We start from the raw sequence: 72,089 nt of genomic DNA on the forward strand, positions 1-72,089 counted from the left end.
TCAAAAAAGCTTTCATATCATTAAAAAACTCTAAGCTGCTACGGAGAGCATAGTACATCCATATTCGATCCATCTGTAATTTTATTAATTATTATAAATCCATTGAATTAATTTGAAATAACTATCCATGTAATTAATTATTATCCTTAAAATAGAATATAATTCTAAATAATGATAATTAAATTCATACCTCGAATATATATACCTAAAATTGATTATCTTAAATTCACTAAGTTAATTGGAGCTAGCTCTAGCTCCTTCAAAATTCATCATCATGGAACAAACACCGATTTTCAAAATCTAGAGCAACCTAGCAAGTAAATATAGGTACAAATAAAATGTAGATGATCTTACTAACCTTAGAGAACCTAGCTCACATGGATTCCTCCAAATTTTGAAGCCTCGCCATGCAAGGTCACCACAAAAAGCCGCCACCAAGAAAAATAGAGCTCCTCTCTGTTTTGCTTGGGCTTGGGGTCGGACAGGTGATTATATATTGTAACACATCATTGTCGGTTCTAGGCACCAACCGGTAGTGATAAATAAATATCATTCCCGGACCATGATACCAATTGATAGGGCTTCATCATTGCTGATTCTATGAACCAACCGGTAGTGATAACAAAAGTATCTTTGTTGATCCATGAAACCAACCGACATTGGTGTATCACTGTCGGTTTGTAACACAAAGTGACAGTAATAGTGGGTATCACTGTTGGTTCTTAATTGCTCAATGATTGATCGACCATTGTAGCTTGTGATCCTGCAGTGATACCTTATCACTATTGGTTATTTAAAACTGGCAGTGAAAAGGGGGTACGGATGACTCATTCTGTTGTAGTGACTGTTGATGAAGACAATGTCTACTTCATCATTGTGAGCCACATCAGCATCTACGATGAGGCAGAGGATATTGAGCACAATTTAATCATCAGGAGGGTTGTTTAAATTGTTGTAATGTACTTTTATATATATGTATTATATAACTTTTGTTTAATGAACATTTTCATGTATTATGTTAGTATGTGGTTTGTACTTAATATTAAGCTAACTACTAGTTATTTGTAATTTTTAGTTGTACTTATGTTTATAGTATAACAACCGATTTTGATTACAAACCGATAGTGATAAATCATCACCGACACCTCGGTTCTCGTGCCCCATGCTTTCATACTATCACGGCAAGTTGTAATTGTGAATCGACACTGCTAGTATATATATATATATCACTACGGATTGCTTACTTGATCCGATAGTGCTAGTTTCGCTGTCATATATAACCATCCTTCTTAGCTCCTTCTTCAATACTTAGCCCTCTCTGACCTCATAGGCCTAAACCCTAAACACTCCTTGGCCTCCTTCATCCCAAACCCCTTCACTACAATAGGCCTTCACGACATTGATGTCGTCATGTCCTCCCTAGCCTCCTCTGTCCTAAAGCCTTGGCTGTCGCCCCGGGCTTATGCGGCCTCCATGACATGGACGCTTGCCTCCTCCCCCATAATGAGATAATTTTAGTTGAATTTTAGAGGATTTAATGTGCATAGTAAATGATGTTATATGAGTAAAGTGCACAATAACTCGCATGGGCTTGTGAGAGATCGTAGCAGGGCAAAATTTTAGTATGGCAGGGGGTGGACTATTGGATTACTGGAGTCACACCCTCCTTCCTCTCAGCCTATATGTGAACTATATGGTGATGTATGATGATGACTATATTCGCACTATATGTGATATGCGATGATGACTGAATGTATACGAACCATATGTGATATGTGATGATTATTTATATATGACGTGATATATGATAATTGTATGTGAAGCATATATGTTGTTTTTTTAGGAGCTATAGAATTATCGCTGTTGGTTTGAGCCACAAATCAACAGTGATATCACCACTATCACTGATGGTTAATATCATTAACATGTAGTGATAGTACGGTGATATCACTATCGGTTCATGCATCAAACCAGTAGTAATAGATGAGATCTAACTGCCAGTTCAAAAATTGGTGGTGATAATCCCAGACTATCATTGCCGATTATGCAGTGCCGATTTAGAAACCGACTCTAATGGTGGTTCTAAATGGGCACTAATTATGGTTTCTATAATAGTGTATGATAGTGATGACAACAATTTAATTTCATGTATCCGCCCTTTGCCTAAATTTTGTTGTGACTGTCCATGGTTATGAGAGTGAACTATCCTCTCTCTCTAATATAGAGAAAACCAACTACAATCATACGCATGCGTACATGTTTGATGGCCCACGAGGGACAAAACTGCAAGGACAACCATTGTTTTCTCAAGTCTTGTTGGGTTTTAGAAAGCGTGCCTTAAGGATTGCAATAGCTTGCGAGCAAAAAACTTTTTACATGCATAATTTCGAGAGCAGTGCCTTGCGAAATTGGTCCAAATTAATGTCACCATCGAGCAAGGCGACAGTCAATCGGTGGCAAGCAACGGCGTAGATTCGGGTGCACGAATGGCTCGTCATTTTCTTTTCGAGAATGGGGCTCCTCTTTTTTTAAGGATAATAACCTGACAATAATGCACAACATTTTCAAGGGCCAAACTCAATCCAGTTCCTTTAGATCACATGTCTACTGCAAATTCGTATTGTATCATACGAGCACCATTACTCATATGTATGTATGCAGAAAAGAGTGGACAGAAACACGGCAACCTCCAACCTTTCTATACCTCTGAAAGGAGGCTAGGTAGGTGGATGCTTAGCAATGATCCTCCATCGATTTTGTTGACCTCGTTGGGTTTGGCGGCGACTTTATTGACCGGTACTTCTCTCTCTACTCGACAACACTCGCTTTTGTCTCGTCCAGTGTGAAGAGAGTGGAATTTTTATTTTTTTGGCTATTTTCAAAAACATATTTTATAAATGGACCTTCTAGAAAATGTTGTAAAAAATAGACTGTTAGCACGACGCCATGACCTTTGGCGTTGTAGTACCATTCTAAGGTGCCACCTGATTTGGTTCATGTATATTGCCATGTAGGATGTGTGTTGTAGGTGCCGGATCACATGGCAGAATATGGTGCCGTACCATTTGGTGGCATAGCTATATGGCACTGCACCACCACCTTCGACGCCGTTTCCTGGGACATAGAAGCAGGCCCGCTTCTTCCCCCATTCTCCTCCCTCTCACTTTCCCCACCCAAGCCAAACAGAAGCGCAAGAATAGAACCCAAGCTTCTCCTCTCTACCCTCACCACCCCCTCCCATTTCCCTCAAATCCAATTTGTTCGAAGGGGTTTTCACGATGACTCAATGGATCAAGGTACTCCTCCCTCCCTTCATTTCTACTAATTGGATTTGAGAGATAATGTTGGTATTGTAGGAAACCCTAGGTTTGAGGTGAGCACTTAGGCTTGGGATTGCAACGGTTTTAGATTGATTAATTACTTGAAACAAGTTACTAGGTCTTTGATGTATGCAATGTTGGAAGGATTTCCTTAGTTGTTTTGGTAGCCTTTACAATTCATATATGCGCTCTATCGATTTGTAGTGGTTGTCAATGATTTAATTATTGAACTTGGAATTTAATGATGGAGTGAATGGTAATTGTAGATGATTTAATTGTGCGTGCTTTGTAGATGACTTTGCTTTTTACATTGCCTATATGTTATCTTTAGGGCATGTGAATTTTGTGTTTTTTAGAAAAATATGTATGGTTCAATTTGCAGCGTTGAGATGGCATTGAGCATCACGAGAGTGCCTCAGAGGAGGGACAACAGAAACTATCCCACCATAAAAGAGTTGGATGTCCCGGTGCCTCCCTCTTTCCCATTCCTAATTGTGAACGTGGAGTGCCTGTTGAGGTCATATAGTAGAGGAATCATTTCATGGTTACCTCGACTGTTTGACCTAAAGTTCAAGTCACACAGTGAGGTTATGGATTGGTACAATAGGAGGTGCAAGGTTCAAGAGGAAGCGGCTAAAGAGGTGCAAATGAAAACGATGAAGGGACTTGTGGCAAATTAGTTGTACCCAAAGATGATAATGATGAGTTGCTATTTGATGACAACAAGGATTAGCATGTGGCCCATTTGGTGTAACTTGATGTCAAACATGTGCGTAATTTCCTCGGAACCTTTAATTATGGTCATTGCAGTATGTCAATTATGAAGTGTTGCGTTATATGAAGCTTGATTTGTTATTTCATTTCTTGTTTTGTGAGTTGGATATGTGTACCTCATAAATTTGAGTGTGTTACAAAGAAGGAAGGATATTACACATGAATTAATTGACTCACTTGACCAAAAGTTGTATTCCCCGATATTAATTGAATCAATTGAAGGGGCACCATTGCCTTCATGCTCCGCATCCACCACTGCATTATGCGTTTGGCTAAGATCCCTAAAGAAGCACAAGGGGATCACGATATGTGACCAACATCCTCAAGGCTTCAATCTCCCTAGAGGACAATTGCACCACCGGTCGGTTGTCATCCAAGTGTACAGCTCTCTCATCCTCGTATGTCTAGTTGTCACCAAAACATCTACATCCACTTGGTCAGTTGCGATGCTAACTCCAACTAAATCATTAGGAAGCATATGAGCAACATCATCAGCAATTGGTGCATCTGAAACTTCTGCAACATCTGGAACCACCTGTGGAACTTTATCAACATCAGCAACAGTTCTGTGGCAGTCAAAAATACTTTCTTGCGATGTTAGGGTTACTTCCACTTCACATTGTTGTGAAGGAGCAACCTCTTCAAGCCCATCACGTAATGAAGAGATGTTAAGATTGGAAAGCATAGCCGTCAGGGCGGGATCCCTCACCAACTTCCGCACAATCAAGTCCATAACTCTTACTTTTGAGTCCATCACAATTTTTACATAAGCTTTCCATTCACTATCGTAGCCTATTGGGGGCTTCATCTTGATGCGAGGTCCATTCGACGAACCAACGTCGATCCTCCCCTCAAAGGAAACATCAACCCCTTGTTCCGTCCATCTCAACCGCTCTTTCATTCAGACATCCAAAATAGACAAAGATGGAGTTTCACCAAGAAGCAACACCTCCTCTCGCATGCCAACAAATTGCACACTATAATTATCGATTCTCATTACTCTACCTCCATGGTTCAACCTCACAAATATAGCCATCTATATTCATGCAACATCACATAAGCACCATCTATTCAGCTACATTAAACATACGACCATATGCACAGATGGAATGTCATGTATATACTAAGATTTTCGAAATTAATTTATGCCCACATAAATATAATCCCACAAGTTATATTATTTAAATACGATAATAATATTACCAGTAATTCATTACCAATCACAAGTCTACAAACATATTTAAAAAAATACTTGTATATCACCATGACCTATATGCGTTCAACCATGCCATACTTGAACTCCAACAAATCGAAACTTGTCCGGGCTACTTCCACAAACATTGAATACATAGAGTACTGATCAACTAAATAGAACCATAAATTTGGCAAAAGCTGAATTACATTGCAACAAACCCTAGCTTTTAGGGCACCCTCCAAATCACAACACAACAAGCATTTCTATTGGCCAAGATTGAGAGAACAGAATGAGATTACCTTGCAGATCCGATTCCACCACAAAAAACGAGCATGATCAATCCATGCAGATTTGATGGATTTTGAGGAGAGGATAGGGAAGAGAGAGGCGGCTTTGTTCTTGCGGGCTGTGCTTGTGCTTGGGTGGGGAGAAAGTGACAGGGATGAGACCAAGGGAGGAAGTGGGCCCACAGCTAAGTGCCAGGCCACCGCGCCAAAACCTACGGCAATGTGCCACTTAACTACAATGCTAAAGTATCTGGCCCTGAGCTTTGCCACGTCAGCCAGCCCAACAAGGAACATACTACGTGCCAAATACACGGCGCCAAATCAACAGGCGATTAAAAATGGACCTACTACGCTAAAGTCATAGTAACGTGCGAAGGGTTCAGAGAACGTTTTCTAGGGGTCCATTTGTTAAATACGTTTTTGAAAGGGGTAAAAAAAATTACACGTGAAGGGTAGGTTTTGGTACAAGAATCAACCAACGGTCCAAGAGCAGTTGAGCTGGAGAAGCGAATATGTTAGAGGCCGATCAGTGGATAGTAGCAATGTACGGTAGCCATAGACATCCAGGGGCTAACGGGCACAATTTGACATCTAGCCTGACAGTTTTTTCTTTTTCTTTTTTGCAAGAAAAGTTGTACCACGTACTTGTTAGTGTACTCGCAAAAAAAAGGTACTTATCAGTGACCTTATTGTATGGATCTTAGGTGTTTAATCTCTTGATCTCTCGGTTATAAGACGTAGGAGGGTGTCGCCGAACAGTCTTAGAAATATTTGTAAGAGCAGTGCTCCATCTCTACCTTAGATACAGTCACACTGATAAAACTGCATCGCAGTATTTCATATATGGCCGTTTGCTCCTATGCTGATTCAAGGCATATTTATACCGAGGGTGAGGCCGCGGCGCTGCTTGCCTTGAAGTGTGCCTGCGTCCGTGGCTGTCGACCCACACGGCCGGCGTCTCTTGTCGCTCGCCGGTCGCCCCAGCCTGGAACGAAGGCCTCGTCGAGCTGTCCGAGCTCCAGAGCCTCAGCAACAATGTTAAGGCCCGTGGCACCATGCGCGCTGGCGCATGTGGACTTGTCGTCAGACGCCTTGAACGGGACACTGCCCATGGCGTTCGTGCCAGTTAATATAAGCCAGTTATGTAACACATTGATTGAACTGGACTTGTCAAGCAACCAGCTGACCGGAAGAATGCCACGGAGATTTGCAAAATGCACATCACTTGAGTTGCTCGACCTCGGCGACAACCAGCTGTCTCGAAACTTTGTAGTTACTGTCATCAGTAACATATCCACCGTCCGTGTGCTGCGGCTGCCAGTCAACAACATCCAGACACGACCAGCATAACCAGAATTTAAAGATTATTTCCTATCAGAATTAGTCCACATGTATAAGTAATGAAACCGTATCTATCTTAAGAGGTGGTGACTTTAATATAATAAGAGGACCACATAAAAAGAATAATAATAATTATGATGACATGTGGCGTTTCTTATTTAATTTAATTATCAATGGTCTAAATCTTAGAGAATTGGAGATGACAGACAGACAATACACGTGGACAAACAATTTGGAAAACCTAACATACCAGAAAGTTGATAGGATTCTAATAAGCATTGAATGGGAGTTGAAATTTCCACTCTCATCTGCTTAAGCTCTAAATAGAGAAATATCATATCATACACCTTTACTACTTAATACAGGGGAAGAAACTCAGTTTACAAACCTACCTCTGTTCAAGTTTGAACTAAGCTGGTTATTGCTAGAGGACTTTTTTTAGTTAGTAGCGGATGTATGGAGGAGTGAAACACATGAAAGATCCCTAATAGAGAAATGGCAAGCAAAATTACGTAGATTGCGACAATTCCTAAGAGGTTGGGCTAAAAATAGTAATGGAGCATATAAGAAAAAGGAGGAGCTTTTGAGTAAGTTGGGAGAATTAGACAGAAAAGCGGAGTGAACAATTTTATCACCAAACGAATCCAACTTAAAGCACTGCCTAAATGCAAGGTTAACCCAATTACTTAGGGAAGAGGAAGTTAAATGGTTCCAAAGATCAAAAGTGATGGAATTACTCAAAGGAGATTCAAATACTAAATATTTTTTACTAGTTGCAAATGGTAAATACCGTAAGATGACAATTTTTCAGTTACAACAGGATGAGGGAACCTTACGTGGGAAGGAAAATCTAAAAAAAATATATAACCTCATATTATAAGGGTCTTTTTGGCCCCATGGAGAGTAACCATTTTAAAATGGATGAGACTCCAAGGGATGATATCCCACATGTCACTGATCTGAAAAATGAAATGCTAATAGAGATTTTCTTAGAAAAGGAAGTACGAGAAGCGATATTCTAGATGGAACATAATAAGGCACCAGGGCCGAATGGTTTACCAGCCAAATTTTATCAAGTTTTTTGGGAGATAATTAAAGATGATTTGATGGCCTTATTTCATGATTTCCATAATACTACATTACCCTACATAGCCTAAATTTTGGGAAATCATTTTACTACCCAAAAGCAAGGAAGCCACAAAAATCCAACAGTATAGACATATATGCTTATTAAATGTGAGCTTTAAAGTATTTACTAAAGTAGTCATGAACAGAATTTCTGAAGTGGCTCAACAAGTAATACGTCAACACAAACAACTTTCATGCTAGGAAGAAATATTATGGAAGAGGTAGTAATATTTCACAAAACAATACATGAAATGCATAAGAAGAAACAAAATGGAGTAATACTGAAACTTGATTTTAAAAGAAACTTATGACAAGATCAAATGGCCTTTTATTCAACAAACCATAAGGATGAATGGTTTCTCACTCAAGTGGTGCAATTGGATTGACACCATCATCCAAAGAGGGAGTGTGGGAATAAAGATCAATGATTAAGTAGGTCCCAATTTTCAAACGAAGAAAGGATTGATGCAAGAAGATCCATTGTCACATATTTTATTTAACATAATAGTGGACATGTTAGCAATATTCATAACACGATCGAAAGATAATGGATAGACTAAGGGGGTTGTACTGCATCTTGTGGATGGGGGTTTATCCATATTACAATACGCAGATGACACAATCATTTTTATGGACCACGATATTGAACAGGCAAAAAACATGAAGCTTTTGTTATGTGATTTTGAGCAATTGTCTAGGCTCAAAATTAATTTTTATAAGAGTGAGTTATTTTGTTATGGATAGGCTAAGGAATATGACCAACAATACTCTCTTTTATTTGGGTGTGGAATGGGAAAGTATCCCTTTAGGTACTTAGGCATCCCTATGCATCACAAGAAGCTAAGTAATAAAGATGGGAAAATAGTAGAGGAAATGTTTGAAAAGAAGTTAAATAGCTAGAAGGGCAAGCATATATCTGTTGGTGGTAGAATGGTCCTCATCAATTCGGTGGAGTATTTTATGTCAACCAAAAGACCAAGGAGGGCTAGGGATTCAGAGTATAGATTTATATAATAGATGTTTGCTAAGTAAATGGTTGTTTAAGCTGATTAATGAGGAGGGAGTGTGGTAGGATTTACTAAAAAAAACAAGTATTTAAAGAATCAAACCATTTCTCAAGTTGAGTATAAACCAGGAGACTCACAATTTTGGTCTGGCCTTATGAAGGTTAAAGACCAATTTCTAAGTTTGGGTAACTTTATAACTAATAATGGTAATCAAATTCGTTTTTGGGAAGATAAGTGGTTTGGCAACTGAACTTTTAGGGAGCAATACACATCGCTTTACAATATTGTATACCAGAAAAATGCATCTGTGGCTACAGTTATGAGCAATGTTCCTTTGAATGTCTCTTTTCATAAAGCATTAGAAGAGAATAAGCTATTGAAATGGCATCATTTAGTAGCAAGAGTGGCAAATGTGGAACTCAATGATAGTCATGATATATTTAGATGGAATCTACACCAGAACGGGCAATTTTTGATTCAATCTATGTATCAAATGCTAATAAACAATGGAAATATAAATGCGAATAGGGTACTTTGGAAATTGAAGCTGCCACTTAAGATCAAAATATTCATGTGGTACCTAAAGAAAGGGGTTATCCTAACCAAAGGTAACTTAGTAAGAAGAAACTGGAATGGTAGTGTGAAATGATGTTTTTGTAGCAGTAATGAAACTATCCAATATTTCTTTTTTTATTATTAGTTTGCTAAGTTTCTTTGGAGAACGTTTCATGTTTACTTTAATTTAGAACCACCCAGGAGCATAGATAATATGTTTGGTGATTGGCTTACCGGGGTGGGGAAAAAACTAAAGGGGCATTTGTTGGTGGGAGCAACTGCTCTTTGCTGGGCATTATGGATTAGTATAAATGATATGGTTTTTGACAAAACGCCGCTGAAATCTTATATGCAGGTACTCTACAAAGGAACATACTGGCTCAGGTTTTGGGCACTACTACAGAGGTGTGAGGCGGACAAAGAAGAGATGCGTAATGCATGCTGTACTTTGAAAGTGACAATTATGTAGAATTTTGCCAACCATAGATGGAGATTTAGCAATAGGATTTGCTTCTAATCATTTGTTTGATTCGAACTACGTTGGTCTTTTGTTAACTTTGTTTGATCCACATCATGGTTTGTGTGCTGTTTGCATTGTTGTGCTGAATATTTGCAATAAGCTACGATTATATGTCCCTGTGGGGGCAGAGGCCGGGATCTTTTCATTATCTAGATAAAATATAATTCTCTTATCTAAAAAAAACCACGCAAACAATCCTATGAGACATCTTGTCTCCCACGGTGTCTCTAGAACCATGTGAGATAACAGGTGGTCGGGGAACCGTGCATGATAAGTTTCGCCCCTTGGTATCCCCACGCTTCCAAAATATTCCACACGGTTCTAATTTGGAACCATCCCTGATATTTTTAGTAATAGTTTCACACTGGAACTATGAGAGATACTTGATTATCTCTGATAGCTCTAGCCGTATGACTTGTCTCACATGGTCCCAGTTGCAAGCCATCTCAGACAAGCCATATGGCTAGAGCCGTCAAAGATAATCAAGTATCTCTAATTGTTCAGTGTGAAACCGTCTGGGAAAATATCAGGGACAGTTCCAAATCAAAATAGTGTGGAATATTCTGGAAGCGTGGGGGATACCAAGGGGCGATACTTATCACAAATAGTTCCCCCAACCACTTGTTGGAAGTACATGTTTTTTGTCTCCTGCGCCGACTCTAGTCCCCACCAGCTAGCCAGCTCCGACCTCTCTCCTCCCTAAAAAGCCCCAAATCCACCTGCATTCCTCCTCTCTCCTCTAAATCTGGCCTCTGTGAACTTCGCCATCACTCCTATGGCCACTCCTCCATCACCACTGGTGCCCTCTCTGCTCTCTCCTCTACACGTGGGTCCATTGTGGTCGCCAATTAGTTGTCCCTCGAAGGAGTCATTGGTGGAGGAGGAGGCGGCATCTCCATCGATGAGGAGGAGGTCGGCAATGACCACCTCAAGGGACCTTTGGTGGGAGGGATCTCCACCACCACCGAGCTCGAAGGAGGAGGATACAGACTCCAGCGAATAGGACGAAGAGGAAGAAGAAGATGGTGAATAGGAGGAGGAGGGCAACCTCGCCATGGAAGAGGAGGTCGGTAGCAACTCGGAGCCGAAGGAGGAGGCTAGCAGTGACAACGATTTTGGTGTTGAGGGCGATGCCGGCACTAAGTGTGCGGCTGAGTGCTAGGGTGATGCTGGCGAGGGGGAGGTCGACAACGGCAAGGGCGAGGGTGACAATGGCGAGGCCGAGGAGGAGGATGACAGCAAAGCTGAGGGTGATACCGAGGCCGAGGAGGAGGAGGACAATGAGGCAGATGGTGATGACGGCAGTGAGGGCAAGGGCGATGACTCTGGAACCTTCGTCGTCAACCACACTGTCGCCCTTGGTGGTAGACCGGCGAAGAGATGTAGGCTAGAGTAGGATTAGTAGGTGTGCATGCTAATCCAAATTTAGCAACCTTTTGTGAACTGGATGGAGAATTTTGTGTAATCCAAATCTTTTGTAGTAACTGATCTTTCTTATGTAAATTCATGAAAAGATCAAGTAGCTGATGCACCATCGACGTTGACAAAGAAGGCTAGGATATGTAGCTATGATAGTGTAGTTGTGATATGATAAAATGTAATTATCATGTACTAATCTTCTTTTGTATATAACGAAAAGATCAGTTCTTAATTTAACTTCTCTTGTGTTTAATTGCACTTACTATGTAAATATGCACCTACATGCCTCATATGTACTTTAAAGTATTGTTGTGTTTAATTTCTCTTCTCTTTGTGCACCTAGGTGCTTCATTTAAATTTTGAAGTGAATGTATTATTTAAACTTGTTCTTGTCTTTAAATTTTGACGCTAAGCGAATGTAAGTAACAGGTTAGGAATAATATATCATAAAACCTTGGTATGAAACACAAGCTAGCTCAGTTGGTAAGGTTGGGTCATTGGCATGAGGTCCTGAGTTAGAATCATCGGAGACAAGCTTGCCATATTGCAGCTTTACATGAATCCACTCCCTGGCCCAATCCCAGAAGAACTCGGCAGCTGCAACCACCTCATCTGGCTTGAGCTAAATAGCAACTACTTCACTGGCGCAATACCAATGCAGTTAGCTGAGCAGGCGGGGCTCGTAATCTCCGCTATGAAAACAACTCGGGCCCCTCCGGCGTGTACTTGCCTCCCTGCAGTCGGGTTGACAGCGGAGGAGAAGATTTTGCTGATGGGCAAGTGCCTCTCGTCTCTCCAACTGGACTCAGCATAGGTCTAGCATTTGGTTTCATTGTTGGTATTGCTTCAGGGATCTTGCTTCCATTCTAGTATGATCACTATTCTTGTGCTCCAGGTCTGTGATAAAAGCGCGGCGGATGTCACTCCAATTACTATCAGGCCTAGCATTTGGGTTCAGCATAGGTATTGGTTCAGGGATGTCGCTCAAATTACAGAGTTCCTGCAGCTCAGTATGCCATCTCTGCGCAGCGACACAATTGGCCTTACAAGTTTGTTCAAATGGACTGTAACTAGGCATAATCACTACTCAACAACCAAAAATGCTCTAATTATTCAAGTTAGTCTAATCAAGTTTACCTGAGATCTATGTTTATGGTGACACCAATACAGTGACAACATCATGAATGCATTCCTGATCAAGCTAATCTTTCATTTAATTGTCGTTTCGTCTCATTAAATTTGTTATTGTCATCATCGAAACAAACCTGGAGGCAGGAGGAAACATTGTTGCAATAAGCAAGAAAGTTGGATTGTTTCTTTATTCCCCCAATACGAGCTGCTAACAAACCCAACCCCTACCTAGTGCTCTAGGAACATACACTTATTTCCATGCTGTTATTCCAAACACTCAAAAATCAGGGGAGCAGGAATGCTAAGCCAACTCGCATGACTAGTCATCCATCAACCTTCAAAACCTACGAGGGAGCGCCAAGGTAAGAAGCCAGCCGTAGTATGTCGCTGAAGACACCTCCAGCGGTCACTTCTGCACCAGCTCCCGGGCCTCGCACAATCAGCGGTTGCTCCTTGTATCTCGATGTGGTGAAGGCTATGATGTTGTCGGAACCAGATAGCTGCGCAAATGGGTGGTCCCTCTTGTATCGCCGCAACTCTACCTGCCCCTTCTTGTTGAGCACATCCACGACTCCAACATACCGCAAAACCTTAATGCATAAATGGTTCGGTAACTTATTAGAATTTGGTAACATATCTGGAGATTGTAATAACATGTACCAGAGTAAGTGACAAAGATCAGTCCGATATTTGCTGAAAGATTTGCACTGAGTGATCATATGTCAACGTTAATCCTTTATTTTGGCTGCTCAAATTGCAAATACTTTCAACCAAAAAAAATCCTACACCAACCTTCTGTACTCTTGGTTTAAGGTCACCCTAACCTTCTGTCAATCACTAACGAGCAGCCACCCTGAGTGGTTTAAGGTGTAGCGCTATGCAAGTGGAAACCAAGTATCCAAGATGGACAAGTTTTTTCCTAGTTCCTACTCTTGACCTTTTCATAAAAGAAATGAGAGAGACAACTCACTTCTGCAGCTTCGTCAGCATCTTTCCGCTCTCTTGCCCAGTCCTGGTCAAAGGACGGTAGCTTTTGCATGTATTCATCGGCTGATGTACATGACTGCATTAAAAATTCCAATTAGAAAAAGTATTAATAACAAAACATAGATGTTACTTGTCAAGAAGGGCCAAAACTTACTCTCAGTGCCTCCGGCACAAGACTCCTTACAGGAATATCAGAAAGCTCAAGCCTCAAACCAGATTCCCTCGCAAGAATTATGACCTGCCCACAGTATGAGTAATTGCAATAAATAATAAGAAGTTGAATAAAGAAACAATGAACCTCATTCTCAACACAAGTTATTTATTAGCATTGATCGTTTAAAAAAATTAATGATCAACAACTTGAAAAGGATACAAGAGAAAGGAGGTACAATTGAGAAGCACATTGTAGATTGTAGACATATAAAAAATGTTTTGGAAAACCTAAAAAAACCATGTGGTATTATCTAGAGTGATACATCATTAGCTTCAAGAGGTAATGATAATGCAATCGCTTCCCTAAAAGATGAACATAAAAGCTCAAGTGGGAGATTTATTTTGGGCTAGTGAAAAGCATGATATGATTAAATTCCCCGATTATAGGAATTGGAGTATAGGAAAACATATGAAGATAAAAACAGGATCCTGGTGGAGAAATGTGGAGCCTAGATGAGGGTTTAGGTTGTCTGTATATCAGAACAAAGTCTAAATCAGAAAAAGGTAGTTCACCCCTTTCTTCCATCCCAAAACTTCTAAAGTATAATATTATTCTAATAAAAATGAGACTCGAAACCGTAAGGAGCCAGATTAAGCACATTGTTGGGTATCCAACATAACAAGTGCAAATTTTACGGTCTACAAACTTAGAAAGAAAATAATCAATACCTTTCTGGCAACATCAGTACCAGATAGATCATCTCTTGGATCGGGCTCAGTGTATCCAGCTGATTTTGCTTCAGCGACAACATCACTGAAGGTCCTTGCTCCTTCAAAGTTGTTAAAAATATAACTCAACGTTCCACTGCAATTTAGTTGAACATGTTAATGGCAATAACATACTGAAGAACTGAACTGAAATGTATGGTACGTGCAGCCTGTACAGATTCAACAGCAACTGAACAAACAGTAAACAAAATATGTTATCAGGAAAAATCACTGTGAATCCATTAAAAAAACCTGTGTGATCAAATTATTTCCCTGTGTTCATACTTCACTAAGGATCTGTTATATCATATAAAATATCGAAAGAGTATGCCACCATTTCATCTGAAGCCCACACTGACCTGAAAATCCCTTCAATACGCAATATCTTGTCACCTGTCTCTAGGAGACCCCGCAGAGTGCTAATGATAGGGAGGCCGGCACCAACAGTGGCTTCATAGAAGTAATGAGTATATGATGCACGTTGAAGAGTTCTAAGTTTCAGATACTGCATGACCGGGAAATACAATTGTTAGTCAATAAAGAAACCAACAGCATAGAATGTAGCAAACATAGTAGTTTCAACTGTACTAACATTGTGTATGAATTCTTACCAAATTCATGTTAAGTGGTGCTTAGTGGCGGGTGCGTCATGGAGGCCAAAGGTGGGTAACTAAGTGCTTTTTCACATTCATTACACAGTATCATGTTTCCTAGAGGCTAAATTACAGTTTTTGCCTTTTTCGTATATTTATTCTAATGTATTTGGAAACTCCTATCAATTTGAGCAATCCAGTGAACTAGTGGCAATAGTTCTCTCTATACATTGAAAGTCTTGCCACCAGTTGAGTGAGTTTTATTTCAGATATACGGTTCTGCAACTAGGAAATCGGTACCAAAAATAAAGGTTAACTTTGCACAAGATCATAGCTTAGTCAGTGTTACTTTTTTTTTTTTTTTTAAAAGTGCTACTTTCTACAATGAACCCTTCAGAACTTGCTTCACTAACAGTTGTAATCAATATGTCTATGATTCTAATTGTTAACTGGCCATTGGTTGGCCCTCACTTATGTTTCCATCTAGCACCGCTACTGGTGATGCCAGTCTAATTGGTAATCTGTTTAATGTTCTGATAGCCTGTAATCATTTAATGGCCAAACCAAACGACTATCAACCAAATACAGAACAGAGGGGCACATTTTCATTTAAAAAAAAAAAGATATGTATATAGCCAACAAAATAATTACCCTGTCAAGTGGCCCTGAATTTGCTTTCTTGTTTGGAGTGATGACATGGATTCCTTTCTTTAGCCAATCATAATAGTGAGATGCAACACTTGTGTCTGCTGTACAATCCACCAAAACTCTGTTAGGGAAGAAGTGATTCTCAGATATGTGATGAACAAACTTGTCAAGATTGGCTGGTTCTGCTTCAATTTGTAGCTTCTCTTTCCACTGGGTCAAATCTATTCCTCTACAGAAAGAACATACATAAGAATCGAGAAAATATCATACATCAGAATCATTAACAAAACAAACAGCGTTGAACGGGATTGTTTGGCAAGCCAAGGCAACCAAACATAGCAAGTGCGTATGCTATTGTCATCAATAAAAATTTGGCAACTGTACAATTTAACAGAAAAGTTCATGCATATACTGCCCCTCTCAGTAGATCTTTATAGATGAATTCTCATAAGACAAGAATAATCACCAACTTAATAAATCTATTCAGTTCAGATAAAAGTAGAGCTGCAAATGTAAAATGACAAGAAAAGGAAAACAGCACTTAATATACTTACATATCACTCAAAAGCATTGTCCTTGAACCAGTTATTCCCATGACACGCAATTCAATATTCATATTTTCCTTGAGAACAGCAGCCTGCAGAATAGTTTAGACAAAGTGTAATGAGGAAACGGCACATGATATACTGCTTTTGCACGAAAGATAAAGAAATTGACCTAACGAAACCTTTTTAATGATTCACTGCAAATCTAGTATACTAGTGAAAAACTGAAAATGAAGTTTAAGAAACATTGTACACCGTGTAAGTAAATTAAACTAGGTGGAAACACAGCAGTTGTAAGTGGCGTCACCTCTGACAGCAAAAATATGGAACTATAACTAGAAGTTACACCGCATGATGAGTGCGACAGAAATCAGGCACTATTGCTCATCGTGTAGTATGCAGAGTGTCTTCATGCCATACCATTCCCCAACCCCAGATCTTGCAATGGAAGTGACCGTTCAGTGACACCACTAAGACAATGATGGCCCACAGCAGGGGCAATGGTGCATAGTGGAGACGAGCAGTATGAGTGGACACAAGGAAGACATGGAGGAGGTGAATGGTGCTTTTAATAGTGACTAGTTTTTCAATAGTAGGTACATGATGACTAGCTTCTCCCAAATTCTAAAGTTTAAACATTCAAAAACATGGAGCATACAACATAACACCAGATAATTATTGACATAAACCTAAACAGTGACATAAATGTCAAGATAATAGTGCTACAAATGCCAAATTTTTACATTCTTTAACAATGCACTTTTTTCATGCAATATGGAAACACAAGGCTATATTTGATTTTATATACCTGATCCTTCAGCTGGTTAAGCAGTGTGCGACCAATCAACCCAGGACCTATAATTCCAACAGCCAATGTGGTTTTGGAGAGGAAGAACCTTGAGTGGGCAGCTCTCAGAGCCCGTACACAGTCTTCTTGCTTCAATACAACAGTAATGTTGTACTCACTGCAACCTTGAGCTATGGCTCTTACATTAATATTTGCCTGGATCCATTATTCTAGGGTGTATTAACACCTGATCCCATTAAAAATACCTCAGGTACCAAATTTAGAATGTAGAATACCTTAGCAAGGGCATCAAAAAGGGTCGCACTGACTCCAGGTGTACTTGCCATCCTCAATCCAACAGCAGCAAGGATGCTACAATTATGAATGACTTCAACCTGTGAAATAGAAACTAAGCAAATCAAGATTGAATTCGCATCTGGAGACGCTATACCACACTAAATAACTACAGCATGAACCAAAAGGAAAAAACAAGCACGGAACTACTGTCTAGTAAACTATGGTCAGCCTGGACTCTATTAGCACAGTTATGTTCATTATGACCATATTAGAACCTTCTGCGGGTCTTTTGCAGTGTATAGCTTTCCTGTTTATCAAAAATGTTACTTCTAGCATGGCCTCAATTCTTTATAGTATAGAAGTTTCCATGAAGACTCTCAATACAGCTGACACCATCAGACTAATCTATCTCTAACAAATATAACCAGTAAACTACTACAAATATGAATTTGCATGCTTTCCCGACAGTCAGGCTATCTATTAAGACACCTTTTTCACATGATTTATGATCCACGATTGACATTTTAAACATTAGAAATGGCACCAACATACTAAAATTTGGAATTTAAGCAGAATTTATTTAGGCTAGTGCAGTTCATGCATGTTGATCTAAAGGATCTCTAATTTTTCTCAAGGTAAATATTATTCTAAAGATCCGCAACAAAATAACCAACAAGATACAAATATACCTTAGTGCAACAACACAGAGAAACAATCATCAAGATTAATGAATATACCTTAGATAGCCTCCCTGCTGCCAATGCTTCACGGAACCTAACATGCAAGGCTGCAGATACTGATGCAACTTCCTTTTCAGGAACAGCAAAGCATACAGAGTGTTCACTGCTAGCCTGAAGATATGTTGCAGTCAGGAAGAAGCTTCATAGTAGGAAGATAAAGATGACAACACAACATATACCTGAGATATCATGATAACATTTGCTCCAACATCCTTCACAGCACCAAATATGGCACTTGCCGTGCCTGGGACACCAGCCATTCCCGTCCTGAACAAAGGATTAAAGTAGTGTTCAGGAAATATAAGTAACTAAAAATTATAAACATTTCGAGCAACTGGATGTGCTACGTGATCCTTCTGTTATCCTATGCTAACCTTGCGAGGTCTGCACATAACAGCATGATAAGTTGAAATTCACGTTGAGATGATATTAGATAGTTAATTGTATTTTTGTGAGTAGAAAAGGGCACAAAAAGTTCTTCTGGAAGTTAGTAAAGATCATCACAGACAGCATACTGAAAGAGTTATGGTCTACATTTATCACAGACTTACCCTTCAACATTAACAAGAGCCAATTTATCTATAGTTGCAAATGCTTTGACACAAGCCTCCAGATCACAATTTTCATTCGCAGGCTGCTGGCAGATCATGGTTCCAGGGGCAGAAATATTGAATATATTCCTTATAACAATGGGGATATTGTATTTCATCACAGGTATAATGGTACGTGGATGCAAGACATTTGCCCCAAAATACGACTGCACACAAAAGAAAAAAATTAGTCAGGGCAATTTACAAGATACTGAAAAGGATACTGTAGCACCGTACATAATAGTTATTTGTGCACAAAAGCCTCTCATGAAAGCCTGAGCAGTGAGCAAACAGAAAACCAAGCTCCATGGCAGCCTTTAAGCTGATGAAGCATTGTTAAGTGAGGAAAAAACCTAGCTTACACTAGACACTTCTCTCATGTATATTGGCTCCTTAAATTATCAATCATATAATTGCAAAACCGTGATATCAATGGAAGAAACCCAGAAAGTATAGAAATTACCATTTCCCATGCCTCCTGATACGATAATGTGCTTAAGATCACAGCCTCACTAACTGCATTAATCAGATGCTATCATCAGATATATAGTAAAAATGGCGCTGTTATAACAATGAAGCCTGCAGATTTGTTATTCCATTAATTACTAATATACAACAAGGCATCGTTCTGATTTGGTAGCCGCATTAAGCATGTGAAAAGCTAAGCTCAACAACATTCTTTACACTATGTTTCTCTTGTCGAGTGCTAAACTCCCAACTTAGTTCCTGCACTTATTTTTTATTTTCTACAAGAATACTAGCTCATAGTGGAGGCATAAACCTTTGCATGTGTTCAACATGTCATGTATGCATATCATATATGTTACTCCCTCTGATTGCAAATGTAGGTCATTTTAGCCTCCTCAACTATTCTCTAAATATAAGTCATTCTCAAACTTCTATGCACTTTTTTCTTTTTTTTCCCTTCTTGCCCTTGTTTAATAAATGCTATCACTCTCACAAATAAATGAGTTATCTTTTCCAATGCAGAATAAATAAGGGGCAACAAGGTCATTGGATCTACTTTCTTAATCCTTGTGCATAAGTATAAAACGACCAACATTTGCAATCGGAGGGAGTATCATTTGATATGACAAGCTAAAAATTACTAATCATTTCAAGTTAAAAAAATAAAGAAGTCAATCAAGATAGGATTACCTTTTCTGGGATCTGCACTAAATACCCCATCAACATCAGTCCAGATGGTCACCTGACGAGCCTTAACAAGGGAACCAATTATGGCTGCAGAAAAATCACTTCCATCTCTTTTCAAGGTTGTCGGGATGTTATCAGGTGTACTTGCAATGAACCCAGTAGCAATTATTGTCTCAGCTGGACGTCGAGCAAACCATTTTTCAAGTCGTTTTTCAGATTCCAAATAGTCAGGATCTACCTGGTTGGATCCTGTAGGGTTTACAACTAGAACTTCTCTTGTATCCATCCAACTGCAAGGTGTTCCAGACTGCACATGGTAAGATATTTCGGCATAAGTCACTGTTTTAGATGCAAAAACTTATCAAATACATTGTAGAAGCAAAGTTATATTTTGTGTGTGAAATTTATACAGTTCTACTACCACGTTGTTTGTAATTATGGAACAAGAAAGCAATAGCCATGAAGCAATTGCTCAACACATTCCACTTTTAGGATCCAATGTTGTCAGTTGCGTATAGTGTAAGTGACTTTGCATGAATTTAGTACTAAAAATCACAAACAGATGAAAGCACCTGAAAGTACATACTTTCTGGTGATGCATTTATAAGCCTTTGTTCGAGTCAGAGGCAGAGTTTGGTTGAAAATTCAGAGGGACCTAATCTAAGAACATATGCTTAGTTAATTGGTCGTATCGCAGCATTTAAGTGGACTAAGTAAGCACTTCTTTAACAATAATGTTCTAGATAAGCTTAAATAAGCCTCTATGAGCCTGTGACAAATATTTTATATTTCAAATTTTCATGCACAATAATGCCCAGAAAAGGGTATAAAACATTAATATCCCAAGAGGAAAGTTGCATACTACTAAAGTCAGCTGTGAATGTGATTTAGGTGGTCCTTCACAGTACAAATGAAGTTACAACAGGTAACAGTTATTGAGACATCTGCTAGTTTAAGGAGGTTATATAGGCATAATGTTCTACAGAGAGAATAGTAATTTAGTGACATGTAGTTTCTCCAGCTTATTTTTCTCCAAAGTTTCAATTTGTACCTTCTTTATAGCATATGACAACATTTGAGCAGACCATAGCTCTCCATGCCCAACAACAAAATCAGAGAAAGACTCCGTTACATGCCCAGCTGCAAAAAAAGAAAGAAATGTACCATATCTCAGCAAATGAAGCTATCACTATTATCAAACGTTATCCTTAACAGAAGCTAAGAGTAGTAATTAGGTAATCAATTTGCATTTAGCACAACAGTACTATGCATCAATTATCCATAAGTGAAAAGAAGATCAAAGAGACCTTTATTTGTAAAGCAGGGCATATCACATAAAAGAAAATAGGAACTTGAAGGACATTGATGTAATAGCTTGAACCTATATATATGGCACGAAGCATTGCTTTTAGGTTACTGATGTCTGCGTGTAACTGGGACAAGAATCTTGCAAGGTCCTCTCCTTCCAGCAAGTCCTTTGCTGTTGCCATATGCTTTTCAAAAACTTCATCTAATGCATTAATGTAAGAATCATCCCTCGACTGAGCCTTGTTTACAAGATTGTACATCATGTCGGTGACTTTAGACATTGCGGATACAACTACCAGTTTCCTTTCAGAAGGATCACAAAGGACTATGTCAGCAACATTCTGAATTCTCTGAGAGGTCCCCATGCATGTCCCGCCAAACTTATGCACCGACCACATGTCACCTTTTGGAAGGTCAGCAGTAGCTTCAGCTTGCTCAACTGACACAGCTGAGAAGAAATAACATAATATAGATGCATATAAAGTCAGGAATAAACAAAGACACAAAAAAGTTTTGTGAAAAGATGTTAAATTAATGGCTACAGGCTAGCAACACCAATAACCTAACAGTACATGAATCGAAACCTGGGATGCAATACAATTATATAAAACTAAATAGTTTAGCACGTTTATATAAAAAACAATGGAAGGCAACCCTGTAATAGTCTAGTCAAAAGAAACTTGTAACATCCTAATAATATCTATAATGACGCAGGTAGACGGTTTCATTAAAAGGAATTTGACTGCATTGCAAGAAGTGAACAACTTGAATTGTAATATGTTATTGATATGTGACTCTGAGCAAGAATATCTTAATGCCGTGTTTGTGTTTCCAGATGGTTGCTCTGCTCAGTTTGGTTAGTCTTCTGTAATGTGATAGTTAGAAAGCTTGTAACCCCAGCTTATCTTCTATTTCTCCAACTGTATCTAACATGTTTGCTTTCAATACAGGGGGAAGTGGTCCTTTTGTCACAGAAATCTTAAACTAAAAGGATTGCCCAACAAATGGTAGTGCTAATTGCTAACATCTACATTTCCTGAAGGTGGACAAGTCAAAACAGTGGCCAAGCAAGACAAGAGGTAATACTACCAGCAGCTGGCGTTAACAAATTCCTTGAGACACCTCTGTGCAACATTCCTGAAAGGTGGCTGATCCTGAAAAGAATAACAGTAGAAAAGGGAACATTATTAAAATTTGGCAAATCCTAACGGCTACCAAACAAAACATCAAGCTGGAAATAACACCACCCCAACCTTAGAGAGCTCCCGATGGAGCGGTCTTGAGTTTTCTCGCATCGCCAACAACGCTGAGAAATCCAATCCCTGTCCAATTACCAATCAGAAACACATTTTTTAACAATATCTAGGTGGAGAAAGAATAATAAAAAAATTAACAACTTCAGCATCTCAAGCGGGAAAAAAAAAAGGTGACAAATGGGAACTGGCGCCTTGCGCGATAGACGAGCGAGCTGTACAGTCTCAACACGCAGAAATCCACAAGGGGGATTTATCCGAGGACATGAGAGACGAAAATGGAGAGGGATTGAACCGGGGACTCCGGCAGCGTGGAGATTCGAGGAAACCGGTGAGATACTGCGTAGTGGAGACGCCAGAGGGAGGGGAGGGGACGGGTAGGAGCGAGGAGGAGAGGAACGACCTGTTGGAGGCGGCGGGTTGATGGCGGCGGCGGCGAAGGCGGGCGGCGAAGGCGGCGCCCGGGTGGGGGCTTGTGACGGCGATGCTACTCATGGCAACGAAGCGAGCATATAGTGGCATTAGAGGAGACTTGTGAGCCTAGCAGGCCTGAAAACCCTGCTTAACCCTACCCATTTTCTGCTCTGGTCCCTCTACTTTTCCGTTTTCACTTTTATTAGACTGTTCTGCCAAAAAAAAAGTAATTTGGCACTTTGGACCATATAACTTGTATGATTTGGCAGTTCTGCACGATGTAGGTTATCTACACATACGTGTCCATAGACCCATTGATTATGCAAAAACATGTATAATTTGCGTTGTGCTAAACATATATAATTTGCAAAAAAAATGTACATAAGTATTTTTCATATGTGCATCAAAAAAAGAGATAATACTTCTTTGAACAAAAGATAAGCATTATCTCTTTCTTTTATACAATGTACATGTGAACATATTTTTATACATTTATTTGCAGAAGACATACTGGTATAAATGTATGATGTTTTGACATTTTCTTTGAATTGTGCCAATACAAGGATGAAAAATGGTTGTGTCTACACCTACATTTAAATTCCTGTTTCCGCACTTTTGCACTACTCTTTAATATTTACCATACAAAGAGGGAAGATATTTATGTTTCCGCACTTTTGCACTACTCTTTAATATTCTCAGTATTGTAAGGTTAGAACGACAATTATCTTATATTCAGTATTTACAAGTTTCTAGAGGGAAGATATTTATGTTAAATAAATAGAGGATGGGGACTTGCTATGTGGCGAGCTAACAACTAAACTAGACCATAAAAAATATGGTTGTCTATTACACATTATAAAGTCAAGAATAACCCATTACATAATGCATATAAATTTAGTCATGTTTGGGTCCATGAATTAAAATTGATTCCAGTGATTCCAATCCATGTTAAAAAGGGAATTGCATTGTCTAAAATTTGATTCAAGCCGAATTTTTATTTGCATGTATAACAATCCTTACTAGAAATCAAATTGAAAATTATGTTTAGATTTAAATATGGAGTCAAATTAGGCTTCTATCATTATATTTGTGTGTGCGCACTTTTATGAACATGAGTAACATCAAGCGGATTAGAAGAGTCCACACTAGCAATTTTAATGGCAAAGAGCATCCATACCTTGAACATCATCTCAAGTACTAGTTTGTGGAAAAGCTTACATTAGCAAACAAGTAGGCATTCATACCTAGAATTTAAAATCTCAAAGTAAAACAATAGCAGAGGATGGAGCTGTGCCATCAGAGGCATGACAGGGGAGGTGTTGTTAGATCGGTGACTGAGTTCTAAACTCTACGAACTATCTCAAATATATTTCTCTTTGGTTTGGAGAGACTCGTAAATTGTCACACCCGATTTTAATGGACAAAATCAAGTACAGCTTATGTGTACCCAGAAAGTTTAACACATATAAAAACATCATAGATGAAGTAACAAAAGTAATACTTTAAGTTACAATTGTTTAACTTTTACACAAAAATTTCATCTAAACAACTCTACTAACCAAACTATAGCTTCTAAACGACAGCAGTGGAACGAAAGCATCGGCGACCACAGCAACTCCACAGGCACCGACTGGGGAACACACTCCTAGTACTCCGGGTCATCATCTTGAAAGTCTTGAAAGTCTTCCACTAAGCCACATATATATTGGGGGAGATAGTAAAGGTGAGAACATGGAGTACCCAGCAAGTGGGGGAAAGAAAATAATGATATGCAGGCTTACAACAAAAGTAGCCTAACACATGGTATAGTTGCATAAATATGAGTAAAGAAAACAGTAATATAATTGAAAAGCTTTAAGAAGTTATTAAGTGATTATGCCCATATGACCCAAACCATTATTATCCGAGAACAATCACCTTGCAAACCATAACCAACTAACCAACACCAAACCATACGTCCATACCCATAACCAACTAATCATGTGAGGATCCAAGTCTTCCATAACCGCGGGCACTGCTGTTATAATAGTTTTATAATCTGCAGAGGTTGTCCAACTTTTAGCAACGAGTCATGACATCCATGTTGCCATATTTGCAAGACATTTAAAACACGCCAATGATGTGCCGTCGGGAGATCACTATGAAGCATGGTCCATCAATTAGGTCCTGGTACCCCAACTAATATGAGCCAGGTGTCTAACTGATATGCTAAGCCTTACCCATATCGGTCTCGTGTTTCAACGGTATTTCTTGGGTTGTCGCTCCACGAACCGATCCTTAATCAGGTTACACGTGTTTTCACTTGTTTACACTTGGGCAAAGACTATCCAACCGAGTAATAACCATCAAATGTTAAAGGACATACAGAACCTATACAAATGTTAACAGACATCCAGAACCGTAGCAAATGTTAAACGACATCCAGAACCTATCATTATGCTTAAAACATATCCACAAGCCCACCAATATTAACAAAACCATCTCTTTGCCTAAGTCCTATGTTCCATGTTGCTATGTCATGTTTATCATCATAGTTGCATATGTCCATTAATCAGTTATATGACTGTCGGTGACACAGGAACCGGGGGTCCCCGAGTCCCGAGGCCAGAACAGCAGAGTGCCACGTGGCGTCCTCCCTCGGGGGTTATCTCCCCGAGGTCCGAGAAGATCAAGTCCTGGGAGAGGGTGCTCGGGGCCACGAACGGTGGTCCCCGAGTGCCCGGGTTCCCCGATGACCCGAGAAGACTAAGTACTGGGAAGAGAGTGCTCGGGGCTATGAATAGTGGCCCCCGAGCACCCAAGTTCCCCGATGATGAGAAAAGCCAAGTTCCGGGAGAGAGTGCCCGGGGCCGCAAACAGTGGCCCCCGAGCACTCGGTTCCCCGAGGACCCGATCAGCCAGTTCCGGGAGAGAGTGCTCGTGACCGTGAACAGTGGTCCCCGAGCACTCGGTTCCCCGAGGACCCAAACAGTTAAACCCGGGAGAGAGTGCTCGGGGCTGTGAACAATGGCCCCTGAACACTCGGTTCCCCGAGGACCAAGAAAGGGCGTGTCCGGGAGAGAGTGCTCGGGGCTGTGAACAGTGGCCCTTAAGCACTCGGTTCCCCGAGGGCCTGAGAAGTCCTTCGCCGGTGGCCCCCACAGAGGCTCAGCGGTGAGATGTCAACTGGTGAGAGGCCCGATACTGCATTTAAAAGGGCGCGTGGCCTGTCATTTCCAACTGCTCCCCCCACGCTTGCTGTCAGTCCCTGCCACGGCCTGGCAGGGAGGCGTGGGGACATTTAATGCACGGGTCCCATCGCGCGTCATCCGACGCGCCTCGGGATAACGTCGTAAAGCCCGAGGCGCCCCGCCTGCCGCCCTGCTGTGTCAGGCTTCCTCTGACCGGGCGGGCACGCTGGGCTGCTCGGTGGCTGCCCGGTGGGCCCTCCCCGCGGCGCCCGTTGAAAAGCGGCATGATGACGAACAAGACCTGACGGGGGCGCATTTTCAACCCTCCCCGTCACCTCGCGCAGCAGCTCATGATGGTTGCTTTCCATTTATGGCACCTTGGAACTCGCGCCATCCTTCTTGGGCACGCTACCACCCCGGCGGGTATATAAGCTGCGTGGGCTCCCCAGAGAAAGTGAGGTGGTTAAGAGCAGGTCCAGTTCAGTACAAGTTGGGTTCAAGCTGAGCTGAGGACAAGTCTCGAAGAACGCAAGACCGAAGCTTAGATCAAGCGAAGGACAAGGAGCACGCAGCTCTAGACTTAGACAAATATTCTTGTAACCCAGCAGATACTCAGAGAGACATTCTGAGAGCATTTATAGCATACACACAGGAGTAGGGTGTTACGCTCAGTGCGGCCCGAACCTGTCTAAAAATCCCCTGAACATTTACTACTTCCTGCATCCGATCGTTCCATTCCACTCGCATCTCATTCACTCCCATTTATTTCACCTACGAAGCGGATTCAGAATCATCCCCCCCGTCGAATCTCAAAGGGGGTCCCTCCGTATCCCCGCTTGAGGAGTTCACCCTCCGACAATGACACTTACAATACCCCGATAGTATGGCTAAACAATTTTACCCAAAAGACACATATTAACTACCACTTAGGCTTCAAAGAATATAAATGAAGAACTAGGTAAACCCTAACATAGGTGACTACCCATCAAGTTGACAGACATCACATGCAATTTTATAAAACAAAAATATTTAAAAACATAGGTTCAAGATGATCAAAGACACTTGCCTTCTCTTTGTTGTTGCTCAGTGAACTCTAGCTCTTGATCTTGATGCTCCTCAAACTGACCTGGGGCGTTGACGTCTAATCACATAATTACCGATAAAGCATACATACAAAACACACTAAAAATGGAGCACAAAACGAAAAAACAACAATACAAAATCTGATTAGAAAGATAGACCTCTACAAAACAAATCTAACGGCGCAAGAATCGCTTAAATGGGAGCTACGATGAAAAAGTTATGATGGTTTTACTAAATGAGGGCTTTTTTGCAAAATTACCATGAATTTCGGAATTATTAGATTTATTTCTATACTAGAAAATCCTAATTATTGTGAAAATATGATGTCAGCACCTCTACCATTCGATGAACCGGCGCTATGGACCTGTGGATCGGACCTCTGACTATGGTCCATGTCCACAGCAGACCGATCATAACCCAAAGGGGTATGATCTAAACTCAGACCTTGGATCTAAATCCGACGGTGAGAGAGGGAGTAGGGAGGTTGGTGACCGACGACAAGAGCAGGGACGGCGGAGGTGTTTCAAGTGCGGTGGTGCACGGTCGGGATTTCACTGGAACGACGCTCCGACGGGCTGGGGACTCCAGCGAGCAGCGGTTCACGGAGAGGGGAGCACGAGGAACTCACCTAGGGCGTCGGTAAGGGTGGCGGAGCACCGGAGCGGCTGGCGACATGCGGTGATGGCTTCGGACGGTGGGGCTTCAATGAGAGGCTCTCCGCCGTTGGAAACTCATCAAGGAGTTAGGGAAAACTTGTGGTATGCTCCGGGGAGGATGCCTAGGCATCTATTTATAGGCGGGGGAGCTCGAGGAGACCGGGGCGAGTCCTAGTAGGGTTCGGCGGTGGTGGGCACAAAATGAGCTCGGTTTTTCTTGTTTAAACGCGATTCATTGGGGATAGGGCTGGTAAGAGATAGAGGGGATCCCGGGGATTTGACTGGGCAAGTTTCTAGAAGGTCTTTGGTTCGGGTTAGGCTTGGATTTGGATGGGATGCAGTGGCTTGCACGTGTTCGAGCTCAAGTCAGAATCCGACTAGAGGTAGGAGACGGACCCGACATGTGGGGTCCACATGTCGGTGGCTCGGGGTGAAAGTGGCACGGCGGAAGGCGCGTTTGGGAGGGACAGGCGGCAGGCGTGCGAGGCGTGGGTTGTGGCTTGGCCGGATAGGCTGAGCGGACGCTAGCTGGGCCGAGGCCCAAGCAGAGAGGAGGGGACAGATGGGGTAGGCCAGGAGGCGGCTAGGTCAAAGGGAGAAAAGGGCAGCTTGGGTAGAGTTTTTTGTTTTCCTTTTCTATTCTATGCTTCTCCAAATCAAACTAAGGCAAAAACAAACCAAGCAAATGAAACCAAACAAAAACCAAATAAACCTAGAATGCCTATTTCTGCATGAATGCATTCAAACAAAATATAACCTAAGTCAAAATTTGAATTTGGTTTTAGAAATTAGGTTTTATCCTATTCTATTTGTTTGGACCTTAATTAATTCTAGGAAAATTTTAAGAATTTGAGAAATTGAAAATCAGAGTGTTACAAACCTACCCTTTTGGAATGAATCTCGCCCTCGAAATTCGGACAGATCGGAGATAAGATAAGGAAACTTTGACTTTAAATCTTCTTCTCTTTCCCATGTTGGTTCATCCTCTAAGTGGTGACTCTACTGCACTTTGGACATTGGTATCACTTTGGTTCTGGTAACCCTTTATGATCTTTACTAGATACTTTGTATAGGAGAGATCTTTTTGAACATCCAACTCTTCCATTGGTAACTGTTCTTCGGGCACTCAAAGACACTTCTTCAACTACACATGAAAGACATCATGCACATTTGCCAGCTGAGGCGGTAACTCCAACTGATAAGCTTCTTCTCTTCTTTTATCTAGTATCTTGAAGGGTACAATGAATCTTGGTGATAACTTTCCTTCGACCTTAAATCTACAAAGACCTTTTATGGGTGAAACCTTGAGATAGATGAAATCTCCAATTTCAAAAACCAATTCTCTTCGTCTTTTGTTAGCATAACTATTTTGTCTTGATTGAGCAATCCTTATGTTCTCTCGAATATCTAAACTTGTTTTTCTGCATCTCGTAGAACTTCTGGTTCAAAAACTTGACTTTCACTAGTCTCATTCCAGAACAACGGTGTTCTACACTTTCTTCCATATAAGGCTTCAAACGGAGACATTTGAAGACTTGTCTGATAGCTATTGTTGTACGAGAACTCTGCAGATGGCAAACTCTTATCCCAACTTTTACCATACTTTAGTGCACAAGCTCTTAACATATCCTCGAGTATCTGTTTTACTCTCTCAGTCTGACCATTTGTTTGGGGGTGATATGCAGAACTAAAATTCAGGTTCGTGTCCATGGACTCATGTAGCTTCTGCCAAAACTTGGAAGTAAATTGAGTTCCTCTATCCGAGACAATCTTCTTCGGCACACCGTGCAAATACACTATTCTTGACATATACAACTCCGCTAGTCTGGCATCACTATATGTAGTCGTAACCGGGATAAAGTGAGCGACTTTAGTCAGGCGATCAACTATACCCATATTGAATCATATCCTCCTTGCGTACAGGGTAATCCGATAATGAAATCCATACCAATTTCCTCCTATTTCCATTTAGGTATGTTTAAAGGTTGTAGCAATCTTGTTGGTCTCTGATGTTCTGCCTTAACTTTCTGGCAAATATCACACAAAGCTACATACTCTGCTACATCACTCTTCATTCTATACCACAAGTAGCGATCCTTGAGATCTTGATACATCTTCGTGCTTCCAGGGTGAATGGAATACGCTAAATCATGAGCTTCCCTTAGAATCAACTCTTTAGTGGCCTTCTGATTTGGCACACAAATTCTCTTCTTTAATCATACAGTACCTTGACTATCCTCAGTAAACCCTGGTGCTTTATCATCTTTGATAAGCTGCTTGATTTCTTTGATCTTTTCATCTTCATGTTGACCCTTACGAATGTCTTGTTCAAGTGTACAATCAACTTCCATGGTAATTGCTTCCAAATCTGCCACAAATCAAGGTTGAGCTTCTCAAATTCTTTCCATAACTTAGGTTGCCCTTCTTTAACCATCATTGAGTTGTAGTAACTCTTTTGACTCAAGGCATCAACTACTGCATTAACCCTTCCTAGGTGATAATGAATTCCAATGTCATAATCCTTGGTTAACTCTAGCCATCAGCGCTGACGAGGGCTTAGATCTGATTGGGCGAATATATATTTCAAACTCTTATGATCTGTATATATCTCACACCGTTTTCCAATGAGGTAGTGTATCCAAATCTTTAATGCATGAACCACAACTGTTAATTCCAGGTCATACGTAGGATAATGCTCCTCATGCTTCCTTAGTTGCCTTGACGCATAGGCTACAACTTGACATCCTTGCATAAGAACACATCCAAATCCTTGTCACGAAGCATCACAGTAGATATCAAAGTTCTTACTGGTAGAACTAGAACTAGGGCTATAGTCAATCTCCTCTTCAATTCTTCAAAACTTGCTTGACAAGCTGGGCTCCATTTAAAAACCACATTTTTCTGTAGCAAAGATGTAAGAGGTTGAGCTACTTAGAGAATCCTTCTATGAAACGGCGATAATAATATCCTACTAAACCAAGGAAACTTCGGATCTTTGACACATTGGTAGGTGGTAATCAATTCAATACATCCTTCACTTTGCTTGGATCTACTGCTACACCTCCAGCTGTTATGATATGGCCGAGAAAAGTGACTTGATCAAACCAAAAATCAAACTTGCTAAGCTTGGTATACAGCTGATGCTCTCTGAGTGTCTGTAGCACAATTCTCAAATGTTCTTCGTGTTCTTCTTCACTCATATAGAAAATTGGAATATCATCATTGAACACCACTGCAAACTTGTCCAGATAATCCATAAATACCTTATTTATGTGATTTGTGAAATAAGCTAGTGCATTGGTCAATCCAAAAGACATAACAGTACACTCATATAGTCCATATCGAGTACTGGAGGCGGTCTTGGGTATATCTGACGATCGAATCTTCAACTGATAATATCCAGACCTTAGATTAATCTTGGAGAACACTCGGGCTCCTCTCATCTGATCAAACAAATTCTCAATCTGGGGTAATAGGTACTTATTTTTAATGGTCACATCACTGAGCGCTCTGTAGTCTACACACATTCTTTGAGTATCATCCTTCTTATCCACGAAAAGAACTGGGGCTCCCCATGGTGACGTACTTGTTCTAATAAAACCTTTACCCAACTATTATTGGATTTGCTTCTTTAACTTAGCTAGGTCATTAGCAGACATTCTATATGGACTTTTAGCTATAGGGGCCGTACCGGGTACCAATTCAATGACAAACTTAATTTCTCGATATGGTGGCATACCTAGCAATTCATCGAGGAAAACATCGGGAAACTCACAAACAACTCTGATCTGCTCAATAGGTGTACCTTCAAGTGAGTTGAGGGAACATTCTTCTACTGCTGGGACAGTGTCTACAAACTCAACTTTAGTTCCATTTTCATTGGTTAAGTGGACTACCCTTCTAGCACACTCTATAACTCCATCAAACTTGGCTAACCAATCCATTCGAAAGATCACATCTATGCTTTTAGATTCCATGACTATAAGATTTGCCAGAAAGTCTACCCTTCTTATTTTAAGACTCATTCTACGATACATATACTGTGCCTTCAAATCTCTCCCAGGAGAACTAATAAGCATATGGTGTTTCACCACAACCATAGGAAAACCATGCTTTACAACATACTGAGTAGCTATGAAGGAATGTGAAGCTCCATAATCAAACAAAACTGATGCATGCTGAGAGTTGACAAAGAACATATCGTATACCACATCCTGGGCATCTTGAGCTTCTTCTGCGATGACATGATAGATCTTCCCATGGATGAAGTTCTGTTGTCCACAGTTATTATAAGCGAGGGTCTGATTTCCATTGTGTGCTTTGGATTGAAACTGAGTAGGCTTTGGAGTGTTGGTGTTGACCTGATTTGGAAACTTCTTGGGATATCTAATCACAAAGTGTCCTTCTTATCCATAGTGGAAACATGCTTTACTTGAGGCAGGAGTAGTTGGGCTATTCTTGACTCGAGGAGTGGCTGGTGGAGTAGAATGGGGTGTTTGAAAGTTGGAGCGCTGGACATGTTCTTGAGACTGTGTCCTGTACTGATTGTTGGAACGGAACATGGGACCTTGCTGAGGTGCTTGAGTTGTCACACGAGGACGTGCATTGCTTCCTTGCCCTTGGAATGTAATCTTCCTTTTCTTTTCATCTAGCTGGCGATGCTTGTGTTTTACCACTAAAGTTCACTAGAGCTTGGAAATTAGCAAACTCCTGAGGTAGTAGGGCATATTCAATAGCATCATTCAGACCTTCCAAAAAGCGTTCCTGCCTCTTCTCATCTATGCCAACTTCACTTGGTGCGTACCTAGACAATTGGGTGCACTTGGTCACATACTCTCTTACAGACATTGATCTTTACTTCAAGCTCATGAATTCCTTCTTCTTTAGATGAACATCCCTTGATGACACATGGTGAGTGCGGAAACTGGCTTTGAATTCCATCCATGTGATAGTTGAAGGGTTGTCATGCGCGGCATGGTATGCTTCCCATCAGTCCAAGGCTTGACCGGCGAGTTGGTGCGAGGCATAAAGAACCATTTCTCTGTCAGTGCATTGTGCAACTTGTAGCTTCTTTTCTATATTCTTCAGCCAATCATCTGCATCCATAGGTGCTACTGCATGACTGAAGACTAGGGGCTGAGTTCTCTTGAATTCTCCAAGTCTTGATGGTTGATGGGGTTGAGGAACATGATTTGGCTACTATTGCTGCATCTACACCATCGTTTGGGCTAAAGCTTGCAAGATTTGGGTTTGTATAGCCGTCTATTGTTCCATAGTCATTGGAGGAGGCGAGGGTGAATTCTGGTTGTTGATATCATACTCGTTGTAACCACCAAGACTCCTTCTTATGTTAGCCATCTGATCAGGGTTGGAAAGAAAGATAGGAGAAGATAAGAAAGTTTGGAAAAGATTTAACTAATGGAACCCAACTATATTATATTATATGATATATTAAAGATATGACTGTGGATAAGGTGCCAAAACATTCCACAACTCACACGACACTCAAACAAAAGATCCAAATCACACACTTGGCACCATAACAATTCTCACACTAGCATTATTATCCTTAACGATTACATCGACGCTCAACTCTAACGACACTAAGAGGATCTACTAAAAGACTATACTATTAGGACTCCTCTCTAGTGTGGGATCCTGAGAAAGACTCGCTTGATCCTTCTTCTTCTATGGTAGGGGCGTTGAGGCTGATCCTCTTGTGTGGATGTGAGTGGATAGACTTGGTTTCTTCTTCATCCTCTTCAGGTTCTTCTTGATTGCACATTGTTCATCCTTAAGAAGTAAAGTGACAAAAGCGAGGTGATGACGAACATCAACCAGCTCCCATAGGGCACAATCCAGCTCATCTTCCAAGGCTATAGTCAGCGCCACTTGTGCACGTAGCTTGGGGTTTTCTCCAAAGTGTGCTTCATGATCGGCTCATCACTTCGTCCTTCGAGGGCAGTAGGCATAGGGAGAGTCAACCATCTTGCTGTTGTATTGATCACGGACGCACGTGCTGCATCTCGAACTCAATCAGTGAAGGTTGCTCTTGGGGACATTGCAGAGTGAATGCCCACAAGTCGATGAACATCCATGCTTTCATCTTCGCTTCGCTCATAGTCATAGATGGTGACTTCTACCTTCCATTCTACATATCCAGTTCTCTGCTTCTTGTCTCCTCGGTAGATTGGCTTCCTTGAATGTCCAAGTCCATAAAGTATTTCCCATAGCAAGCGAGAAAGGTGTCTAGCATCAAGACCATCACTCTTATAGACATCGGAAACGAGATCCATATTGCATAAAGTGGGATCATCAATCTCCTCTTCGGTTGGAACACATTGAAGAATGGGTGGACGTCCTCTAGTTGACTTGCGAGCAGTGAGTAGTTGGTGAACAACCTATAAAGGAGAAGATAGAATATAAGAACTAGCCTTAAAAGATAGCAAGAGGCAAGTAAGAGAACTAAGAAAAACTTCTATAGGATTAGACGAACTAGGGATAACCTTAAAACGACCATTCTAACTAGGCTTATGGTCCTACAGTCAGTATGACTCTGATACCACCCCTGTCACACCCGATTTAAATGGACAAAACCAAATGCAGCTTATATGTGCCCAGGAAGTTTAACACATATAAAAATATCATAGGTGAAGTAACAAAAACAATACTTTAACTTACAACCGTTTAACTCTTACACAAAGACTTCACCTAAACAACTCTACTAACCAAACTATAGCTTCTAAACGATGACAGCAAAATGAAAGTATCGACGACCACAGCAACTCCACAGGCATCGACTCAGGAACATACTCCTAATACTCCAGGTCATCGTCTTGAAAGTCTTCCACTGAGCAATATATATATTAGAGGAGATAGCAAGGGTGAGCACATGGAGAATTCAGGAAGTGGAGGAAAGAAAATAATGATATGCAAGATTATAACAAAAGTAGGCTGGCACAAGGTATATTTGCATAAATGCGAGTAAAGAAAATAGTAATGTGATTGAAAAGCTTTAAGAAGTTATTAAGTGATTATGCCCATATGACCCAAACCATTATTATCTGAGAACAATCACCTTGCAAACCATAACCAAATAACCAACACCAAACCATACCCATAACCAACTAATCATGTGAGAATCCAAGCCTCTCATAACCGCGAACACGACTGTTATAACAGTTTTATACTCTAAAGAGGTTGCCCAACTTTTAGCCACAAGTCATGACATCCATGTTGTCAGGTTTGCAAGACACTTAACACACACCAATAGTGTGCCACCAGGAGATCACTACGAAGTATGGTCCATCAATTAGGTCCTAGTACCCCAACGAATGCGAGCCATGTGTCTAACTGATATGCTAAGCTTTACCCATATTGGCCTCGTGTTTCAACAGTATTTCTTGGGTTGTTGCTCCTTGAACCGGTCCTTAATAAGATTACATATGTTTCACTTGTCTACACTTGGGCAAAGACTATCCAACCGGGTAATAACCATCAAATGTTAAAGGACATACAAAACCTATACAAATGTTAACGGACATCCAGAACCGTAGCAAATGTGAAAGGACATCCAGAACCTATCATTATGCTTATAACGTATCCGCAAGCCCACCAACATTAACAAAACCATCTCTTTGCCAAAGTCCTAAGTTCCATGTTGCTATGTTATGTTTATCATCATAGTTGCATATGTCCATTAATCAGTTATATGACACTTCCAATATCCCGACACCATGGCTAAGCAATTTTACCCAAAAGACCCATATTAACTACCACTTAGGCTTCAAGGAATGTAAATGAAGTACTTGGTAAACCCTAACATAAGTGACTACCCATCAAGTTGACAGATATCGCATGCAATTTTATAAAACAAAAAAAATTTAAAAACATAGGTTCAAGATGATCAAAAACACTTGCCTTCTCTTTGTTTTTACTCAATGAACTATAGCTCTTGATCTTGATGCTCCTCAAACTGACCTGGGGTGTTGACGTCTAATCACACAATTACTGACAAAGCACACAAATAAAACACACTAGGAATGGAGCACAAAACAAAAGAACAACAAGACAAAATCTGACTAGAAAGATAGACCTCTACAAAACGAATCTAACAGTGCAAGAATCGCTTAAAATGGAGCTACGGCGAAAAAGTTATGATGGTTTTACTAAACGAGGGTTTTTTTTGCAAAATTACCATGAAATTCGTAATTATTGGATTTATTTCTATATTAGAAAATCCTAATTATTGTGAAAAGATGATGTCAGCACCTCTACCATTCGATGAACCGGCACTATGGACCCGTGGACCGAACCTCTGACTATGGTCCATGTCCACGGCAGACCGATCATAACCCGAAGGGGTATGATCTAAACTCAGCCCTTGGATCTAAATCCGATGGTGAGAGAGGGAGCAGGGAGGTTGGTGGCCGGCGGCAAGAGCAGGGACGGTGGAGGGGTTTCGGGTGCGGTGGCGTGCGGCTGGGATATCACCAGAACGGCGCTCCGGCAGGCTGGGGACTCTGGCGAGTGGTAGTTCATGGAGAAGGGAGCACGGGGAACTCACCTAGGGCGTTGGCAAGGGTGGCAGAGCACCGAAGCAGCTCGGCTTCATGCGTCGATGGCTTCGAACGGCGGCGCTTTGGTGAGAGGCTCTCCGTCGTCGGAAACTCATCGAGGAGTTAGGGAAAACTTGCGGTGCGCTCTGGGGAGGATGCCTATGCATCTATTTATATGCGGGGGAGCTCGAGGAGACCGAGGCGAGTCCGATTAGGGTTCGGCGATGGCAGGCACAAAACGAGCTCTGTTTTCCTTTTTTAAACGCGGTTAGTTGGGGATAGGGCCGGTAAGAGATAGAGGGGATCCTAGGGATTTGATTGGGCAAGTTTCTAGAAGGTCTTTGGTTTGGGTTATGCTCGGATTTGGACGGAATGCGGTGGTCGGCACGTGTTCGACCTCGAGTCGGAATCTGACTAGAGGTTGGAGACAGGCCCGACATGTGGGGTCCACATGTCGGTGGCTCGGGGTGAAAGAAGCATGGGGGAAGGCGCGTTCGGGAGGGAGAGGCGACAGGTGCAGGGCCATGGTCTGCGGCTTGGCCGGTTGGGCTGAGCGGGCGCTGGCTTTGTCGAGGTCCAAGCGAAGAGGAGGGGAGGGATGAGGCAGGCCAGGAGGCGGCTGGGCTGAAGGGAGAAAAGGGCAGCCTGGGTAGAGTTTTTGGTTTTCCTTTTCTATTCTATGCTTCTCCAAATCAAACTAAGGAAAAATAAACCAAGCCAAATGAAACCCAACAAAACCCCAATAAACCCTAGAATGCCTATTTTTTCATGAATGCATTCAAACAAAATATAACCCAAGTCAAATTTTGAATTTTGTTTTAGAAATTAGGTTTTATCCTATTCTATTTTTTTGGACCTCAATTAATTCATTTTAAGAATTTGAGAAATTGAAAATCTGGGTGTTACACAAATCAAATCAGTCAAGTTTTCTCCCTCGGAGAAGCTTCTCTGGAAAATCTGGAGACTTCGGATTTAAGTTCGGATAATCTAGTGAAACCCCGATGATTTGTTCTCAAAAGTTGTTAGGGTTTAGGGTGCAAATTGAGTCTAGAACCCTTTGTATAGTGTATATGCATGTCTATGTAGTATAGATTCAACATGCAAGTCGGATCGATCGAGAAAACGACACGAACAAATTTTCTCCAGAAATTCATAGAGTCTAGAGAAAAGTCCAAAGACTCCGTAACAATACATTCTCTGCAAAAATCCAAAGAGTTCAAAGAAAAGTTCGAAGACTTCGGAATAGCACATTATCTACAGAAATCCAGAGAGTCCGGAGAAAAGTCCAGAGACTATGTAGCCCAGAGTGTTCGGGGTTTGGCCTGGAGTCTCCAGCCTCTTGTTAATTCTCTGAATTTGTTAGATCATAAAGCCGTTGTTCTTTCGCATGTCTAACACTTTTAGCTAGTTGTTGTGCATATTATAGTATACATTGTTGCACTTCTTTTATGCTCACTATTGCACACATTCTTCTATAGTGAACGAAGAACCAGTGCGTGATGCTGGCACGGTTGAAGGCAACGTCAATGTCCCCAATTTCTGTGAGTGTTGCACGGGTAGCATTAGATGGTCACCTGAGCAGCAAGGCAACCATATAAACATACTCCTAGTACTTTAATCAATATGTGTCTAATGTGATAAAATATGCTTTATGTATAGTATGCATGTTTTGAGTCGATGTCGGGTTTGGATGGGTAGAACCTATGTTGACGCATTACATCCCCGTCTTGAGTTATTGAAAATCCATATCCTTGTAGCCGTGGTTTAATTTGATGATGGTCTAATTTAAGGTTAACCAAAATGCTTAGTCATGCATAGATTCCTTTGTAGAAGTCGAGCGGTGGCTCAATCCCCGTTCGCGAGCTATAGGTTTAATTATTATCACAATAATAACAAGGTTGAGTAGATGATGTTGGTTGGTTGAGTAGTGAGGATGAGGTGAGATGTGGGCGGTGTTAGGGGTGTTTTCTGCTCCGATGTGGAGTTCCTCGGGGTGGTTCGGGAGAGAAACCCGGACACCATAGATTGCTTGCGTCACTTAAGCACCTATTGTTATTACAGTTGGCTCTAGCACTTATCGTACTTACCACATGTTGATCTAATGGTAAGATAAGCCGAATACCTCTGTAGCTCTGATCATTTGGGTTTGAGCATCGACGGTGTAAGCGGGTGGGTTTGTAGAGATACTTGTGGTTGCTCCGGGAGTTAACCTAAGTGGTCTTTGCACTGAGCGATGCACGATTCAAATGGTCGGGGCTTATTGAGAAAGGTTGACATGACTACCCCTTAGATAGACCTATGTGGTCACTCAGGCCGTATGCTCCTCAAGCCATGTGGGTAAAGTTCTACCCCCTTACAGGGTGTAAAAATATTTTGAAATACTGTGCTCTCAGTCATGAGCATGCTTTTGTCTATTTGCAGTAGTCGTAGAGTTACAAATGTGGGTTGGTATGGTTGAGATGATGAGATGGTTTCTTTTACAGATATTATTGCTATGGTTCCATTTACGTATAAGTTTAGTTGAAGTTTATGGGTTAGATAGTTGTGTTGGTCAAGTATTGATGCTCACACATGTTTATGTCAAATTTGCTTTCGCATATGAATTTACTTAACCATATGATCGCATTCTTGCTAACATTCCAATGTATAATTTTTAGAGTCAGGTTATTTATAAGTAACCATTATGGATTAAGTCTTATGAGTACCTTCGTACTCATGCTGCTCTTTTAGGTGCTACCGACGAGGAGGAGTTGGTTTTTGGCTACTTCACGCCTGCCGAGGGTGGTGGCAGACATGCGTAGGCAACTGCTCGGAGGTTGTGCTTTTATGATGTAGTCTAAGGACATATTTCTCCATCCTTTTTTTGTTGTATAGTCTTTAGTCTTCTACATAGTTTCTTTTGTTGATTAGGAGTTAAGTTGATTTTTATCTTCTCATAGTTCTCTTTTGCTGTAGATTGTAATAACTTGGTAAATGCTTAAGAACTTGTAATCTAATGTTAGTTACTTGCTCTTTATTAAACTGTGTTGTAATGTTATACATTGGAAAGGCATGTGTTCTGATCTTGGAGAAAAAACACGTTCGGGACTATCGAAATGGTATTCTGATTAGTCATGAGAGTCGTGATTAAGAAAATGATCGATTTAGTGACTAATTGGAATACTGTTTGAATAGTTCCTTACATATTACCATGACTTTTCAGAACTAGATGTATTTGAATTAGGCCTTGTCTGGCACAACCCTAGATCCGAGATCCATGCTGAATCTGGAGTTTGTATAATAAAATAAAGTGGTTTAAATATTTATTTTTTCTCCAAAATGAAATCCAGATGACTCAACCAAATACCCTCAATCGATCCACAGTTCCAGATTCTGGATTTTTTAAAGCTAGGTATGACCAACTCCAAAAAAATTCAGGATCTGAATCCACTACATGAAAAACAGACAAATGAGACACAATTTAGTGATGGGTCATTACAGTATCCGTCACTTATGTCGCCTTTTGTCGGGACCGGGTGTATACCCGTCACTTATAACATGTAATAGGTGACGGGCACCTATAACATAAGTGACGGGTAACGATTAAAACCGTCACCTATAACCTAGTCATAAGTGATGGTTCTCCCGGCACTAGTCATAAGTGACGGGTGACGATTAAAACCGTCACCTATAACCTTGTCATAAGTGACGGTTCTCCCGGCACCAGTCATAAGTGACGGGTCATGGTACAACCCGTCACTTATGACGTGGCATAGGTGACGGATCTCCCTGGTCCAGTAATAAGTGACGGGTCGTAATATCACCCGTTACTATATCACCCGTCACTTATTACTTACAACTGTTATATAAAGCTAGTTGGCAGCCACTGTGCGGGCCGAACAGTAGTCAACAGTACCGCGCGATAGTTCTGGTGATTTTCTTCGGTTTCACTAGAGACTCTCTAATATTTTGTTAATTTGAAGTTTGAATTGGTGCTAGGTCTTTGAAGGTTTGTATCTCCCCCTTTCCTTCTCCTCTAATCCATATTTGGTAGATTTATTGTGCTTTGAGTTATAATCGGTCATTTTCCATCTTTATCCAAAATATTAGTACAAGTGAGTTGTATTTATGTTATATTTGGTATTAGGTTTGGTCGATCTACCGCGAGATGCCACAGATCTAGTGTATTTGTTGGAGATTTTAATCGTGTGCTTAACCACAAAATTAAGGTCATTATTAATGAAGAATGAATGTTTTTACATTAATTGTAGATGACGGACAGAAGTTGGATGTACCTCGAGACCCGGACTTGTACGGAGTACCTGAGCGGGGTGAAGCATTTCATGAGTACTGCCTTGGCGGATATGAAAGATCGTGGTATAACGACAATGTTTTGTCCATGTAGCGACTGCAGGAATGAAAAGAAGTTCCCGAAACCAGACAATATCCATGCACACTTGGTCATGCGTGGATTTAAAGAGAATTATACATGTTGGAACAAACATGGTGAAGAAGGCCTTAACGAGGGAGAGATGGATCGGGCCCTCTATGCCAACAGTGTGGATCAAAGACTTACACTCGATGAAATGGATCATGATCTTAGGGATGAGGACATATTAGGTTTGAACGATAATGATCTCGAGGATTTTGTGGAGAATATAGACCAGATGGTGTGGGATGTTGAGCGGCATGACGAGTATAATAATGGTGAGTTTGCTAAATTCCAGGAATCTGTGCGGGATTCCAAAATGCCCCTTTATCCCAACTGTAAGGAGAAGTACACATGGATCTTTGGGAACCTAAAGCTTCTACAGCTGAAGGCAACCCATGGTTGGACTGACAAGAGTTTTGAAGCATTGCTGGATCTGCCAAGGGACATGCTACCGGAGGGGAACTTGGTGCCCGAGGGCGTCTACGACACGAAGAAGATAATTTGTCCTTTAGGATTGGAAATAGAAAAAAAATACATACATATAAGCAGGATTGTATCTTGTTTCGTGGAGAGTATACAGAGCTGGATCAATGCCCCGTGTGTGAAACCCATCGATATAAGCGTAGAAATGACGATGGTGACGGGGAAGAAAGCAAGAAAAGTAAAGGTGGTCCTAGGAAGGTGGTGTGGTATTTTCCTGTAATTCCCCGTTTGAAGCATCTGTTTGCCAACAGAAAGGAAGCCCAATTGGTGCGTTGGCATAAGGAGGGTCGTAAGAACGACACAATGATACAACACCCGACAGATTCCGCTCAATGGCGAATCGTTGATTCCACATTTGGTTGGTTCGTCGAAGAATTGAGAAATCTTAGGTTTGCTATGAGCACGGATGGCATGAATCCATTCGGTAATATGAGTACCTCACATAGCACCTGGCCTATTGTATTGTAGATCTACAACCTTCCACCCTGGCTTTGTAACAAGCGGAAATACATTATGTTGTTGATCTTGATATCAGGATCGTAACAACCTGACAACGATATAGATGTGTACCTCAGGCCTTTAGTCGATGATCTTATGAAACTCTGGTCGAAAGGTGTCGAGGTTTGGGATCAGTACAAGTAAGAGTACTTTACCTTGCACGCCATGTTGTTCGTCACCATCAATGATCTGCCAGCACTTCGTAACTTGTCAGGTCAGAGTAAAAGAAAAGGTGAAGCCTGCCCCCATTGCTTAGATGACACATGCAGTTTGAGGTTGAACAACTCAAAGAAAATAGTGTACATGCGGCATCGACGTTTCCTTCCCAAGAAACACCCGTACCGAAACATGGACAAGCAGTTTGATGGCACAAGGGAGAAAGCGTTACCTCCGAGGCATTTTAGCGGGGAAGATGTCCACAATCAGGTTAAGAATATCAATGTTGTCCTTGGCTAGCGAAATCAATCCTCTAAAGATGATGAACAGTTAGGAATGTGGAACAATAAATCAATACTATTCGAGCTAGAGTATTGGAAATAATTAGATGTTCGTCACTCTATCGACAACATGCATGTAAAGAAGAATATCTGCGAGAGTCTGATCGGTACATTGCTCCAAATGAAGGGAAAAGGAAAGGATTATGAGAACGCACGAGCTGACCTTGAAGAAATAGGCTTAAGGCTAGAGCTCCATGCATAAGATATGGACAAAGGAAAACACCTACCCCCAGCAGCTATCACTCTCTCCAAGAAGGAGAAAAAAGAATTCTGCGAGTTCTTGCACAGTGTGAAAGTTCCCTTCGGTTACTCATCCAACATTGCAAGACTTGTCTCGGTGAAAGAGCTAAAAATGAATTTCGCTATGATGAAGTTCCATGATTGCCATGTGATGATGACGTCATGTCACACCCGGTTTTAACGGCCAAAACCAAGTGCGGCTTATGTGTGCTCAGGAAGTTTAACACACATAAGGACGTCTTAGGTGAAGTAACAAAAGCAATACTTTATTTATTTAAACGTTCACCTCTTACAATAAAAGACTTTACCTAAGCAAAACTCAAAATTTAACCTAAACGACATCATCTAAACGACGGCAGCGGAATGAAAGCATTGGCGACCAAGACTCCATAGGCACCGACTGGAAGATACGCTCCTTAGAACATCAGGTCGTCGTCTTGGAAATCCTCAAAGTCTTCCACTGAGCAGCATATGTTTTTGGTAGGAGAAAGCAAGGGCGAGCACATAATGTACTCAGCAAGTGTGGGAAAATAATGACATGCAGGCTTATATCAAGAATAGGCTAACACAAGGTATTATTTGCGTAAATGCGAGTAATGAAAAAAAACACATTTGGACTCAAAAGCATTAGACATATATTAAATGAATGTAACCCAACAATCCATCAACTAGCATACAAGGCTCCCCACCCTGCATACCACAACTGTCTTGTGCTCCCCGCACTAAGACCAAGACCACAACATCTAGTACTCCCTGTACCAGAATCAAAACCAAACCACCACCTAATCATGTGAGGATCCAAGTCTCTCATATCCGTGAGCACGGCTGTTATAACAGTTTTACACTCTGCAGAGGTTGTCCAACTTTACCCACGAGTCAGTGAATTCCATGTTACCGTATTTGCAAGACACTTAACACACGCCAGTGGTGTGTCGCCAAGAATCACTGTATGACACTTTCCACTAACCAGAGACTAATCCTGTGCATGTCTGCACACTAGGTTTCACCGCCAGGCTTTACGCAAGCAACAGCTCCTACCCAGAAGCCCCCTTTTGTGCTGACCCAACGCACACTGGACAGACTCTAATCAGTATGTCACACTTTACCCATATCAGCCTCGTGGTTGGTACGTTACTTCTTGGGTTGTCGCTCCACGAACCGGTCCTTACTTAGGTTACTTGAGCAAACACTAAACCAGCATCATAACCATGATAATCATCAAAACCACTTTGCTCAAGGCCTAAGGTTCCATGTTGCTAAAACATTATCATATTAATCATCATTACTGCATATGTTCATTAGTCAAAATTATAACACTTCCCAATATCCCAAAAGCAATGCTAAGCAATCTACTCATAAAAGACTCCTAACCATAAACCATCTAGGTTCCAAGGGATGATAAGGGAATATCTAGGGAAAAACCCTAACATAGGTGACTACCCATCATATTGACAAACATTGCATGCAGTTTTGTAAAACAAAATATTTAAAAATATAGGTTCAATATGATCAAGGACACTTGCCTTCTCCTTGCTGCTGCTCAGTGTATTCTTGCTCCTGGTCTTGATGTTCTTCAAATTGATCCGGGACGTTATCGGCTAATCGCACAATTATCGGCAAACAAGCAAACAAGATACACTAAGAATAGAGCATAAAGCAAAAGAACAACAAGATAAAAACTTGCTAACAAGAAAGAGCACTGAAAAACGAATCCATCGACGCAAGAATCGCTTAAATCGGAGTTACGATGGAAAAGTTAGGGCTAAAACAAGTCTAGGGTTAAATCTGGAAAAAGGAAAAGGACTTAAATTGAATTATCAGAAAGTCCAGGGACCTTTTTGTAAAAACAGAGGGACCAAAATGTAATTATGAAAAAGTATAAGGACCTAACTGTAAAAAGACAGGGCTCTTTTGTTATTTCAGAAAAGTTTAGGGGCTAAATTGCAAAATTACCAATTAAAGGATTTATCAGGAATTATTTTTAGATTGAAAAACCTCCTTTATGACGTGGCTGCTGACTGGTTGGACACATAGGCAAAAGGGCTGAGATGGCAGCTGAGGTGGCAGGGTGACGGGGCAATATAGCTGACTGGGTTTAAGAGTAAACACGTGGCGCTACGCTATTGGTTGCTGAAGGGGTACGATTTAGATCTAATCTCGATCGTTGAGGACAGATCCGACGGCACGGAGAAGATCGGGCGGTCGGAGGGGAAGAACAGGGCGGCGCTGAGGGGTTCACGGCGGTGCACGGCCGGATATCTCGCCGGAATCGGCTAAGGCTCGCCGGCGGCGACGACGAGCGGCGCAAAAGGTTCAGGGAAGCGCGGGGAATCCGTTTTGAGGCTTACCTTGGGCTTGGCGGCACAGAAAGGCGATCGACGACGGAAGGGGCGGCGGCTGCCTCGGGAACTCGTCGGAGAGGGTGCTCTGACGACGCAGGGGTCAAGGCGACGGCGGGGAAAGCTTCAGCAAGGGTAGGTGCGTGCAATGGTGGGCTCGTGCTGCGTGGTTTGGCTTTGGAACGGCGTGGCGGCGAGGGCGGACGAAGCGGCGGCGATGGCGGCTCGGCGAGCTTCAAATTCGACGATTAGGGCTTGGGTTTCGGCGATTTGCAGATGAGATGAGTTCGGGGAGGGGGCGGGCATATATATAGGCGGCTCGGAGGTCACGGGGCAGCGCAGGACTCTAAGGCGGCGTCGGTTTCTCGCTCGGATTCGGCGGCGCGGCGGAGTCCTTCTCGGAGACGACGGGTCCGACCGGCGGTCCCACCTGGCGGCGGCACAGGGGAAGACGGAGTCTGCGCAGGCGTCTTCGGCTGGCGCGCGGGTGCACGGCGCGGGTGGCTGGGCCAGAGCAGGGGCGCGGCCGAGGCGGGAAGGAAGGCCGGGCAGCTGGGCCGGGGCTGAGATGTTGGGCCGAAAAAGCAAGGGACAGCCCGAGAGAGGTTTTAACCTTTTTCTTTTCTTAAGAATTCAAATCCAATTTCAAATTCAAAAATCCAGGCAAAATCTCTTCAAATAATTTCATCAAGAATTCAAATAAAATACTATTTGCCTAATTCAGCATGAATGCAAAATATTCACTTATATCCTATATCATTTTCTTTTTCTTTCCTATAAAATAGGGTTTTCTCTCTTTTAAAATAAAATAATTAAATTCATTTGAACTTTAATAACTATTAAGAAAAAATTGGAATTAGAGAAAAAAAATTAGGGTGTTACACGTCACTGCTTGCGGTAGGAATTAGGAACATCCTCCCAATAAAGGTTCGTGAGGCTATCCTAAGCCTGTGCTTTTTCTTCAATACAATTGAACAAAAGGTGCTCGATCCAAACTCGCTGGAGGAGCTAGAAAGAAGAGACTTTGAGACTCTATGTATTCTTGAGGTGTATTTTCCACCATCATTTTTTGATATCATGGTACATCTCACTACTCACCTCGTGAAGGAGATACACTACCTTGGCCCCGTGTTCCTGCATCACATGTTTCCATACGAGAGATATATGGGCATTCTCAAGTCATACGTAAGGAACCGAGCCTTTCCTGAGGGATGCATCGTGCAGGGTTACGCGACAGAGGAGGCATTGGAGTGGTGTGTTAATTACATTGACTCAAATAACCCAATTGGCGTTCCTAAGTCTCGCCATGAGGGGAGGCTCGCAGGTGTGGGAGTTCTCTGAAAGATGGCAATAACTCATGATCCGAAGGCTTACGACCAAGCTCATTTCCTCGTGCTGCAACAAATGAACGAAGTGTGTTGATATGTCGATGAGCACAAGCAGATGCTACTTGAAGAGAATCCAGGGCAGACTGAAGCTTGAGTTGCGAGGCAACATATGCAAAGGTTTACGACTTGGTTCCGAGATCGAATAAGACAATCAAGTACTCTTACAAGTGCTCTAATAAAAAACTAGCATCGGGCCCTATATACACAATTATGACATATCAAGGGTACGATATAAACGGATACACATTTTACACAGTTGCCCAAGATGAGAAGAGCATATACTAGAACAGTGGTATCCATATAGAAGCTTATGACAACGACATGCAGAGGGGCACATACTACGGTCAAATAGAGGAGATCTGGGAGCTAAACTACTTGAGATTTAAGGTAGCCCTGTTTCGGTGCCGTTGGGTACGTGGGGAAAAGGGCATCACTAATGACAAGTATGGGTTCACTAGAGTTGATCTCACACATGTCGGATACAAGCCTGAAACCTTCGTACTCGCTAAAGATGTTCGCCAAGTCTTTTATGTGACTGACACAACAAAGAAGAAACGCTATGTGGTTCTCGTTGGGAAAAGATGCATCGTCGGAGTTGTAAACGTCGTTGATGAGGAGGAGTTCAATCAATTCGATGAAATCCCCCCTTTTGCTACTGTAGTCATGCCACGCCTTTCGCCGATCGAGGAAACTCCATACATCCGCCCCGATCATAACGAAGGGATCCATGTCAAGAAAGCACGAAAACGATGAATTTGAATTTCAGTGTGAAATTTGTAATATTAATGACAAATTTGTAATATTAATGTCAAATTTGTAATATTAATATCAAATTTGACTTTTAAGTTATTTGAATTGTTAATGTTAATGTCAAAATTGAATTTTAAGTTTCAAAGTTATTTGAATTTGTAATATTAATGTCAAATTTAAATTTTTAATATTAATGTAAAATTTTAATTTTTTACTTCCAATAGGTGACGGGTTATATTAATAATCCATCACCTTTTACAGTAAATAAGTGACGGATGACATTTATAAACCGTCACCTATCACTTGTATATACAGGCCGAGTCGAAGTAAAAGGTGACGAGTGATATTAATAACCTGTCACCTTTTACACACAATAAGTGATGGTTGACATTTATAACCCGTCACCTATCACTTACATATACGAGCCGAGTCGAAGTAAAAGGTGACGGGTAATATTATAACCCGTCACCTTTACCTGTCACCTTTTACTTACAATAAGTGACGGGTAATATTATCACCCGTCACCTATGATTGATATGTACAGGCCGAGTCGAAGTAAAAGGTGACGGGCAATATTATCACCCGTCACCTATGACTTTTTTTATATAATCCTAGCTAGTCCCCGTGCACGCATTCTCGTTTTGCCTAAATCTTTTTGCCTGCGCAAAGCTAGGGTTCGCCGTCGCCGTCATCCTCCACTCTTCGTCACGAGCCGTCGCCGTCCACCCGTTGCCATCGACCCGTCGCTGTCGCCCTGTCGCCATCGACCCGTCACTGTCGCCACGCACCGTCAGGCCGTCGCCCCCCGTGGGTATTCCAATGCATTTCCTTTCTTGCCCGTGTTGTTTAGTTTGTATCTATCGACTACTCGGAGATTTGATCCCAGTTGTTCTCGCAAATAACTAGAGATCATCTTCTTGATGTGTTGATTAAATAATAAAAATCTTATCCAAATGTAAATGTGGTTATCAAAATTGGAATTATATGCTTCTACTTGTAGACTCTTGTTAGTCAGTCCTATATATCGTTTGGGCTTATACATGTTTTTTTTTCTTTCTTTAGTAGGCTATAGCTTGTTGGTGGGTATGTGGGAGAAGCCCCTTCCATTAGGAGGCCTAGGCTTTTATGACTACCGAGGCCTAGGCTTACATCACAAACTTGAAATGGCTTTTACATTTTTAATTTATCTGGCTTAAACGACCTTTGTAACTAAATATAGATCAACTTCAATCCTTTAGCTTCCTCCAAAATATCTATTTGACAATTACACATTTTATTGTTAACAGAAGGCAATGTTTAAATTTGAGAGATATCTGAATTAAACATCAGTCTAATCCCATATATCAGTGAGTATATGGCCAACTCAAACTGATTAGTTTGCAAAGCATAGGTTACACTGTTTTCTTTGAGTACGGGTGTTTCCTGGGAAGGAAACATCGACCTCGTCTCCGTCTTTAAGGTTTGCGCCCTCTCCTCGCTGCATGCAGTTCGGTTCTAGGAGATAGAGAGGAGTCACAAGGTGTGATGCATAAGGAGACGGAGATGGTGCTCAGTTCAATTCATGCGGTTCAGTTCATGCAGTTCATTTCTTGCGGTTCTGATGGTGCACAAAGAGGAGATGGTCCATAGGATTTCACTATCCTTGAGAAAACAATATTGAACAGTACCGATTATATATTTACGTATATGTTATTATTTTTAGACATGTGATAGGAATGTATTCATAGACATATGAGTATGATGTACATACTTAGCAGCATTGTACGTATGTTACCTTGTAATTGGGAAAAAAACATGGGTAGAGGCCGATAATCTTGGTATGTTGTTGTTGTACTTCATGCATCAATTCCCCCTTCTCTTTCTCCCTTTGAGAATCATATTGTTATTTCATGAGATAATTAAGGGTTAAAGCATTTCTTGCATGAATGGTATTGTCCAACAGAGAGAACCCAACTAACATGTTATAACTGACCATTTTTTACAAATTACAGCTAGTGTATGTAAATACACACACACACACACACACACACACACACACACACACACACACACACACACACACACACACACACACACACACACACACACACACACACACACACACACACACACACATTTGATGATTCATAACATGATCTTGACGGTCGTTGCCGGCGTCAGAGTCGCCGGCCTCACCACCGCAGCTCCTTCCTGACCCTCCGGTACCAGCAGCTTCCTAATCTTATCCGCCGCCTCCTCGTTCCTCAGACGAGACTCCGGCAAGATGCTATCCGAAGTCTTGTCCCGGCGTCCTCCTCCAACCCTCGTCATCTCGGCAAGATGGGGGATGTTTTTTGGTGGTGAAAAGAGAGAGAAGGGAGAATGCTCCGGTCGCCTGGGAGTTTCCTGAGGGCTTCGGAGCACAAAGAAGGCAGGAGCGCAAGTGCGAGAGAGCGTAAAAAAGGGGAACGGTCTGATCCATTCCCCCTTTTTATAGCTCAAAATTCAAAAACTGCCGCCCAAGACGGTTCGCTCGGCGAAGCGTCGCCTCGATCGACGCAACTGCCAGGCGAATCCCCCGCCGATCGCGCGATGTCAGCGGCTGCCAGGCGTATTTTCCTCGATCTGCGCGGCAACCGCGCGTGCCGCCCATATGGTCATCATACCCTTCGGAAGTTGTGAGGACACGCGTCTACTCATTTTTTCCGCAAGGGCCATCTCTCAAGAGTTTGCCACATGGCGTCCGCACCAGCCTCGGCCTCGGTCGCGACGAAGGGCCCATTCGTAGTCTCCATCCCGTCGGCTACCAACGGGCCCGGGGGCTACTGTCGGTGTATTCAGAACCAGGGGTCCCTAAGTCCCGAGACCCGGCCGGCCATCCGCCACATGTCACCACCCTGCAAGGTAGGAAGACGCTAAGTCCCGGGAGAAGGTGTTTGGGGCCGCCGCCTCTGGTTCCCGAGCACCCTAGTTCCCCGATGATCCGCAGATGCTCGGGAGAGAGTGCTCGGGGCTGCACACGCCAGCCCCCGAGGACTCGGTTCCCCAAAGGTTCCACCGAAGTGCTCGGGAGAGAGTGCTCGGGGCTGCACGTGGTAGCCCCCGAGGACTCGGTTCCCCGAAGGTCCCACCGAAGTGCTCGGGAGAGAGTGCTCGGGGCTGCACGTGGCAGCCCCCGAGGACTCGGTTCCCCGAAGGTCCCACCGAAGTGCTCGGGAGAGAGTGCTCGGGGCTGCACGTGGCAGCCCCCGAGGACTCGGTTCCCCGAAGGTCCCACCGAAGTGCTCGGGAGAGAGTGCTCGGGGCTGCACGTGGCAGCCCCCGAGGACTCGGTTCCCCGAAGGTCCCACCGAAGTGCTCGGGGCTGCACGTGGCAGCCCCCGAGGACTCGGTTCCCCGAAGGTCCCACCGAAGTGCTCGGGAGAGAGTGCTCGGGGCTGCACGTGGCAGCCCCCGAGGACTCGGTTCCCCGAAGGTCCCACCGAAGTGCTCGGGAGAGAGTGCTCGGGGCTGCACGTGGCGGCCCCCGAGGACTCGGTGCCCCGAAGGTTCGCGCAAGATCATTCGACGACCCGAAGGGTCCCGTCGTCAGGGTGTCATCCAGTCAAAGGCCCAATGCCGCATTTAATAGGCACGCGCGGCCTGACATCCTGACATCCTGACATTCTCAGCTGCCCACGCCCCAGTGTCAGACCCTGCCATGTACTGGCAGGGGGGGGAGGCGTGGGTCCATTAAATGCACGGGTCCCGTCCCGTTTCATCCGGGTGCCTCGGGATAACGTTGCCAGGATCGAAGCGCTCCGTCAGCCACCCCGCCCTGTCAGAAGGACAAGACGGGGTGGGCGCACCGGGCACCTCTGAGGCTGCCCGGTGGGCCCCTTTTATGGCGCCCGGAGGCTTCCGCAGCGGCTGGTGGTCGAATGCGCGCCGCATTTCTCCACCGCCCCTGTCACTTCGCCAAGATGAAATGATTACGCCTTTTTCTCCGTGGCACCTTGGCATTCGCGTCCCCTCTTTCCCATTCAGGATATGTTGAGGTCGACGCGCCTATAAAAGGAAAGGATGGAGAACACTAAAAGAAAGAGAGCAACAGCCCCCGACCACAAGACGACCAAGAGACCAGACCACCAACAATCTCCGGTGAACCAGGCCAAAGATAGATCGACAGACACTCGAACCAGCTCAAGTTAAGCTAGAACATAAGAGCCTCAAGCACTTTGTAAACAGTTCTCCCCTTAGAACCAGATACCTCCTTGAAGAATCCCCTTCAAGGATAAATATAGCGCTCATACAGGAGTAGGGTGTTACGCCTCCGTGCGGCCCGAACCTGTCTAAAACCCGGCGTACCCACTTTTCCTTGCATTAGGGTGATCGTCTCCCACTAGCCATCGCATTTATTTCCGTTCCCGCTTATTTCCCACACAAGCTTTTCCAGGATCATCCCCCCGGCCGAATCTCTAAAAAGGGGTCTCTCGGGATCCCTGCGACAGGAGTTCACTCTCCGACAGCTGGCGCGCCAGGTAGGGGGGAATATCCCTGGATTGTTTGTTTCACTTTTTTTTCCACAGGAAAAGATGGCCGGTGGGCACCGTCTCCAGCGTTCCGGCTCCACTTCCAGTAACGGAGCGCTGCCCCACGACCGAGAAAGCCCCGTCGCTGCTGCGTGCCCACGGCAGCCGCCATCCACGCGCGCGGTTTTTCCCGCCCAAGGGGATCAAGGCGCTGGGCCCATCAGCGCCGCCGCCGCTGCCGACGTACTTTCCGACCCCCAGCAGGTGGTCGGGACCCCGGCCGCCAGGTCCGCCTCTGGACCACGTCGGGTGCCGCCTCGGCGCAGGCTCGCTTTCAGTGAGGCCAGCCCAGGGAGCGCGTTGCTTGCAGCACATGCTCTCCTCAGACACCCGCCCGTTCAGGCCACGCCAAACACTCCGGAAGGCCGGTGGATGCAAGATGTCGTCGCTTTGGTCGGCACTGCTCGTCGCCAGGTGCAGGCCGGGAGTCCTCGCACCACTTCTCAGCACGGTGCCGCCAGAGCCGGCTCCTCAGCGGGCAACACCCGCACGGGCCGAGGGGTCTCCAGGCGGAACGCCGTCCCCCTGGCCATGTCCGAAGCCCGGGACCTTCGTTTGCACCTTGACGATCGGAGGGGCCACGAAGATGCCCGAGTCACTCTCGAACGTCAGCGGGAGACCCGGCAGAGGGTTGGGGCAGAGGACCAGGCTTCCTCTCTCCCGGCCCACGACCACCGGGGATCCCCGGCTCGCCGCTTCTCGCCACCGAGAACCCCTGCTCGTGCTGCGGGGTACGGCACCGGTTGCCGTGCCTTCACCACCGAGCTCCGCCGGGTGAGGTGGCCTTCCAAGTTCCGCCCCGAGCTGCCGGAGAAGTACGACGGGTCCATCGACCCCGTCGAGTTCCTCCAGATCTACACGACGGCCGTCCAAGCTGCCGGAGGCAGCGAAAAGGTGATGGTAAACTATTTTCATGTTGCCTTGAGGGGTTCCGCCCGCTCTTGGCTTATGAACTTACCCCCAGGATCTATCGGCTCCTGGGATGACCTGTGCCACCAATTCGTGGCCAACTTTCAGGGCACGTTCGCACGTCCCAGTTTGGAGTGCGACCTCCACGCCGTCCAACAGCAGGAAGGGGAGACGCTACGGCGATTTATACAGCGTTTCAGCCAGGTTCGCAACACTATTCCGCGAGTGGCCCCCCATGCTGTTATTGTTGCTTTCCGGTAGGGTGTCCGTGATGAGCGGATGCTCGAGAAGCTAGGTACGCACGAGATCGAGACCCCTGCGGAACTTTTCGCACTGGCCGATAAGTGCGCCAAGGCTGCGGAGGCCAGGGCGTGGCATGCTCCTCGCCCCGCTTCCGATCAGCCAAGTTCTTCCCGCTCTGATAAGCGGGAAAAGAAAAAGAGAAGGAAGAGCGAGGCCGCTCCCGTTGAGCTAGCCCAAGTCTCCGCTCACAGAGAGCCGCAAGAGCCCAATCACCGGCAAGAGCGACGGCCGGGTGTCGATCGGCGCCCCGTCAGGTCCCCTGCTCGGGCTCCTCCTCGGGCCTCTGTGCCCGCGAGGGCCCCGGCACCGGCTAGGGCGCCAGCTCCAGCAAGAGCCCCGGCCCCTGGCCGAGCTCCTGCTCCAGCGAGGGCCCCCGCTCCCGCGGGGCCCGAGCCAGGTAAATGGTGTCCCATACACCTGACCAGATGGCACGACCTCACGGAGTGTCGTACGGTCAAAGGACTCGTAGAGCAGCGCCAGAGGGAGCGCGACGAGTCCCGCGGAGGAGGCGATGCCGAGGTCGTCCCCAACAACGCCGAGCTCGGCTTCCAGGAGCCCGAGCATACCGTCGCCTTCATCAACGGGGGCGCTTACACACCCTGCTTGCGCCGTGGCATCAAGGTCATGCGACGCGAAGTATGCTCGGCAACCCCGAGCGAGGAGGCCACAAGACCCCTAAGGTGGTCGGATGCTCTGATCACGTTCAGCATGGCTGATCACCCCTCCAGTACTGCAGCCGTGGGACGGCTACCTTTGGTAGTATCCCCCACTGTCTGCAATGTCAAGGTCGGCAGAGTGCTGATCGACGGTGGCGCCGGCCTCAACCTCCTTTCCAAAGAGGTTTTTGAGAAGCTGCAAGTATCCTCCCGACGCCTAAAGCCGTCACTCCCCTTCTGTGGAGTAACCCCCGGGCACTCCCTGCCCCTCGGGCAGGTTGAGTTGCCTGTCACGTTCGGGAGCCGGGACAACTTTCGCACGGAGTGCGTCCTCTTCGATGTCGCGGAGCTCCCTCTCCCCTACAACGCCATCCTCGGGCGTCCGGCGCTCGCCAAGTTTATGATGGCCGTGCATTATGCATACCTTACGGTTAAGATGCCCGGCCCCGCAGGCTCTATCTCCGTGATCGCCGACTCCGGCGGCGCTGTCTCCTGCGCCGAACAATCATACATGGCTCTGGTCTCAGCGCAGGCCGAGGTTGATGGCTCTTCAGGGGGCCCGGGACCCTCTTCATCCAGACCCCGACTCGCCGCCGACACCTCTGTTCCAACGAAGGAGGTCGAGGTGGGCGAAGACGCTACCCAGGTTGTCCGTATCGGCAGCGACCTGGGCAGCAAATAGGAAAGCGCGCTCGTCGCCTTCCTCCGGGCTAACGTGGACGTGTTTGCCTGGCAACCGTTCGACATGCCCGGGATCCCTAGGGAGGTGATCGAGCATCACTTGGCTGTGCGTCCGGACGCCCGCCCAGTGAAGCAGAAGGTCCGGCGGCAGGCGCCAGAGCGCCAGGAGTTTATCCGCGAGCAGGTCCGCAAGCTCCTCGACGCCGGATTCATCCGAGAAGTCCTCCACCCCGACTAGCTAGCAAACCCAGTCATCGTCCCGAAGGCCAACGGCAAGCTTCGCATGTGCGTGGACTACACTGACCTTAACAAGGCTTGTCCTAAAGATCCCTTCCCCTTACCTCGCATTGATCAAATCGTAGATTCAACTGCGGGATGTGATCTTTTGTGCTTCCTAGATGCAAACTCTGGGTATCACCAGATTCGCATGGCCGTAGGGGACGAGGAAAAAACTGCTTTTACTACCCCGGTGGGGACTTATTGCTACATGTCAATGCCTTTCGGCCTGCGCAACGCTGGATCATCCTTCCAGCGCGTCATTCGTATCACTCTTAACTCGCAGGTTGGCCGCAACGTCGAGGCTTACATCGACGATCTCGTGGTCAAAACCCGAGACCGCGCCACCCTGCTCGAGGACCTTGCCGAGACTTTCAACAGTCTCCGCTCTACCCGCCTCAAGCTCAACCCGGAGAAATGTGTCTTCGGGGTGCCGGCGGGCAAGCTCCTTGGTTTCTTGGTCTCTGGCCGAGGAATCGAGGCCAATCCGGAGAAGATCCGGGCCATCGAGCAGATGCGACCCCCGGTTCGACTCAAGGAGGTCCAGCGCCTCGCCGGCTGCATGGCAGCCCTCTTGCGCTTCATCTCCAAGCTCGGGGAGCGAGGGCTCCCCCTCTTCAAGCTTTTGAAGAAATCCGGTCGTTTTGACTGGACGTCGGAAGCCGAGCAGGCCTTCCGCGACTTAAAGAAGTACCTTACCTCGCCACCCGTTTTGGTGGCTCCCTCCCAAGGTGAGCCCCTACTACTTTATGTTTCGGCCACTCCACAGGTCGTGAGCATAGTGCTGGTGGTGGAGCGCGACGAATGTTCGGGGCCGGGTGCTGGGTCCCAGCTCCCAGAGGCCCCCGACCGTTCACTTATCCTCGCGGCTCCCCCTGGGCAAGGGGTCGAGCCCGAACACACTGCTCTTCCCAGCCAAGGAATCGAGCCCGAGTGCCCGGCCAGCCCCGACCATACCGCCGACCCTAGGGGCTGTGGCAGCCCCCCGGGTGGGGCCACCATCCGGGCCCGCCGGGTACAGCGACCGGTGTACTTCGTCAGCGAGGTCCTCCGGGAGGCCAAGACAAGGTATCCCCAGGCGCAGAAGCTACTCTATGCCGTGCTCGTCGCCTCCCGGAAGCTGCGCCACTACTTCCAGGCGCACAAGATCTCGGTGGTTACCACTTATCCACTGGGACCCATTCTCTGGAACCGGGAGGGCACCGGGCGCGTTGTAAAATGGGCGGTTGAGTTGGCGGAGTTCGACCTACACTTCGTCTGTCGCCAGGCAATCAAAAGCCAGGCACTCTCCGACTTCTTGGCAGAATGGACGCCCGTCCCCTGCGTCATCCCAGAAGAGATCTCTGCCTATCCTGGGCACGACGCGCCCGGGTACTGGGTTATGCACTTCGATGGCTCCCTCTCGCTGAAAGGCGCAGGGGCCGGAGTGGTTCTCACCTCCCCAACGGGTGAAGAGCTCCGGTACGTCGTACAGTTGCAGTTCCGCGCATCCAACAACATGGCGGAGTATGAAGGTCTCATCGCCGGCCTCCGGCTACGGTGGGGCTCGGGATTCGTCGCCTCCTGGTCAAAGGGGACTCCCAGCTGGTTGTCAACCAGGTTTCCAAGGAGTACCAGTGCACGGATCCTCAAATGGCAGCGTACGTGGATGCAGTCAGAAAGCTCGAGAGACGCTTCGACGGCCTCGAATTACGGCATATCCCTCGCCGCGACAATGCTCCGGCCGACGAGCTCTCTCGCCTGGCCTCCTCACGTGCGCGCGCCCCTGCCGGAGTCTTTGAAGAAAGACTCGCACGGCCTTCCGTCCTGCCTGCCGAACAGGATGAAGGGGAAACCTCGAACTCAATTCAGGGGACCCCGGCGGTGCCCTCAGTGGGAAGCCCCGTCAGGGCGCCGCCGTCCGGCGAGTGCGCTGTGCTCGCCGAATGTTCTCAAGATGCCTCGTGGATGTCTGACATCCGAGGGTACTTGAAAGAAAAGTTCCTACCTGGGGATGAGGCGTCTGCCGAAAGGGTTGCTCGGCAGTCCAAACGCTATGCCATAGTAGATGGGGATCTCTACCGACGTAGCGCAGGAGGTGTCCTCCTGAAATGCATCTCTCGGGCAGAAGGCGGCGATCTTCTCGCTGAGGTCCACAAGGGCGAGTGCGGTGGCCATTCATCGTTCCGCACGCTGGTCGGGAAAGCCTTCCGGCAAGGTTTCTACTGGCCTACAGCTCTCCAGGATGCTTCCGAGCTGGTTCGGCGCTGCAGGGCGTGCCAGTTCCATGCAAAGCAGATTCACCAGCCAGCTCAGGCTCTCCATACCATTCCCCTGTCATGGCCTTTCGCGGTCTGGGGTTTGGACATTCTGGGTCCATTCCCCCGAGCAGTCGGGGGCTATGCATACCTATATGTCGCTATCGACAAATTCACTAAGTGGCCGGAGGCGGTCCCAGTCATCAAGGTGACCAAAAACACGGCGCTCCAGTTTATCCGCGGCATCACTAGCCGCTTTGGTGTCCCCAATCGGATCATCACCGACAACGGCACCCAGTTCACTAGTGCCTTATTCGGGGACTATTGCGAAGATCTCGGCATCAAGCTTTGCTTCGCTTCCGTCGCTCATCCTCGGAGTAACGGGCAGGTCGAGCGCGCCAACGCGGAAATTCTGAAGGGCCTCAAAACCCGGACCTATAACGTGCTCGCTAAGCACGGGAAGGGATGGGTAGACGAGCTGCCAACCGTGCTGTGGGCCAATCGGACTACGCCAATCCGCGCCACCGGGGAGACTCCTTTCTTCCTCGTCTACGGCGCCGAAGCAGTCCTCCCCTCCGAGCTCACTCTGGGCTCCCCTCGAGTGCATGCATACTCTGAGGGTGAGCAGGAGCATCAAAGGCGCGACGACGTGGACTACCTGGAAGAGCGCCGGCGGCGTGCTGCTGTCCGAGCGGCTCGGTACCAGCAGAGTCTGCGGCGTTATCATCTGCGCCATGTCCGGGCCCGGTCTCTCGAGGTGGGGGACCTAGTTCTCCGACGCATCCAGTCGCGCGAAGGAATGAATAAGTTGTCCCCTGTGTGGGAAGGTCCCTTCACCGTGATCGCGGTCCCCCGGGCAGGTTCTTTCAGGTTGGCGACGGAGGAAGGACAGCCACTCCCAAATCCATGGAACATCGAGCATCTTCGACGCTTCTACCCGTAGATGGTCGTGCTCGCGGTTCAGGTTAGCAAGGCCGGGGGCTTCTCCCCGCCCGAGCAGTCTGAAGGCTTCGCCCCGTGGGGTAAGTCGCTGTCGCCCAACCTTGTAAATATTGCACATTAAGTTTTTCAATAAGCAATCGCTATGTCAAAATACTTTTTCTGGATTCCGTATGTTTAATCTGTCTGGTGAGGAGCTCGGTTGTGCGAGAAAAAGTTCGCTCTTTCTTTTTCCCCGCTGACAAAAGAATCCCGATCGGTATGCATGCGAGCAGTCGCCGCTGACTTACGTCCGCCATGGTAGGCTGTGGTGTTCGGTGTCGTGACAGGCTCCCGGGCACTACCGAGTTTCGGGGTGCTCCGGGTAATCCCATCGCTCGAGCTTCTCGAGTAGTCTGGAGCTCGGGCCCCCGGGGCGGGCTGTCGGTGCTCGGTCTAGTCTGTCATACCCGGGCGCCACCAAACCATAGGACCTCTGGGTTATGCCTCTGCCCGCTCTTGTCAGCCGATTTGGGTGTTCGAGAGGTCTCGGGTCGAAAGCAAGAGTAGTCTATAACAAGTACCGCACTGGCAGAGCGCACCAGGCAAAGAAATCCTATTTTTCTCTTAATTCACAGGCTGGCGATCACGAGCAGCTCGGCCGCGAGGGCTTCAATGCCCCGGTCTCTGGTCGGCCCTAAGGGTCCTCGGGTGGTCCTACCGCTTAGGCTTGGGTGGTCGAGATCACCCGACCTTAGGAGCCTCGTAGGCCTCTGGGCGCTCGGGCGCTCCGTTGAAAGAATCGGGTTCCCGGGCACCCGAGCTCGGAAGCACATCCCTCCTGGATCGGTGGGCCGGAAGGCCGACAGCTGTCCGGTGAGTGGTTATATTCAGACAAATCTACTTTCAGTAAATCTTTTTTTTTCCCGAGTCATTCTCGGGGGCTCTCGCGCCTTAATCTGTCCGGTGAGGTGGTCTCCTCGCACGCAAAAAACCCTGCCGCGTGTCTACTTTTTCCCAGAACGACAGAGCGGTTTGCAGAAAAGAGTAGCGTGCTTGCGATAATGTCTGACCGAAGCCCTTCGTGGTGGTCGTGGTGTTCGGTCCGCTTTTAAGGACCCCGAGCACTACCGAGTCCTCGGGTACCCTGGGTAATCCTATCGCTCGAGCCACTCGGGTATTCCGGAGCTCAGGTCTCGGGGGCAGGCTGTCAGTGCTCGGTCCGGCCCGTTTCAAGCCCGGGCACCACCGGACCGCGAGGACTTTTGGTCACATTCTCGCCCGCACACGTCTCCCTTCTACTAACTGAGTGGTCGCAAAGTAAAAAAGTGTTCATTAGGCACGGCGTGTTCCGAGCAGGATCGATCTATCTCCCGGGCAAGGGAGTCTGTGTCTTCGTTTCTTAAACCTAGGCAGTGCGGACTCGCGAGAGCTTGAGGGCTGGCTGCGCCAACGTCAGCGATCGGAACAACTTCATTTCTCGGGGATGGGAAGGTCGGGAACGGCCCGACTGAGTACTCCCCGGGACTTCCAGGCAGAGCACCAGAAGAAACATCAAACACACAGAGAAATTGGAGTTGCGAGCCCAAGGAAAAGCTGCCATTATATTCACAAGACATATACAAGGCGTTTTCTAAGGGTTCACTCCTAATATTTACATCCATTGAGACGGCAAAAGAAAAGAGGGCACAGAAGGCCTAGTCGGCGGCAGAGGCGTCGGCTGAATCCTCCGAGTCGTCCCCGGGGGCTGGCGGCGGCGGCACCTCTCGCCTGAAGCCGGCCGCCACCATGGAGGCGATACTCCGGACCGCTGCCCGGGCGGCCTCCTCCTCAGCCTCGACCACTCCCTCCCACGCCGGCTCCAATGGGAAGTTCGGGTCCCTGCTTCGGTAGCAGGCCAGGACGTGCTCGGCCACGACATGTGCCAAGCCACGCCCCTCCCGGGCAGCAAGTTCCTGGACTGCCCAGGGCAGGGTCTCGAAGCGCTCGCAGACCTGCTGCAGCCCCAACACTTGTCGTGCGGGGCCGTCTCCCTTCTTGTCGTCGACAAGCCGTCCGAGACCACCCTTCTCCACGGCCCGTCGCATCCGCCGGAGTATGTCCTCCAGCATATGCTCGAGGTTGACCCGCGAGACAAAGGCAGTCTCGATTTTCTCCTTGGCGGCCCGCAGCTGTGCCTCGAGTCCCTGGTCCCCGGCCGGACCGGAAGAACCGCCAGCTGCGGCAAGGGCGGCAGCCTGTTTCGCCTTGGCCACCATCTCGGACAAGGCGCGTTCACGGGCGGCTAGTTCCGCCTCGTGCCTCGCATTCTCCTCCGCCCTGGTGGCCGCGGCGGCCGCCGCGGCAGCGGCTTCGCCCTCTCGGCGACTCAATTCGCCTTCTCGGCGACTCAGCTCATTCTACCGCCGGGCTAGCACATCCTCCTGCTGGGCCACCGAATCCTCCCGGGCACCAAGACCGGACGCCGATAGCTCGTTGTCCACTTCCCGGATGGAGACGTCCTCCTCCCAGCGCTTGAATTCTTCTCTGATCTTCTGGAGATCGTCTTCCCAGCGCTGGAGGTCGGCGCGCGCCTTCTCGGCCGCGCCCTCCCGGCGGGCCAGCTAGGCTTGCCGCTCCTCCGCGGCCTGCTCCCGGGCAGCGACCGCCACCTCCCTCTCCTGCGCCTGCCCCATCCTGGCAAGGGCCTCGACAGCTTGCTGCCTCGACGCCTCAGCCAAGCGGGCGGCGTCTTCTCGTTCCCGCGCGGCTTCTGCCCGCGCGGTCTTCAGAGTTTCTCGTTCCCGCGCGGCTTCCGCGCGGATGTCTTCTAGGAGCTTCTGCTCCCGCGCGGCTGCCGCACGGGCCTCCTCCTGGGCGCCCGCCAGCTGCGCCTTCTCCAGTACCAGGCGGGCGCGCTCGGCTTCGAGCTCCCCCTCCTTGGCCTTCACCACTACGCCCAGCTGCCCGACTGCTACTTGGACGCCTTTAATGGCGGCCAGGAAGGGATCGGCAGGCCGGCCGGGCACTGGGGGGCCCAGGCTTCTCCGCGGGATGCCTCCAGGGGGGCCGAGCTCTCCGCCGGGCCTTGCGCCGCCATCCACCCCGGGCTCTGCCTCCCCGGGGTAGTCTCCGCCAAAGCCAAGGTCTCGGACGGCGGCCGCATTCCCGCATCGGCCGCCCTGTCCGCCGGCCCCGGCAAAACATCCACCTCCACCATTATCCGCCCCGGGCTCTCCGCGCCCGGGGTAGGTTCCGCCGGCGCCCTTCTCTCGGCCGCCGCCTCCGCCTCTCTCCCAGGGGCCGCCACGTCAATTGGCACCTCCACCGTTCCTATGCCGGCCTCCGCCGTCGCAGCGGGCAGGCTCGGCTCTGGCCCCGGCGCCTGCTCTCTCTCCGTCACAGCAGCGCCTGCAACCGGCCTACGGGAGACAAGTGAAAGTTGTCAAAACTCAGTTCGGGCCGGAAATGCCCATGGAAAAGCAGGCAAGAAGACTCACCGATACCGCCATTTGGCCGCTGGGAGCTTGATGTCCGGATCCGGCGCTGTCGGTCTTGACTCCTCCCGCTGCCTCTTCCGTTGGGGGCTCGGCTGAGCCGCTGCGCGGGGTACGGGTGCCATCGTGCGGGCCTCGGGTGCCGCCGCACGGGTCTCGGTCTCCGCCGTGCGGGTCGCGGGCGCCGATGCAGGCCCCATCCGCACCAGGCGCGGCTCCAGCACCGGAAATGCCGCCGCTGCCGTCGGCGACGGCGGAGAGTCCGGCACTAGGATCAAGGCCCGGGGACGCTTTCCCCGGTCTCCCGGCGCCAACTCCTCAACGACTTCAGTGGCGCCCTCCTCTCTGGCACGGCGGCTGCCGCCAGCGGCGACCCCTTCACTGGCCCGTGCCGAGCCACCAGCGACCTCCTCGCCAAGCAGTTCCTCCAGCCCGGGGAGTTCGGAGGCCTCGGGACTCCGGCTTCTTGGCCGGTCCACGGGCCCCTGGGCGTCAAACTCCGGCAGCCGCCTCATGATGGCCACCCGGTTGGGATTGGCGCAGAGCGCCATCTCCGGCCACGGGAGCTCCGCCCGGCTCATGTCCTCCGTCCCGGTGATCACTCGGGTCATCCCTCGCAGCTCCGCCTGCCCCAGATCCCATCTCGCGCCAATCTGGGTCCTGGTGATGTCCTCCGGCCCGGTGTAGAACCAGCTTGGTCGGGCCCGCTCTCGCAAGGGCGCCAACCGACGGCGCAGAAAATCCACGACCACCCTGACGGAGGTCAGCCCGGACTCGCGCAGCTCCAAGATGCGCTCCAGCACCGGCTTCAGCCTCGCGTCTTCTGGCGGCGGCGCCTCCCACATCGATCGCCGAGGTTCCGCCGCCCTCTCTGGCAATTCGAGGCGCTCGTGGGGGTCGATGTCGACGAAGAACCAGTCCCGCCGCCACTCCTCCCACTTGCTGCGCAGCACCTGGGGAATGTAATGATCCCCCAGGCCTTCCCGGAGCCGAAGGTTGCAGCACCCCGCGACGTCCGCCGTGGAGTGCCCCCTCTTCTTCCCCACCGGCCGGAGAACGAAGAAATGGCGAAGCAGCATCGCCGACGGCATCACCCCCACGAACATTTCGCAGAGATGCGCGAAGACCGCCAACGCCACGACAGAATTGGGGCTTAGGTGCACCAGTTGAATGCCGTACGTCTCCAGCACTTGCAGGAAGAAGGCGAAGAACGGCGGCACCAACCCCGCCGCCACGAAAGAAGTGAACAGGACGGTCCGCCCAGGGACGGTCGTTGCCGGCGTCAGAGTCGCCGGCCTCACCACCGCAGCTCCTTCCTGACCCTCCGGTACCAACAGCTTCCTAATCTTATCCGCCGCCTCCTCGTTCCTCAGACGAGACTCCGGCAAGATGCTGTCTGAAGTCTTGTCCCGGCGTCCTCCTCCAACCCTCGTCATCTCGGCAAGATGGGGGATGTTTTTTGGTGGTGAAAAGAGAGAGAAGGGAGAATGCTCCGGTCGCCTGGGAGTTTCCTGAGGGCTTCGGAGCACAAAGAAGGTAGGAGCGCAAGTGCGAGAGAGCGTAAAAAAGGGGAACGGTCCGATCCATTCCCCCTTTTTATAGCTCAAAATTCAAAAACTGCCGCCCAAGACGGTTCGCTCGGCGAAGCGTCGCCTCGATCGACGCAACTGCCAGGCGAATCCCCCGCCGATCGCGCGATGTCAGCGGCTGCCAGGCGTATTTTCCTCGATCTGCGCGGCAATCGCGCGTGCCGCCCATATGGTCATCATACCCTTCGGAAGTTGTGAGGACACGCGTCTACTCATTTTTTCCGCAAGGGCCATCTCTCAAGAGTTTGCCACATGGCGTCCGCACCAGCCTCGGCCTCGGTCGCGACGAAGGGCCCATTCGTAGTCTCCATCCCGTCGGCTACCAACGGGCCCGGGGGCTACTGTCGGTGTATTCAGAACCAGGGGTCCCTAAGTCCCGAGACCCGGCCGGCCATCCGCCACATGTCACCACCCTGCAAGGTAGGAAGACGCTAAGTCCCGGGAGAAGGTGTTTGGGGCCGCCGCCTCTGGTTCCCGAGCACCCTAGTTCCCCGATGATCCGCAGATGCTCGGGAGAGAGTGCTCGGGGCTGCACGCGCCAGCCCCCGAGGACTCGGTTCCCCGAAGGTCCCACCGAAGTGCTCGGGAGAGAGTGCTCGGGGCTGCACGCGCCAGCCCCCGAGGACTCGGTTCCCCGAAGGTCCCACCGAAGTGCTCGGGAGAGAGTGCTCGGGGCTGCACGTGGCAGCCCCCGAGGACTCGGTTCCCCGAAGGTCCCACCGAAGTGCTCAGGAGAGAGTGCTCAGGGCTGCACGTGGCAGCCCCCGAGGACTCGGTTCCCCGAAGGTCCCACCGAAGTGCTCGGGAGAGAGTGCTCGGGGCTGCACGTGGCAGCCCCCGAGGACTCGGTTCCCCGAAGGTCCCACCGAAGTGCTCGGGAGAGAGTGCTCGGGGCTGCACGTGGCAGCCCCCGAGGACTCGGTTCCCCGAAGGTCCCACCGAAGTGCTCGAGAGAGAGTGCTCGGGGCTGCACGTGGCGGCCCCCGAGGACTCGGTGCCCCGAAGGTTCGCGCAAGATCATTCGACGACCCGAAGGGTCCCGTCGTCAGGGTGTCATCCAGTCAAAGGCCCAATGCCGCATTTAATAGGCACGCGCGGCCTGACATCCTGACATCCTGACATTCTCAGCTGCCCACGCCCCAGTGTCAGACCCTACCATGTACTGGCAGGGGGGGAGGCGTGGGTCCATTAAATGCACGGGTCCCGTCCCATTTCATCCGGGTGCCTCGGGATAACGTTGCCAGGATCGAAGCGCTCCGTCAGCCACCCCGCCCTGTCAGAAGGACAAGACGGGGTGGGCGCACCGGGCACCTCTGAGGCTGCCCGGTGGGCCCCTTTTATGGCGCCCGGAGGCTTCCGCAGCGGCTGGTGGTCGAATGCGCGCCGCATTTCTCCACCGCCCCTGTCACTTCGCCAAGATGAAATGATTACGCCTTTTTCTCCGTGGCACCTTGGCATTCGCGTCCCCTCTTTCCCATTCAGGATATGTTGAGGTCGACGCGCCTATAAAAGGAAAGGATGGAGAACACTAAAAGAAAGAGAGCAACAGCCCCCGACCACAAGACGACCAAGAGACCAGACAACCAACAATCTCCGGCGAACCAGGCCAAAGATAGATCGACAGACACTCGAACCAGCTCAAGTTAAGCTAGAACATAAGAGCCTCAAGCACTTTGTAAACAGTTCTCCCCTTAGAACCAGATACCTCCTTGAAGAATCCCCTTCAAGGATAAATATAGCGCTCATACAGGAGTAGGGTGTTACGCCTCCGTGCGGCCCGAACCTGTCTAAAACCCGGCATACCCACTTTTCCTTGCATTAGGGTGATCGTCTCCCACTAGCCATCGCATTTATTTCCGTTCCCGCTTATTTCCCACACAAGCTTTTCCAGGATCATCCCCCCGGCCGAATCTCTAAAAAGGGGTCTCTCGGGATCCCTGCGACAGGAGTTCACTCTCCGACAGACACTAGTTGGAAAATTGTTATGGTTTATTTCAAAATTAAAATTTAATGCCTTCTCCAATTCTAGATCGGATCAGCAATGGCATTTTAGTGTATGTTATTTGATCCTCAAAGTTCCTTGCCCAAAAAAAAGCCTATATATGCTTTTGTGACTTAAGAAATGGGATATTGATGGACTGTTGGTATATCTACCATTAGTGTTACTTTTCGGTTACTTATATATGTTAGTTGCATGATAAGGTTCGTTAGGTATTAGTTGGAGCCAATGGTGAAATTTGGATCATAATCGTTAACCTTGATTCATTTTCTTTCCTCTAAGAAACCATGGGGAAGAAGAGGATTGTCACCCCTAAAAAACCAAAAGCACAGAGGATGCTAGCACTAGAGGCCGCCTCGACACAAGATGGGGTGGATAGGAGCCTAAGCCCGCACCCGATGTCCTCCTCCAGCAGCAGCGAAAGCCAATATCACAGCTCGAGCCCTGAACTGTCACCGAATCGGGAGAGCCAACGTCGGGCAAGTGATGAAGAATACAATCCAGCCGAAGAGGTATTGATATGAGTGAGTTATACTTGTTGAATGGAGGAATATTCTTTGTTTATGTCAACTCCCGTTTTTTCTCTCTAGATGGCGGCAACACAGTCTCCAAGCCAGACAACTGGTAGTGTTGCACGTGCCCGAAAGCCAAGGACACAAACACAGTGGCCGACAGACAAGGTTATCATCATAGGAATCGATGCTGATGGGCTGCCTACGGATGAAAAGGCCCTGAAAAGATTTCGGAGGGTCGCAGGGCTCATTGCTCGGGAGAGGGTGCCGATAACGACTAAGTTCAATGACCTCAGTGACGAAGCGAAGAGGGACTTGTTCAATAATGTTGTCATGGAGTATCTGGAGTACCCTGGAAACATGGTACATAGCAATGCCACTGATCACGTGTTGGAGGTCCCCCCCAATGAGGAAATCATAACTCTCGGTGAAGCTCTTCATCAAAGAATCCAGTGGAAGAGAGGTGACATCGTGGTCTCCAGTTCATCCCAGTCTGGATGAGCTCCAAGTGCACCGCCGCCGCGCCTGTCACCTCCTGAGAAGGCAGCTTCACTGCCTTCTCCTCCCCCAGAGAAGCCAGCTTCACTGCATTCTCCTCCGCATCTGACAGCCTCGCTTCCAGACCCAATACCGTCTCCCCCAGAGAGCCCAAAAAAAGAAGAAGGAAAAGGAGGTCTAGAAGAAAGACTCTAAGAAGCCCCTTCCGGAGATGTCAAAGGCCATTATACCGGCGAAGTCGAAGTCCATTGTACTGATGAAGAAGTCCAAGGACATTGCACTAGTGTGGACTCATGCCAACACAAAATTCAAATATGGGAAGCCCTTGATGACGGTAGATGAGCTAGCAAGGGCGGGAAAAGCATGTATCGACCTGCATAATTATTACGTACAGGCTTGTAGAGACAGCAATGATCAGTCCATAGTCGTACAGTACAAACGACGACACTTCTTAAGTGATAAAGATGGCTATTTCATTGTGGGTTTTAATGACTTATATGACCTCTTCAACCTTGATGGCCTGGATGTATCATTATTACAGGTCTTCACATTGTAAGTCCCATGATACTGGATTAATTAATACTATTAAGACTTGAATCTAACCGTGTCCTTATCTGTAGACACTTGATGAAAGAAACAAGGAAGAACAAGGATCCCGTAGCATTTCTTGACCCTGAGGCCGTTACAATATCGGTCATCCAACTTCACCCCGATTACGCTATGAATCATGTGGCCAGGGCAATGCAACAATACTCAAAAGTAAAGTACCTAATGGGCGCCCACAACACCGGTGGTCATTAGATCTTACTTAACATTTGCCTCGAGTGGGACTTGGTATTCTACGTCAACTCGTCAAGACCAACATCTGCAAAAGGCAAACTTAGATCGTGTGATTACAGCGTTGTAAAACAACTCCTTGACACGTAAGTTCTACCTGTCTTAGTTCACATATTAAACTTTTCTAACATTTAAAGGCTCCATAATCGATCCCTCTTTATGCAGGGCTTTCGACAAGTACCTTCGAGCACAACCTGACTACGACGCGAAAGCCGGTCGTAGGTTGACACACAAGACCGGGTACATGGTAAGTGCTACCAAACAAAATACCAAATATTCTCTGTTACTGTTTTTTTCTTTTTTCATCTAACAGTAAAGTTTCTTTTCAGTAGTGCCACCACCAACCACCGGGCAACACCTGTGGATTCTATATTGCGTGGAACATGCTCCTCACGCTCCGAGCAAAGAATATCAAATCCCCCGATGTATGTTCAATACAAGATTATTCATAACTAATTTTGATAATTAGTTTAATTCCATGGTAACATGACACTGGTTACGCGTTAAATTATACAGCAATACAAGTGTATGCACTATTTATATTAGGAGTGTGTCACTATTTCAGTTTTCACATATTAACCCATAGAAATGGTGACTGATTTTGTGGAACTGCATGCTGATGTGAGCTAAACTACCGAAGTAACCGATAGTTTTCCAAGTATTTGGCCGGTGTCATGAGCTAGGCTCTTAGGGGAACTCCACTGCCAAAGAACTAATGTTATTCCAAGTTAGGATGCAAGATACATCATGTGTGTGCAGGGTTGGCTAATTACCCTACTTTTCTTGACTCAAATACCTCATCTGTAGCAAATTAAATTACATGTTATATTAAAAAATTGATGGGAATATTTAAATTATGCTAGAAAAGAGTTAATCCATAGTTTTAGCATGGCAAAAGTTTAGGTGAGGCCAAAATCTCATGAAAGTAGAATTGTTTGTATTGAGGCCATGGAAATTTTTGGCGAATTAGCGCACAATTAGTTTAACCTTGGATTACATGCATGCATGTGATTTTAGATTTTGTTGGTGATACTAATTTTTTGTGGCCTTACCTAATTTTCGAGTGCTACATTTTTAAACCCTCGGTTTGGTTTGGCAACATTTGGTTTCTTTCCCAAGGGTGACAAACAAAATAGCTCTATGCATAATCCATACTGTAAAGGCCCAAACAGTCCTCCTAAAAACATAAATGCAAAATTATGTGACTTCGATAGTTCTTCCGTTTGATTTGTCCTATCTTTATTGTTGGTACTCAACAATACTCACCAACCAAACGGCAACAACGCACGAGTGGTACAACTAGTTGAGGCATAGGAATACAATCTCCAAAAGAATTTGACAACTCTATTATTTTGTTTCAAAGGATATTTATAGGAAGTCATGTTGCAGAGCAAACCAGAAAGTTTTTATGTCTTCTTATTTCGAACTGTCTAAAGAAAAGAAACATCCTGCGTAGGAAAAACTTATTTGTGGAATCTTATGATTGTGCTTTCTGCAATGACCACATGGATGAGACCATTTTCATCTATTCTTTTCTTGTCAGTTTAGTCAGTTTACTGCAGTTCAATTGCGATCTGACGCTCTCAGGGTCAAATATGTTTGAGGAACCAAGGAGAGATAAAAGGAGAAGCTGTTATATAAAGAAAATGTCATGGTTGCATGGTGGTGCCTCTAGAACCATAGAAACAACATCATTTTCAATGGAGAACAGCTGGCAATCACTATATGACAGAGAGGACTCAAGACTGAGTTTTAATCATGTATAGGGCAAGATATATTCTACTCTTTTTTGCTTGTGCATAAATAGACTTTTGACTTTTTAATGAAAGTCACAGTTGGGACCTCCCTCCTGTACGGCAAAAGAATTTCGTATAAAATTTCTATGCAAATCTTACAATCCAAAGAGGCCTAAAACTTTATTTGGAGCACAGAAAAAACTTGTTATTCCCACGGGAGTTAATAATATACACGTAAATTTCTGTGAAATTCCTTTGGAATCGCAAATGCAGCGAGGGTTACTGCACTAAGGAAATGACTTGCAAAAGTCATGGTCTACCACCGTGTCTGCTCCCGGAGGGAAATGCGACGGAAGCTTCAAATTTAGACGTCGCAAAAGCCATGTAGCTAGCTAGTGGCTGGACATCCTGCCTGACTTTCGGACACGGGAAACTCACACCAGTAGTTTCGCGGAGTAAATCGAGGCGAGATGGCGCTGTGGAATGCCCTCGCGCCGGCCGCCACCGTCGCGCAGCTGGTCGGCGCGGACGCCGCGGGGCTCATCTCGGCGATCCTGCACGCCGTGCGCACGGCGCGGCGGAACAGGAAGGAGTGCCGGTCCCTCGCGCGCCACGTGATGATGGTGGCGGACCTGCTGCAGCTGGTGCAGCAAGGGTCGGAGACGATGCGGCGGCCGGAGGTGAGGAGGGCGCTAGACGGGCTGGGCGGCGTGCTCCGGCGCGCGTACGAGCTCGTGGAGTCCTGCCAGGAGCGCGGCGCCGCGTACGGGTTCATCATGGCCGGGAGGCAGGCGGAGCAGTTCCGGGACGTGCAGGGCGAGATCGACTCGTACCTCCTCGTCTTCCCCGTCGTCAGCCACATCGACATCACCATCCGCCTGGATAGGATTTACAACATGCTGCTTCCTTCAGGTCATGATAACTCCCAGCAGGTGATCGAACTTAATCTTTGCTTTCTCAGCAACAAAAACATTTATTGGGGAAAAAATAGAAAATCACCTGAAACAGCTGCAAGTCATTGGACGTTAAATTGGAACAGCTGAAAATCACCTGGAACAGCTGCAAGTTCCCCCATATGACTAATTTGAGGAAGTTATTTGAATTTGAGGAAGGAGTGAGGAAAGGAAGGAAAGAAACTAGATGTTAGGTGTTTTCGTTTTCGGTTCGGTGCATACGATACCTCGGTTAATACGGTATTATTTGTTCAGTTAATATGGTAGATTTTTGTCATACGGTATTAGTAAATACCAATTTATTTTGGTACAGGATCGGTTAATACCATTATTACTAACTAAAGTTGACTGAATTGAGATCCACACGGAGAGTCGTAGAGACATGGCACGGAATATTCCTCTCGGTTGTGTGCTAGCTGCAGCCTCGATGGCTGGAACCTAAAATCTCATTTGATTTCTACCCGAATAAAGTTAGGATAGTAAGATCAGTCCTTTTTTTTTGAAAATTCAAATTAGTTTTCTTTATGAAATACCACTCCCACTTGCTTTTCAAAACTCAAGAAGAAAAACGAATAAGTAATTTGTACTGTTGCTATTGCCTGAGTAAAGCACCTATCAATTCCAAACCTCTCAGCTTTCGCCTTAGCTCTCAAAACTGGTGTAAGACACTCCATTGTCTTAAACGTCGAGGTTTCACAGATGTGGCACCTGCTTGTCCAAAATTTGTTGACATATATGCCCTAACACTGAACACATCAGCTAGGCAGCATCAAACGTGTGATCCAATAAAAGAAAAGGATGGGTCCATATGTGAGCCCTCCAAATCTCTCGATGCCCCTCCTTTGTCAAAATCAAGCACACACGCTTGCACACTCCTAGCCAAAATAGACCAGGATATCCGGTTTAAAAGATACAGACTTCTAAATTTTGGATGAGACGTTGGGGCACTAAAATCATCTCTTTCATTGTTTAGAGGGAAAAATGTGGGGGTGTGGGACACTGGAATATTTAGTAGTTGAGACTTAGAGCTCATGTACTGTTGCATATTCGAACTGTATGGAACCTCATCTTTTTGGCCAAAGACTACAATTTGACTCCCACCAACAGGGCGTGGATCGATTATTCAATTGGAATTGTCACTAAGATTTTTCTTAATTTGAACAAGTGACATAAGGTTGTGAACCTGTTACGGGCTTAGAAGTTAGATCACAGCCGAGAGGAAAGGCGAGCGTCGTTGGCTGAGGGAGAGACTAGTTTCATTCTTTGCTTAATCATAACCGAGACATGGGTATCCTTTTCATAGTGGTGGCTACTTGACCCCCTTAATATAGTAGGATCTCTACCTTCCTAACGAATGTGATCACTATGGATAATGAAAGATAACTTCCTAAACATTTAGACATCATTATCATTACTAAAACATAACTAATGATATTTGGACTTGCATGCTCTCTCCTTGGCTACCCTTATGATCTATTGTCCTCACTAGAGATAGATGAGCTAGAAGTAGTGTCACTGGCGCTCCGCTAGTCAGCAAGTGACAGTGGGGATCACTGGCCCAAATGACTGGGAAGTACGTAACTGGGCCAAGAGACAGTGGGCTATGTCCCGGTGTAAGCAAAAATTTGTCAGCTGTTTAAGAATCTCCTCTTTAGCAAAAGATTCGATTTCACTTGCCACCACAAGTCTCTTCCCCTTCTCAAACTAATCCCTGATAAAACTTAACTCTTCCAATATTCTTTTCTTTTGGCTTTATACTTTGTACATTTTAAAAAAGAACTGCCGACTCGATTGGTTCACTAGGGAGTTGTCTGGCTAATATGTTGTGAGCTCCCTTTTTTCATGGGGAGGGTTATGAGCTCTTATGCAGTAAGAACATTATGGTCTTCCTCTTGATTCTCTTGATTTTGGGTGCTTAACATCAATTGGACTCCTATTTCAGGTGCCAGAGGTGGTGCCAGGTCTACCTACCAGCCATTTGGAACTTGATGCTAGGTCAGATGTTTGCAACATATTTATCTGCTTTACATATCAACAAAAACCCTGCATTTGTATATTTAGTCTAGATTATACAATAAGGAAAGAGGAAACATGGTTCTAGACACAAATTGTTGTGTTAATACTTGTACCAAGTATCTGTTAGGAATAACAACTTGTATTCCACATAGGGCACATGCCAATATATATACATGTGACGATGGGTAGTATAAGACTACCTTATATTAGTAATTTATACGTATCCAGATCCCCTGGGTTTCCTGTATTCTCGGAGCATACATCCGTGCCTGGAAAAGGATTCCCTAGATAGTATGGAAACTACGTGCATATAGTAGGGTATCTCGTAACACATGAAAGTTTATCTCTAAGGATAATAGAATCCTACTCAGAAAGGAGTCCATAGGCAATCCCCATATATGTATGGAGCCAAGAGACCCTGCGGAGGACAAGACACAAGCCCATCACCCAAGCATATAGAAGCCTCAAGCGCACCATGAGTCCCAAGCCTTTTGTATTTGCGATCTACATTGATATCTTGCTCAGACTACACGCAAGGAGCCCTTGACTAGGTTTAGATCCATCTAGTCTAGCCAAGACCTCCTGTAATTTTTCTCGAAAAGCAATACAAGACAACAAGACGTATGACTATTATCATTCGGGAAGCCTAAACATGTATAAATCTCTATGTTTCGGTATACGATTTGGCTACAACGAATATCCCCTACTTCATTAACGTATTCGTAAGATCGGCGGTTCAAAAATCATTGATAGTTGACATTGTCCGTGGAGATTATGATCAAAGATGCCGAATCCTCATCACATAACATGTTGCCGACTCCATCTAAGTCTGCATCAAGAACCGGCTTCTCGAACGAGGTGTTCTACAGCAACTTTACCCTCTTAACTGACAAGGACCCCGTGGTCGATCGGATGGATCTAGGCGATGACCTTACTGGCAACAACTCCAGTGATG

General features: G+C 46.0%; 3 protein-coding genes across 4 annotated transcripts in view; 1 reads left to right on the forward strand and 2 right to left on the reverse strand.

The window, feature by feature from the left end:
- Window positions 1-4,301: 4,301 nt before the first annotated feature.
- Window positions 4,302-5,715, reverse strand: LOC133896404 (uncharacterized). Its single transcript, XM_062337000.1, has 2 exons — window positions 5,589-5,715; window positions 4,302-5,130 (listed from the first exon to the last, which is right to left on the reverse strand). Exon 2 carries the CDS (start codon window positions 4,993-4,995, stop codon window positions 4,417-4,419), a length of 579 nt encoding a protein of 192 aa, XP_062192984.1. The 5' UTR covers window positions 4,996-5,130; window positions 5,589-5,715; the 3' UTR covers window positions 4,302-4,416.
- Window positions 5,716-12,731: 7,016 nt separating this feature from the next.
- On the reverse strand, window positions 12,732-23,052 carry LOC133895353 (bifunctional aspartokinase/homoserine dehydrogenase 1, chloroplastic). The gene is made up of 19 exons (XM_062335606.1): window positions 22,905-23,052; window positions 22,502-22,570; window positions 22,338-22,402; window positions 21,322-21,696; window positions 20,992-21,080; window positions 19,944-20,247; window positions 19,249-19,301; window positions 18,747-18,952; window positions 18,375-18,462; window positions 18,193-18,306; window positions 17,455-17,553; window positions 17,180-17,374; window positions 16,381-16,463; window positions 15,830-16,055; window positions 14,945-15,090; window positions 14,547-14,682; window positions 13,819-13,902; window positions 13,648-13,740; window positions 12,732-13,267 (listed from the first exon to the last, which is right to left on the reverse strand). The coding sequence occupies exons 1-19, from the start codon at window positions 23,021-23,023 to the stop codon at window positions 13,022-13,024; spliced, it is 2,790 nt and encodes a 929-aa protein (XP_062191590.1). The 5' UTR covers window positions 23,024-23,052; the 3' UTR covers window positions 12,732-13,021.
- Window positions 23,053-68,533: 45,481 nt separating this feature from the next.
- LOC133895442 (cysteine-rich receptor-like protein kinase 15) overlaps window positions 68,534-72,089 on the forward strand; it is a 23,708-nt gene continuing 20,152 nt past the window's right edge. The window contains exons 1-2 of one of the 2 annotated variants that reach the window (XM_062335753.1): window positions 68,534-69,097; window positions 71,061-71,113. In XM_062335753.1, coding sequence (XP_062191737.1) covers window positions 68,636-69,097; window positions 71,061-71,113 — 515 coding nt within the window. In that variant the 5' untranslated portion in view covers window positions 68,534-68,635. The remainder of the gene's footprint in view (window positions 69,098-71,060; window positions 71,114-72,089) is intronic. The other variant, XM_062335752.1, reaches the window with a different exon arrangement.

This window comes from Phragmites australis, chromosome 16 (assembly GCF_958298935.1).
Source record: "Phragmites australis chromosome 16, lpPhrAust1.1, whole genome shotgun sequence".
NCBI lineage: Eukaryota > Viridiplantae > Streptophyta > Magnoliopsida > Poales > Poaceae > Phragmites > Phragmites australis.

What these genes read in the sequence shown, in the direction of transcription:
- LOC133896404 (XM_062337000.1), bottom strand. Translation starts at nt 4,995, where the DNA reads ATGAAAGAGCGGTTGAGATGGACGGAACAAGGGGTTGATGTTTCCTTT.
- LOC133895353 (XM_062335606.1), bottom strand. Translation starts at nt 23,023, where the DNA reads ATGCCACTATATGCTCGCTTCGTTGCCATGAGTAGCATCGCCGTCACA. An exon ending in GCTTCGTGCCATATATATAG is followed by an intron (nt 21,081 to 21,321) that starts GTTCAAGCTATT and finishes CTTTTTTTGCAG; the next exon opens with CTGGGCATGTAACGGAGTCT. An exon ending in ACAATGCTTTTGAGTGATAT is followed by an intron (nt 16,056 to 16,380) that starts GTAAGTATATTA and finishes TTCTTTCTGTAG; the next exon opens with AGGAATAGATTTGACCCAGT.